The sequence below is a fragment of the Quercus robur genome, chromosome 2, assembly GCF_932294415.1.
Source record: "Quercus robur chromosome 2, dhQueRobu3.1, whole genome shotgun sequence".
Classification (NCBI taxonomy): domain Eukaryota; kingdom Viridiplantae; phylum Streptophyta; class Magnoliopsida; order Fagales; family Fagaceae; genus Quercus; species Quercus robur.
Window position 1 is genome coordinate 11,426,271 of NC_065535.1, and position 72,089 is coordinate 11,498,359.

General features: G+C 35.2%; 4 protein-coding genes and 1 long non-coding RNA gene across 10 annotated transcripts in view; 2 read left to right on the top strand and 3 right to left on the bottom strand.

The window, feature by feature from the left end:
• LOC126712351 (1-acylglycerol-3-phosphate O-acyltransferase) overlaps positions 1–1,739 on the bottom strand; it is a 5,182-nt gene extending 3,443 nt beyond the window's left edge. The window contains exons 1-2 of the mRNA XM_050411649.1: positions 1,434–1,739; positions 939–1,175 (exon numbers count right to left, since the gene is read on the bottom strand). Coding sequence (XP_050267606.1) covers positions 939–1,175; positions 1,434–1,630 — 434 coding nt within the window. The 5' untranslated portion in view covers positions 1,631–1,739. The remainder of the gene's footprint in view (positions 1–938; positions 1,176–1,433) is intronic.
• Positions 1,740–23,382: 21,643 nt separating this feature from the next.
• On the bottom strand, positions 23,383–27,545 carry LOC126712354 (V-type proton ATPase 16 kDa proteolipid subunit). Of its 2 annotated transcripts, XM_050411652.1 has the most exons (4): positions 27,498–27,545; positions 27,267–27,303; positions 24,614–24,899; positions 23,383–23,813 (listed from the first exon to the last, which is right to left on the bottom strand). In XM_050411652.1, the coding sequence occupies exons 1-4, from the start codon at positions 27,528–27,530 to the stop codon at positions 23,681–23,683; spliced, it is 489 nt and encodes a 162-aa protein (XP_050267609.1). In that variant the 5' UTR covers positions 27,531–27,545; the 3' UTR covers positions 23,383–23,680. The 2 variants fall into 2 exon arrangements, with proteins under 2 accessions (XP_050267609.1, XP_050267608.1); XM_050411651.1 differs by lacking the exons at positions 27,267–27,303; positions 27,498–27,545 and adding an exon at positions 25,019–25,312.
• A 204-nt stretch (positions 27,546–27,749) lies between these two features.
• LOC126712353 (lysine-specific histone demethylase 1 homolog 3) lies at positions 27,750–40,313 on the bottom strand. Its single transcript, XM_050411650.1, has 9 exons — positions 40,015–40,313; positions 37,312–39,863; positions 34,789–34,930; positions 32,250–34,556; positions 31,978–32,071; positions 30,903–31,390; positions 29,095–29,811; positions 28,873–28,947; positions 27,750–28,487 (listed from the first exon to the last, which is right to left on the bottom strand). The coding sequence occupies exons 2-9, from the start codon at positions 39,618–39,620 to the stop codon at positions 28,422–28,424; spliced, it is 6,198 nt and encodes a 2,065-aa protein (XP_050267607.1). The 5' UTR covers positions 39,621–39,863; positions 40,015–40,313; the 3' UTR covers positions 27,750–28,421.
• A 3,407-nt stretch (positions 40,314–43,720) lies between these two features.
• LOC126700981 (uncharacterized) lies at positions 43,721–45,907 on the top strand. 2 transcript variants are annotated; one of them, XR_007647256.1, is made up of 3 exons: positions 43,721–44,032; positions 44,430–44,467; positions 45,467–45,907. It is a non-coding gene; the product is annotated as an uncharacterized LOC126700981 (long non-coding RNA). The 2 variants fall into 2 exon arrangements; XR_007647257.1 differs by lacking the exons at positions 43,721–44,032; positions 44,430–44,467 and adding an exon at positions 44,081–44,385.
• Positions 45,908–48,159: 2,252 nt separating this feature from the next.
• Positions 48,160–56,734, top strand: LOC126712355 (protein DECREASED SIZE EXCLUSION LIMIT 1). Of its 4 annotated transcripts, none has more exons than XM_050411653.1 (13): positions 48,160–48,451; positions 48,579–48,641; positions 48,775–48,846; positions 48,953–49,009; positions 49,887–50,092; positions 50,596–50,654; positions 50,742–50,835; positions 51,590–51,656; positions 51,750–51,832; positions 51,928–52,019; positions 53,754–53,860; positions 55,300–55,363; positions 56,206–56,734. In XM_050411653.1, exons 1-13 carry the CDS (start codon positions 48,348–48,350, stop codon positions 56,302–56,304), a joined length of 1,167 nt encoding a protein of 388 aa, XP_050267610.1. In that variant the 5' UTR covers positions 48,160–48,347; the 3' UTR covers positions 56,305–56,734. The 4 variants fall into 4 exon arrangements, with proteins under 4 accessions (XP_050267610.1, XP_050267612.1, XP_050267614.1 ...); XM_050411655.1 differs by having other exon boundaries at positions 50,599–50,654; XM_050411657.1 differs by lacking the exon at positions 53,754–53,860 and having other exon boundaries at positions 56,206–56,398.
• The last annotated feature ends 15,355 nt before the right edge of the window (positions 56,735–72,089 follow it).

Sequence of the window (72,089 nt, forward strand, 5' to 3'; positions counted from 1 at the left end):
TCTGTGCAGCACTCAACATCAGATGTACAAAACATTTTTTCAAAAAATCCAAAAAGGGTGATATAATTTTTATTTTGCACCAAAGGTACTAAATAATACATTGCCAAAGCACAAATTTTCTTCTCTTTCTTGCGCCTACTATGTTCTAAGGTTGCTGCCACCTTCTTCATTTAGATTAATTCATTTACTTACATAAAAAAACATATAGACACTCACATTGTCTGTCTCTCTAGCAACACTGCTATTCTGATTGATTATCATAACTTCCCACTTAATAAATCCAGAATGCTATCCTATTTCAAACTAGGATTACAGAGCCATGTTGAACTCCAACAGCAACAGCAAATTGATGCACATGCAATTTGTCCAACAATCAAACAACATAATGAAGAGCATAGCATTTGATCTCAACACTATTAAAAGCATTCTGCCTATGCAGGATTATTGCTCATTATGGTCTCTGTGATTTATGACTGCAAAGTATATGCATTAATCAAACTTCCAAACTAAGGTTAGTGTCTACGGCATCTAAAATACCACATGTTAAAATAGCTATGCTCCAAGAGCCCCCCTAAAAATGCCTTTATAATTTTAAAACAGAACCATCTCATGGTTCGGATTAAATATTACAAATAAATGTGTATCTAGATTCTAGTGGCATATCATTAATTGCGTGACACCATGTACACTGTTAGCTAGAAGAAATAGCATCTTAACCATAAAATGGACTCTCTACAGGACGATACATCTTTCTCATTCCATGAGTGAGAGAAACTCTTTGTTACCATATGCACAATTATTTATGTCAGAAAAGTTTCCTAAGAGCAAGCACTCTACTCAAAATTTCTTGCAATTACCTAAAATGTGAATTGAAAACATAAAAATTTAAGCCATAGGCCCATAACAACAATGTAGATTCAAGATAAGAAAAAGCTCACCCAAGCTGATCAATAGCAATGACCCGAAAACGTTTGGCAAGAGCATCGAAATTCCTGAAGAAGAAACCTTGAGAAGCACCATAACCATGAACCATTACAAGAGTGGGTGAACCCTCCTTGGCATCAAATGTAACTGTGTTGATAAACCTCGATTCATTGCTTTTAGAACGAAACCACCTGATTTTCGAGCCAGGTGGGCCAGAACCTATATCAACCTTTTCCTGAACATATGGAGTCCTAAAAATTCAAGCAAATTCACCCACCATTTCAAAATCAGACAAAACACCACCAATAATTACCATTATCAAACCCTAAACTAGAATTATTAAGAACATGTAAAAAGGAACTAAAATATCAGAATTTCCAACAATGAACACCAATTTATAAATATCAGAGTTTTACAACCAATTTTTTCAGACAATGGAAATTAGGGTTTACAGTTTCAAAATTGGGGGGGAAATTTAATATTCATAGTATGAGAGTACTGATTAATACTTTACGAGAGAGAGAAGACGCTTCTCGGCGGCAATGATGTGATCGGTGGAGGTGGGGATCCAACGGAGAACAGAGGGCCACAGAGAGCTTGATTTTGCGGTGGCAGTGGCGGTGGCGGTGGCGGCGGCAGCTGATCCCATCTCGGTGTTTCTGATTTCCTCCGCCATTTTTGAGCAACGAATTCGTGCTGGGTTCATAAAGATTCCGTAGAGCTTTTACTACAACTTAGCTTTTACAATTTAGAGATTCCACGCTTTCTCTATTTATAGGACCGGTGTGCGCGCCACGGGACTTGTACGCAAAAAATGAAAATAAAACCAATTATTTTAGTACTTCAGACCTTTTTAGAAGTTTGAAACTAGAAGGTGACCCATTACCATTACCCACGTGTTAAAAAGTTGAGCCCAGGTTTAATTAGAAAATAAAATTTGTGGTAAAAGTTGTATTGTTTTGTGAGTTGTAGAAGAAAAAAAAATTACCCCCAAAAAAAAAATTGACGGAAAATTGCGGTAAAAATTTTATAAATAGTTGTGTTGTTAACGTTATTTTTTAAAATTATTTCAAGAGAATTACACGTGAATTTGTATTTATTTTTTTATTAATTAGTGTATAACTTGTGTATATGCATAACATAATTAAAAACAACACAATTACACGTAGAACAAAATTTAGGTACAGTACTTTCAGCGCTATTTTTTAGATTCCTCTTCTTAAATTTAACCATGTGACTATTTAATTAAAAAATATACTTCCATTTCATAAGAAAAAATTCACATTGTAGAATTTTAAAAAGAGAACCTAAAAAACAGCACCTAAGTACTATACCTAAGCCTTGCTCTTACACATATATGGATTCAAATTATACATTGTTTAAGTTATAGATATATACATGATTTTTTTATTCTTTTTTTCCTCTTTATTTTTTTATTTTATTTTTAGGATATACATATGAGTTTACTCTTTTTTATTGGGTTTTTTTTTTATGGTTTATTTATATTAGACCCTTCGTTTTCAACACAACATTAACTCACCTAGAAATTAAAAATATATATAGATGGGATAAGACATATGGTACAAAATTAGACTACAATTAAAATCCAATTTGAAATTTAATTGGACTTTATATATTATCTTAAAAGGATAATACGTGCATATATATTAGAATTTCAATTTATAGTTTCCGCTTATGATGATTATGCTTTTTTTTTTTTATCAAATCAAAATACAAATTAATTTTTTGTGTGTGCCAAATTGAACTCTAATTTCTTTTTCAACTATCCTCTTCTCACATGTACATTTGTACTTAGTTGGTCAAAAACAAATGTTATTCTTTTTTATTGAGGGTCAAGCTTACTCTAATTTTAGAGTATCTAAAATTTTATTATTTATTTTAAAATGAGTCAGTTTAATTTTTTATGTTTGTAAAAAAAAATAAAAAGAGTTTTGACTATGATTAATTAATTTTCTGAAGTTCTATATTTTAATATTAAAAAAATTATTTTTTTTAAGACATTAATAACGTGCTAAAAAATGTATATATCCTACCTACGTCATCGTTGACGAGTAGATGGAGACAGGGAGAGATCACTTGACGTCCGCCGTGACGTACTTTCAGGAATCAGGGTGCGGTGCACTAACCTTAGCTTGGGGTTCAAGTTCAGTCAAATTAAGAACACAGCAAACCAAATGGTCAAACCCGAGTGGACTTTTGAATTTTTGTCACTTATTCTTGGCCGTTTATTTTGTAGACTTTTAGTGCTTTGACCATTTCAAAATTTAACCAGCATGAACTTTGAAGGTTTTTGAAAATGTGACTGTTATTTGCCAAGCCCTACTTGGTCCTATCCAAAGCAAAAAATAGTCTCATGTGCTTCACACATTTTAGATCACATTCAAATATAATTCTGCAATAACTGTTGCAGGTGAAAGATTATAAAAGTATAGTAAACCTTGACTAGTCATTAAATAAATCTTAAAAGTTAAGTAATTTGATGATTAGTTCAACTAGTGGATCATTGGTTGAACTGTAAAGTCAAATAAAATAATTGAATAAAATAATATTTTCGTCACTGAAGTATGCATGAGTGTCATTTTTCATTCCTAAACTTTAAAAAGTTATGTCGAGCAAGAATAAGAAAATGAAAATGTTACTTGGCATTTCCCTTACATATAATCATGATAGTATATACAAATATATGAAGTTGTGATGCTTCCAACTATATGTAGACAAATTATATTGTATATGATATTTCTTTTCTATTGTATATTTCGTTGATCAAATAAGTTTGACACTAAAAGTTTTGCAATTTAATTGATACTTTTTTGATATTTCTAACGCTTTCCATTCTTAAGCTTTAAAAAATTATGTCAAGCAAGAAGAAGAAAATGAAAATGTTACTTGGCATCTCCCTTACATATAATCATGTTTGTATATACAAATATATGGAGTTGTGATGCTTCCAACTATATGTATAAAAGATATATAGTAAGTGAAATGATATTTCCATTATATATTTTGTTGATTTAATAGGTTTGATACAAACAGTTTTGTAATTCAATTTTTTATTTTTTGGTATTTCTAATGGCCTCTACTAATAATAATAATAATAATAAGTTTGACCGCCTAAACCAAATCTAAGCCCAAAAAATCATTCAGGGAATAAAATGTTATTACCATTTTTTTCCATATCTTTAAATTTGAGAAATTATTATTTTTTATTTGTTTTCAATCTAAATGCTGGTGTGACATTTTTAAATATTTATTAAAATTTTATTCACCATGTCAACGTTACATGTGCCAACGATGCACAACATGCATCACGTATGCATTTTCAATTAGTGAGTTAATAGTAGAGACCAAATTGATTGTTATCAAAATATAGGAACCAAATTGATTGTGAACCTAAAAATGGTATTTTTGCCTAAAATAAATATGTAAATTGAAAAAATAGGCATGCTTAAATACTAATTAAAATTATGTCTAAGAAACTAACCCTAATATACTTCAAAATCAAGGTTTCACAAATAATAACACTAGAAAACATAAATAAATAAAGGGTATCATTATCATAGAATTTCAACCTAGTCTGTACTAAAAACTAAATAAAATAAATCTTTACTAATTAAAATCTTATTATTTGTCTTAAAATTATAGAAACAAAAGCATACTTCAATTTCCAAAGTCACATTCTTTGTATATTAAATATCTCACTAGTTGCTTGAATCCCACGGATCTAAACTAAAACTTGAAATCCCTTTTTCGTTGAAAACTCTACCATCACCCTCATTATAAAACTCTCAGTTTTCATTACGCTCTTCATTCAAAAATCAAATAGTTTGTTTTCCCTATTTCAGAACTTGCCACACCGCTACCATGTTCTTCTTGCTCCTCAAATAAATAAATATCTTCATACGATCATGTGTGAGTGTTTGGTAATACAAGCCAAACACTATACCACCTGCCACATATTGTGGTCTTTGTTATGATTTTTTTTTTAATATTTATTTATCTAGGGCAACACGAAAGGATATGGGCACCGCGGGATCAAGGGGACCCAAACCTAAGACCTAAGTATTGTTGGATCAAGACTTAGCCACTAGACCACCTATCACCTTGGTGGTGTTATTATTTTTGTTCTTAAAAAAAAAAAAAAAAGAATTGTTATTATTATAGCAGGTCTTTGAACCCACAACTTTATTTTCCACCAAACACTTATAAATTGAACAATTGAGTTAAAACTCATTAGGGGAGCTAAATATATGACCTCTAAAGTTGATCATAATATAAATTGAACAATATTAATTACTCAATTTCATGCAAGATTTTACTGAACATGTTCTCTACCAATTAAATACCAAATCATAACTATCTAATATTATATACCAAACATCAAATGGGATTTTGTAATATTAAGGACTAAGGATGAGAAAAGGATAGAGATAGTTGGTAAGACCAAAAATAAAAAAAACCCAAAAATTTTGTTTAAAAAATTAGGCTAAAATATAAATTGCACCCATTAAATTTGACTAAAATTTATTTCATTTTTCTAATTTTACTTTCGTTTAATCGAATCTTTTAAGTTTCAAATTTATTCAATTTAGACCTTTATTCAAATTATGTTAAAAAAAAATTGTCATTAAGTATGCAATTAACTAATATAAAAAATCTCACATAAAAAATTTATAAAATATATTTATTAATTTGAAAATTTTACACTTTATCACCCTAAACTATTCCCTCAATTATACTTTACACCCTAAAATTTTCAAATGCACGTTTTACATCATAAACTCTAATCATTGTATCACTTTGCACCCTAACACCAAGTTTGCTGTTAACTTGAATGGAAAAATATGGCATCACATGAAAAGAGCTAATTGTCCATCTTCTTAATCCTTTAAAAATAAAGGAAGAATTATACTTTACCACTCTAAATTATACTCCTTGCACCCTAAATTTTGAATTTTCATTCAAGTTAACAACAAACTTAATATCAGGGTGCAAAATGTAACAAAGGTTATAGTTTAAGAATGCAAAACGTGCATTTGAAAAGTTTAGAATGTAAAATGTAAGCGTAAATGTACTTTTAGTCCCTACATTTTGACTTTTTTTCCATTTTAGTCCCTACATTTTATTTTTTCCACTTTTAGTCCTTAAATCAATTTACGCGTTCCATTTAAGTCCTTGAAGCTACCTTCCGTCACTAATCTAACGGGCAAACTAACAGATGAATAAAATAATAATAAAAAATTTACTGTAGCATGCCACATCAGATTATAATTTAAAATATTTATTTTTCAATTTTAACAAAAGAAAAAATATGAGTTGCCCAGATCTAGGTTCATCTTCAACAAGAACACCAAAGAACATAAACCCAGATTTTAAACATAACAACACATGCCCAGATTTTCTTGCCCTTTCTTGTCAACCAAACACAAACACAAATCAATCTCCAGCAAGAACACAAACACAAACCTAGCAGCAGATCTTCTCAGATTTTCTCAAACCACAAAACCCAGATATACAAAATCTCAACTCAAACCCAGATTTTCTCATCTTTCAATCAACAACAAAACCTCCAGCAAATAAAATTCATAAACCTAGAAACCAAATTCATAAACCCAGAAAATTCAGCATAAAAACACCATAAAAAAAAAAAATCATAAATTCCAAAGCCCCCATCCTCAAACCCAAGCAAAATCATTTCTCAGTTCTTTTTCATTCATTGTTTGGTTGCCAAGAAAATGAAAGAATAAAAATTTGGATAGCACCATCAAAGTCCATTCAGTCTCCCTACTCTTTCGTCTCCATAGTCTCTCCAGACAAAAACACAAACACCTAAACTACAAAAAAAATCTCACAATGGAAAAACCCACAACAAGCTCAACGTGTCAACGGGTCGACTTGTCGCGATCGGCGATCTCCATGGCGATTTGGAGAAGTTGAAGCAAGCGTTACGACATAAACGACTCTAGCGTCTGGACCGGCAGGTCAATGATCGTGGTTGAAGTCGGCGATGTACTCGATCACGGTGGCGATGAGATTAAAATACTCTATTTTCTCGAGAGACTTCAATGGCAAGCGATGAAAGCCAGCGGCAAAGTCATCACCATGAACAGTAACCACGAGACCTTGAACGTGGAAAGAGACTTCCTATACATGTCGGAATCGGGTTGTGAAGAGTTTAGGGTTTGGGCGCACAACAACATGATGCACCGAGAGCCATTGAAATCCTTCGTCAACATCTAGCCCAAATGGAACATGCTTGACCAGATCCCCTTCTCCACCTTCTGTTCTTATTCTTATGTTTCTGGTGTGTTCTTTTTTTTCTTTTTTTTTCTTTTTTTTTTCTTTTTAATTTTTCTTTTTTTGGCTGAGTTATTTTCTTTTTAATTTTTAACTCATATTTTTTCTTTTGTTAAAATTGAAAAATAAATATTTTAAATTATAATCTGATGTGGCATGCTACAATAAATTTTTTATTATTATTTTATTCATCGGTTAGTTTGCCCGTTAGATTAGTGATGGAAGGTAACTTCAAGGATTTAAATGGAATGCGTAAATTGATTTAAGGACTAAAAGTGGAAAAAATAAAATAGATGGACTAAAATGGAAAAAAGTCAAAATGTAAGGACTAAAAGTGCATTTACTCCTAAAATGTAATATGGGATATAGTTTAAGGTGGTAAAGTGTAATTTCTTCTATTAATTTTAAAGATATTTGTTTTCATGTGAAAATAATTCTTTTTTTTAAAAGGAAAAATTTCAACAAAATTAGATAAAATACATGAATTGAATAAATTTGAAACTTGGATGACTCAATTAAACGAAAGTAAAGTTAAAGGATTGAAATGAATTTCTGCTAAACTTAAAAGGGTTCAAATTGCATTTTAACCACACAAAAAAAAAAAAAAAAAAAACTTTTAGTATAAAATATTATTTAGTAATCACCTCATTGATTTGGTTGGTTATGGTTCAACAAGTCCTAAAGACTCCCGAACCTCGGTGGGTTTTAAAATTAGAGCCCAAATTTGTCTTAGGAATTTCAAAAAATTTTATACCAACCCATTACAAGTTTACAACATTAAAAAAAATTACAGTAAATTACATATTTGGTCTCTACTCTTTTAGGTTGTGTCAAATCTTAGCGATACAAAATTGGAAAAAAAAAAATCATAAAATTACCTTTTTGATCCCTAACCTTTTAGGTTATGTGTCATTTGATTCGTGCCACCAAAAATAAAACTTAGTGCGACTGGTTTTCTTGGCCAAATAACCCTCCAGGATTATACTATAATGTCAACCTAGGTAATGAACGCACTTCCATCACGAAGGTTCAAGAACAACCTTCTGATATTGTCATTCCTTAAAAAAAATATGTGGGAGAGAGAGAATAGAAATTGCATATTTGGAAATATAGAGTAAAAAATGGCCTCTGTGAAAGGGTGTTATGATGGGTATTATATAAACTACTTAGGACAATAATCATCTATAGTTATTGATTTCTAACAACCCATAAAATCCCAACAGCTAGTTTACCCATTATTGGACAACGGCTAGAAAATAAATAATAATAAAAGTGTTTGGAACACACACTCCACTATGGACACAACAGATGGAGTTGCCACCTAGTTTTCACAATGGTCTAGGAACCATATATATAGCGTCATCTCGGGAAATGACCATTGATCTTACTACCAGAGATATGGGTTCGAAGCTAAGTTACGGTTTTAGGAAGGTGTTAGGCACCCAAAACCGCCCAACCCTAAGGTTGGCTTTCTCTCATTGTGTCTTATGTCTTAACCCTATTAAAGGCATATTCAACATTGCATCTATACTCACACATATGCTAGCATACATCTAACAATCAACATGGCATCAATCATCCCAAAACCTAATCACTCATCAATCATGGCATATCACAAACCCTTGCATGTTACTATCATACATATCATATCCAAGACAGCACATAAGCATAGAAAGATCCAAGCACACATGTGATTGCATCTATACTTTAAGAAGAACTGAACCAAACAAACATGTTTATCTCCATCATCAAGGCAAAAATCATATTCAAAGATACATGTTTATGTGAAGGCATGACTTACCTCACTTACCTTGCTGCATCTCATTACCTATGACATGAATGCATGAACATGTGAATGCGTGTTCATGACATCAAAATAAAGAAACACAAGATAAACCCTAATTTAATCATGTGAAAGACAAACAAACAACAAACATTGAACAATGACTCATATCTATAAAAAGGGATCAAAACAAAGGCATAATATGTGAAAAAAAAGAAGAAAACAAAGTAGAAAACTCAAACTAGGGTTTCTGGGCAGCGGTATGCACGCGCATGAACAAGCCTGCGTATGCAACCAAGATTATGCGCACGTGAGTTTCAGCCCAAAAACCCTAGCCACGAACACTGCAACACAAAAAACAGACTAAGACTTCAAACAATAAATCTAACAATCTATCATGCTTTAAATCATAAAAACTACACAACCTAAACTAAGAACAAAGACATCAAAGATAAACAAAACAAAATCTATTCCTAAACATGCATTGGATCTAACCACAAACAAGAGCAACATTTAACACATAAAAACATATTCATCAATATATCAAATCATATCAACTTTCCAATCAAAACATGATGAGACAAAACAAAATAAAGCCAAACAAAACAAAACATATTTCTAAGCATGAATAACATATAAATCAACTAAGAACAAGAAAACTTAAATTGTAAAAGAAACAAACCAAGGAAAAGCCATGAAAAGAGACTCACCTCGCTATGGAATACAAACTTGATTGATATTTAATCAGCCCCTCAGTGCCTACACAACAAGATTCAATTAGATATCAAGGTAAAAGAAAATTTCCAATTGTTCTTAGGTAATCACAACTCAAAAATAAGATTAGTTTTGAAAAGGGCTTTGAGAAATCAAATTGGGAAAATAGTTTCTGCCTTAGAACTAACTAAAGAGAGGTTTTTAATTTGTAAAAAACGTGCAAAGGTGCTCTGTGTGTGTTTTAGAAAAGAGAATTAGGGTTTTAGAAAAGATAGAGGCTAAAAAATGGCTCTCTCTAGCTAGGATTTAAGTTTGGAGGCATAAGGATGTATTTATATGTTTAAAATTAGGGTTTTCAAACTTTTTAATGATCTTTGGACGTTCTCAAGAGTCCATAGGCTGGCCCACATCAAAACATTATGTTTTGGGCCCTTAAAATGAAATTTTAAAACCCAAAAAATTGGACTCCTTGATTGGCCCAACTTCAAACAGTCATAACTCACTCAATTTAAGTCCAAATTAGGAAAAATTTGTGTTCCAATTAAAGCCCAGGATGTATACCTTCCAATGAGATAAACTTTACAGAAGATTTCTTTGTGGATCAAAAGTTATGGCCAAAATAGTGAATAAAGGTCATTTTCTAGCATCATTTTCAAAACAATTTGAGCACTTTTGAGTTGTGATTACTTCTAAACTATCAAAAATAACTTTAATTACCTTTTTAGACATTTCAAGCTTATCATTGAGATCGGAGACTAAAGTTTATTAACTGAGTACAAAATGAGGTGTCTACACACACCAGCACGCTTTACCAGCAGATGTGAGTGCCAGTGAGCTTTATCTTTCTCTCTTTGAATTTCCATCTTTGGATTTATGAGATTTGAACTTTTTTTTTTGTAGGCCTCTATGAACAACCTTGGAAGTTCATCTTTGGGTATGATTTTTCCTCAACCTTTTGTCAATGTAGAGAGTCCAAGCGCTCCTTTCCAATCCTCACTTCCCGCAATGGAAATACCAAGTGACAAATCTTGATGGAACTGCTAGTGTCATGGTGCTTGCAAAACCTGACCAAGCTCCGAATGTTCCTTAGTTTGACCCAGTATATTTTGAATAATTGTCATTCCTTTTTTCTTTTCTTTTTTTTGGGTAGAAATTCTTCATTTCTTTGAAACGAGTTTGAAAATCATCCTTAAAATTGGAATTAAACTTGTGGTGAAAAGCATAAAAATGATGAGGAGTGTGCAACATACATACTCATGTTAATGTTAATGTTTACATTTATGTTTATATTTATTTATTTTAATAAAAATGATATATTTAAATATAGTAATTTTTACAAGATTTGCGGCATGGTTACGGTGGCCACCACAATTGGTGTGAGAGCCACCGTGGCTGCCATTTACAACATAACTCAAATAGAGACCTTTTCATTGAGTACCAATGCATCAACATCAAATTCAATCCTTGTCTTGGTTGTATAGATGACAATGTGTTTGTTCTTCAGAAAATTTTCCATGAAAATTGTTTCTAATTTCTTAAAACACAAACAGATTCTAATGTCTATTTTGTGGCTCATCTATGCTAGCACTCTAGCTTTGACCCATTTGTCCCTCTCTTCTCCTATATCTTTAGGAAAAATCCTATACATATTTTCTAATTAAGTACAAATGCATCAACATCAAATTCGATTGTTGTTTTGGTTGTATACATGACAGTGAGTTCGTCGTGGAGAGCAGTCCGTATCAAGTAATTCTCTTGTGTATATCTAGTACAAATGTGTTAATTTTTATTTCCAAATCACGACAAAGTTCTCGGTAATTCCTATACTATTTTGGGGTCCATGTACAAAAGTGACTATAAAAGGAGTGTTGTGTCCCAAGGGCACATGGAAGTTGATGATGTTGCCTCACATTGAGATTAATGGATTGCGTTGAATTTTTATTTTGATTTTTCTACCCAAGGATAACATATGTTTATTGTATATTTGAATGTATATACATGTGCTTTGAAAAGCATTAATTCATAATGCACTCAGTTTATATCCATCTCAGAACAAATTCCCAATAGCCCTCGCAGGTTCATTAAAACATCTAGCTTGAGTGGGTTAGTCATCACATCAACCAACTAGTCTTGTGTCCCACAATGCAATAGCTCCACTGTACCAGCCTTTGTGAGCTCTCGAAGAAAAAGGCAACGTACATTTATGTGCTTACTACGACCATGCATTAGTAGGTTCTTTGAGAGTTTGCAAGTAGATATGATGTCTAAAAATAAATTAAAGGTAATCTATAATTTAACTCAATTTAAAAAAAAAAAAAAAAATTCTCCCTAGTTAATTTTATACCCTCATTTATTTAGTTGTTTAAAATAATGTTAGGTAAAGATTAGATATAATTTAGAGAATTAAGAGATCAGGTAATTAACTTTCCAAATCCTTTTAATATATAGACATTTTGATGTATTTTTTTTTAATTGAATAATAAAAAAATAACATACATGCTCATGTTAATGTTATAAAAAATTATGTTTATGTTTATTAAGTTTTATTAGAAATGTTATATTTAAAATTATTATTAATTATTATGAATTTAGAGCTTGTTCATAATTTTTAAATTATATTTATGAAAAATAAATAATAAATTAGAATTCAAGGTTTAGTTAAAACATCAAAGGTTGAGTTTAAGGGTTTTGTGTGTGTGTGTGTGTGTGTGTGTGTGTATTATCCTATGCCATTGTTTAAACCAGATATTTCAACCTATATGGCATTACTTTTTTTTCTCCACCCAACCCTACTCCAAAAATCAAAATCAATGATAGTTACGTGCAACTTATTTGTCTCTATATATAAAATTAGTCTTTTGCTATATCCCCAATGACTAAGGTTGGGTCGATTCAGGTTAGTTTCACAGCCACCCGAAACTCGACCCAATAGTAATTGGGTTCAACAAGGAGAAACCCAACCCAACCCAACCCAAAATATACGGGTGTATGGTCAGGTCGAGCCTTTATTTATTTATTTATTTTTTTAATTTTTATTTTGGCGAAACTACATTATTGGTCTCTAAAGTTTGCCTAACAAGTATTATTAGTTTCTTGAGTTTGAAGTGGGTGCTATTGGTCCCTCAAATTTAAAAAAATGAGTGCAATTGGTCATTTTGTGCCATCAAATTTAACATTAAAAAAATCAAGACACAAAATCTGACTCATTAAAAAACTCATCCACCTAACTCATTTCAGGAGACCCATTAAAAAACGGGTCTTCCCAATTTCAAATCACATTGTAATGATTTAGAGAGAGAAAGAGAGTGAGAAAAAAAAATCATTAACAAAGTCGTCGTCATCCACTACTGGCACTGCCGTCTTTTTCCCTTGCGACCCATTCCTTTCACATACATAACCATTGGTGAGACGGACAACTCAAATGCATTTTAGTCACTAGAATAATAACTAACTATTTGGTCCCGGTTTCAAAAAGTTCTTCCAAATGGTGCAGCAATTTGACTATATAGATTATTTAAGCATTGAAAAGGAGACATTAAGTGCTATGATTTGTTTGGCTATTCGCTTTGGATCTTAAGCACATTCGCAAAACATTTAACGTGATTCTAAATGCTGAAGTACTTATAAAGCGAGTATGTGACTTTGGAGCGTGATGTTTAGCCAGTGATAGGATTTTGAAAGTCTAAGATCTCGGTCTCACCAGTTGCACATATGAGAGGAAGCAGTCGCAAGGGTAGAGAGGATGGTGGTGCCAGCAATTGAAGATGATGCTACTAGGATTTTAGGACCCCATTTGGTACACCCACTCAAACACATGTTTTCAGTTTTTAAATAATATTACACGTATTTTTACACACTTTTTCACCCACACATATTTCCACACATATTTTCAAACACATGTTTTCAGTTTTTAAGTGCATATACCAAACACCCCCTAGATTTCTCTCTTCAAATCACGAGGCTTCAAATTGGGAACATTTGTTTCTTAATGGGCTGGGTCACCTAAAATGGGTTAGTAATGGGTGGGTTTTTTATTATTATTATTATTTTTATTTTTTTATAATGAGTTAGATTTTGTGTTTTGATTTTTTAATATTAAATTTGATGTCACGTCATTTAAAATTTGTCATGTCATAATTCCATTAAACACGTAAGCATTATGACTAATGGTTATTAACAAAAGAACTAATTGTGCTCGTTTTTTAAATTTGAAAGACTAATAGCACTCACTTCAAACTTCAGGGACTAAGAGCGCTCGGTAGGCAAACTTGAGGGACCCAATAGTGTAGTTTCGCCTTAAATTTTCAAACCGTGTGAGTGTGAACCATGAAAGGTCTATAGAAACATTGAAACAACCAGACTTTAATGAGCTATTAATAGGGGAAAATTACTTACTGTATTATTCAAACTTTACTTTAAAAGTTGTTAAGTTTTTTTTTTTTTTTAATTTTTTATTTTATACAAGATAAAAATTCTACTCTAGCCTAATCTAAGTATATATGCGTGTGAAGCTCCCTCTTGGAAACTTGAACCCCGACCCTTACCCCCCACACCCCACAAGTACTTATACTTGTGGAGTGACCATCGCACCAAGGGTGTGCGGTGGTAAGTTGTTGTTAAGTTATTGTTGTTGCTATTTTGCTAATTTATTGATTGACACTAATAAGAAAAAATTAAATCCAATTATCAACATTTAAAAATTAATGTTGGAGCTCCAAACTTGGGAATTGCATTAAAAGAGTGGGAAAGAGAAAAGGGAAAGTAGGAACAAATGACAACAAATCCCATGACTGTGGGGAATTAATTTCTAATTACAATACGTTGAAACAAATATCTTATACCCTTAAATACATTAATTGCTTTCCATTTAAACAAATTTATTTATTTTAATTGCTTGAAGAATGGTAGACTTAATAAGGAATACTTCAAATAATTTTAATTGCAAGACCCTAGGACTTGGTTCTGCAGCTGTCATTGAAAATTCAAATTTTAAATTTTGGATGCATGAATTTGTTGGTGGATGATGATGCCTAGCGGCTTACGGGTTTTTATGGGGACCCTGAGATCGCCAGCCGGGAAACTCCTGGTCATTACTTAGAGTTTTAAGTAGTCGGTTCAATTTGCCTTGGGTTTGTTTAGGTGATTTTAATGAAATTTTGTTTGCTAATAAGAAACAAGGATGGCTGGATAGACCGAAGAGACAAATGCAAGGGTTTCGTGATGCTTTTGATTTTTGCTAGTTGAAGGATTTGGGATTCACTAGGTTCCCATTTACATACTGTAACAGACGGCTTGGATACCAGAATGTGTGGATTTGGTTGGATAGAGGAGTGGCTCTGATAGAGTGGATTTTGAGGTTGCCATCATCCCGAATTCATCACTTGGATGCATTCCATTTTGACCACAAACCAATTCTTCTATGTTCGAATTTTGAATATAGTCGATTTTATAAAAAAGGGCGGCCTTTTTGCTTTGAAGCTATGTGGTTGAAGGAGAGCTCCTGCGAAGAGGTCATTCGTGAGGCTTGGGGGGATGGGCAACAACCTGTCACGGCTTGGGCTTTTAACAAAAAAAAAATTTCTTGCCAAGATAACCTTAGAGTGTGGAATCTGGAAAAGTTTGGCCATGTCCAATACTCATTAAGGAAAAAAAGGGCAGATTTTAAGGCAGCTAAAGAAGTCAGCTAGCTTGAATTCAAGCTCTAAGAGATGAAATTCTACTACTACAGTCTATTGAGGAGTGCATATGGAAGCAAAGGTCAAGAAATACCTGGCTTAAAGAAGGGGATAAAAATACAAAGTTTTTCCACAGCAGAGCTAATTAAAGGAATCGATGTAACTTGATATCAGGATTAGAGGATGAGTCTGGCAACTGGGTGGAGGATGAGGCCGAATTAGGTAGAGTGGTGGAGGAGTACTTTATAACACTTTTTCAGTTCCAATCCTTCTGGGGCTGATGGCGTTTTAAATGGTATTTAGCATTCGGTGGTGGATGATTCAAGCTCTCTTATGGATGGGGAGTTCCATGCTAGTGAAGTTCAACAAGCTCTTAATCAGATGGCCCCACTCACTACACCAGGTCCTGATGGTATGTCCCCTATTTTTTCAAATCTTCATGGCATATTGTGGGTGCAGATGTCACGACTATTGTGCTTCGGGCGCTGAATTCAGGTAGCGTTCCTAAGTCCACTAATACTACCTTCATCTCTCTTATTCCAAAGATAAAAAAAATCCTAAGAAAGTCTCTGATTTCAGGCCTATTAGTTTATGCAATGTCATTTATAAACTAACTGTTAAAGTGGTGGCTAATCGCTTGAAAAAGTTCTTGGCTAAATCTATCCCAGATTCTTAAAATTCTTTTCTATCAGGGCGTTTAATCACTGATAACATTCTTGTGGCATTTGAGACTCTTCATTATCTTAAAAGGAAGACATAAGGGAAGTTAGGGTATATGGCTCTTAAGCTTGACATGAGTAAAGCCTATGATCGGGTGGAGTGGAGCTTCTTAGAGAAATTAATGCATCACCTGAGGCTTGAAGAGAGGATGATCAAAGTCATTATGTTGTGTCTGAAATCTATGTCCTTTTCAATGCTTCTTAATGGGCAATCGTTGGGGAATATTAAACCCTCAAGGGGTCTTTGTCAAGGTGATCATTTATCTCCCTATTTGTTTGTAATGTGTGCTATGGGCTTGCAAAGTTTAATATAAAAGGCTGCGGTGGATAGGATTATTAAGGGTGTGGCTATTTACAGGAATGATCCTCGAGTTTCCTATTTATTCTTTACGGATGATAATGTGTTTTTTTGTTGTGCAACGGAAGGTGAATGTCAAAAGGTTCTCGATATTTTGGCAATTTATGAAAGAGGTTCAAGTCAGAAAATAAATCGGGAGAAGACTAATATATTCTTTAGCACAAACACTCCTCAATTAGTCCAATCCCAAATTCAACACCTACTGGGGGTCCCGGGAATAAGGCAGTATGAAACATATTTGGGTTTACCAGCTTTAGTGGGGCGAGCGAAAAAGAGAAGTTTCATTTATCTAAAAGAACGGTTTGGAAGAAATTACAAGGTTGGAAGGAAAGGTTGCTATCTCAAGCAGGTAGGGAAGTGCTCCTTAAGTTGGTTATCCAAGCAATCCCGATATATACAATGAGTTGTTTCAAAATCCCAAGAGGTTTGATCAAAGAATTGGAAGTTCTTATCTGCAAATTTTGGTGGGGGTATAATGGTGAGTTGAGGAAGGTCCATTGGGTTAGTTGGGAGAGGTTATGCAAAGATAAAGAATTGGGTGGATTGTGTTGTGAAATTTTAAAATACTCGCAAGTGTACAAACCGTACCAAAGTATAGTTTGACAAGAACGAGGTCAAACCCACAGGGACTTGAATGAACATAGGAAAATTAATCCTAATCTAGTTTAATAAAAATTGGTTGTTTGCAATTAAATATACTAAGCAAATATATAATATAAAGCAGTAAATAGATGTAAACAGTCTAGAGAAATGAATTAAGGTTTTGGAATCTACCTTGTTATTCATATCAGCATATATTTACGATCATTAATTTTTCCCAACTATTGCATGATAATCTAGAAATCAACCTTACTATCATGGAAAATATTCTCATTAAAATCCTTGTTTTAAAAATCAAAGGCATATTCTTCTTCGTTTCTTAAGTATAAAATTAAATCATCAATTGTATCCGTTGATAAAAAAATCACAAGAAATATCCAATTTTATAATCAAGAAATAATAAACCAAGCATTCAGTTAATTAAGATAAATCCTAAATCATGAGAAAAACATGATTGAACTCATATCTAGAATCCCATCTTAGTCAATTGATATAAAGCAAGAACAATTTAAATCATTAAAGAACAACTATTGTGGGAAAAATCAAATCACATAATTACTGATAATCCTTAACAAGGTTTCATCCTCAACCCTAATTATAAATTTAGTCACTCATAGTAATTGAAAGAAAACACAAAAATAAAATACTAAGCATTAAACTAAACAAATTATTAAAACTAACTATGATGGAAGAAAACCAAAGAGGTAGCCACAACCTATATGTTTAGCCCCCAGCCCTAGCACTAGCTTCCTCTAAATTTTGCCCTAAAGAGCCTTTAAATAGGTCAAGGAATCCTATTACAAGTTGAATTCCTGTTTGGAGAAAATCTCAGATTTTTAGGCTTCACTTTACCGACAATTTTGGCCCATTTAACGTCAGAATTCGGACTTTCAGTAAACTACAAAGTTGTAGCCCTTTAAGTTAAATTTCTAGCCCAACTTGAATCATCTCGATTGGACATCTGAATCAAAATTTATGCCAAAAATACTAACTGATGTGCAGGCTGAAATCTTAATCTGAATTGGACTTGGATTTGATACAAATTTCATTTGATTCCTTACTCCAATTGGATTTAAATTTAATTGGGTTTACCTTCTTTAACTTCATCATGGCCCTTGTAAAAGTAAAGTCCATTAGTTTTCTTCTTTGCACAAATCCACTTATTTAATTTCATTCTCCTACAAAAGACAAATTCTCGCAATAAAATTCAATTAAGCACAAAATTAATTATTTAGCATTATTCTAAAACCAAATATAAAATGCATGAATTAACTCAAAATAAGTATGATAATGCTTTCTAACAATGATATAAATATGCAAAATTAAGCTATTATCAATGCACATTAGATTGGGATTCAAAGAAATTGAGAAAGTTAATGAGGCTCTCCTAGCAAAGCAAGTGTGGTGAATGATGAACAACCTGGATTCTCTTTGTTTTAGGGTATTTAAAGCTCGTTTCTTCCCAAACTGCTCCATTCTTGAAGCTAAGGATTCTATTACGGGATACTATGCTTGGAAGAGCATCCTCAGTGCTAGAGACGTCATCTGGAAGGGCATGGTATGGCAGATTGGTAATGGGCAATCAGTCAGGATTAAGGAAGATAAATGCCTCCCGGTGAAGCCTGGTAGTTTGACTATTTCACCTCTCCCATTAGTCCCCCCTGACACAAAGGTGAGCTCCCTCATTAACCTGGTTCTAGGAGTGTGGAAATCTGGTGATGTGAAGCAGGTTTTTCTCCCCCAGGAAGCATTGATGATTTTGGGAATCCCACTGAGTCCTAGAGGCCCCCCTGACCGAGTAATTTGGGCACATACACAGTCCGGATTTTTTACAACAAAAAGTGCTTATAAGTTGTTGGTTAACTCAAGCACAGCTGGCAGTGCAGGTAGCTCAGTTTTGGACCCCCAAAAAAGATTCTGGGGAGGAGTTTGGCAACTGCGGGTTCCTGAAAAAATCAAGCATTTCATGTGGAAAGCGTGCAATAATGCTCTGCCCACGAAATGTAATCTGGCCCGGAGACAGATCACAGCAACTGATGCTTGCGAGTTCTGCAATGATCACCCAGAAGATGTATTGCACGCTCTTTGGCGTTGCAAAGAAGTGGAGTCGGTGTATTCCACTGGTCCCAGACGGCAATATCTCCCCCTCCCCTTAACTTCTGTGATTTATTTGACAGGTTTTTACAGGTGCACGAGGACTATAGGAAGGAATTCTTTGCTCTCATTGCTTGGTGCCTATGGAATAGATGTAATTCCATCCATTTTGGTAGGCCTTCTCACCCTCTGTCTTAGATTGGTACCATGGCGGGTTCATTGCTCCAGGAGTTTCTGGCGGTGCAAGAGGTTGAGCCCGAAAAACCTCGACGTGTGCTGCTGCATCAGTGGCGTCCCCCTGAGTTAGATGTCCATAAAGTTAATTTTGATGCGGCGGTCTTCAAAGCTTCGAATTCTGCTGGAATAGGCGTGGTGGTCCGTGACTGGTGTGGTATGGTGGTGGGAGCTCTCTCGATGCCAATCCCGTTATCCAATTTGGTTGCTGATTTGGAAGCCCTTGCTTGCCACCATGCTGTCCAATTTGCTGGTGATCTTGGTCTTCACAGAGTTTTCTTTCGAAGGGGATTCGATAATAGTTATTAACGCGGTCTCTCAAAGAAATGCAGCGTTATCTTCATTTGGAAACATCGTGGATGATATCCGATGTTGCTTCTTCTTTTCTGTTTTATGAGTTTATTCATGTGCACTGTACTGGAAATTTTGTGGCTGATGCTTTAGCGAAAAAAGCTAAGAATTTTGTTTCTTATCAGGTCTGGTTGGAGGAGCTTCCTAAAGACATTGCTCCTCTAGCAGATTTTGATGTCCATTAGTTTCTGTTTCTTAATATATTCCCAGGCCAATGGTCTGGTTTCTCCACAAAAAAAAAAAAAATAAAGGTTGCTAGTTTATTTCCTAACAAATATCATGAAAGGAAAATGAATTTCTGAACTTTTTATCACTAGCTTGATAATGTTACTGCTGATAATTTTTAACGGTTTAATTTTTTTTGAGAAACTTTTTAACGGTTAGCATGCGTTTGCCTAATGCGTTTTTGCGTTTTAAATCCTGGGTCTCACGGCACTGTTCACGGACCAGCCAACTTGTGAAAAACGCAGTAATAAATTTGTTACAGTGTTTTGCGTTTTAAAAATTATTTTACTACAGTATTTTCAGCAAAATAAACAGTATTCAAATAGACCTTTATATATGGACAAAGAGATTTTATAATGCCTGCAGTTAGTAGTGGTGTGCATGTTGCTCTTTTTTCAAATTTCCATTTAGGAATATATGCCGCTATGGCTATGAATCAATTAAAGACTTTTTCAAATTTTCATTTATTTCTATTTTTAATTGCCCGTTTAGGAATTTAATGAGTTTTATGGTCATAATTAAATTTATTGTCAAACATTTACATATCATGGATCTATCTCTTTATCTCCGACTCTTTCTTGGAATACATTTGATCCACTCAACCAAAGTTTCATGAGAAAGCAAAGCAAAACATAAAAATTGAAAAAGGAAGAAAGAAGAAGAACTTTTTCGATCTACCTTATGCTTTTTTCCTTAATTCTCTCTCTCTCTCTCTCTCTCTCTCTCTCTCTCTCTCTCTCTCTCTCTCTCTCTCTCTCTCTCTCTCTCTCTCTCTCTCTCTCTCTCTCTTTGAGGTTTGTTTCATGTTTGTCTAAAGAAAAAAAGCAAAGATTTAGTTTATGTGCATTTTTTTATTATCGGGTGGGTCAAGTTGGACCCGAGACTAGCCCAAACCCAAAAAGGACCTGACTTTTTGGCCCGAACCCAACCCGAACATCTATCCAACCCACCCAATACCCTTCGGGTCGGGTCAGTTCGAGTTGGCCAAGTTTATACTCAGCCCTAATTATTCCCCATTAGAATAATTTAAAATTCACTTTTGTTTTCATATAAAATTAGTCTTTTGCTGATTTTGTAAGCACGTTGGTTTGCACCATGTCAATGGCAACCCAACATATAAGAGTATAAAAGGAAAAGAAAATTGATTGCAGCTTAGCTATAATTTGTTAGTAAATGAGTCTTTGCATGTCCAAAAATTTATTCTAGCAGAGATTTTTCATTGAGGGGCCTGCACTTTTCAAAACTCAGTATATAATAGGTAGCTAACCTATTATGTTTCTATAATTTTTTTTTTGGGTGAAAGAAAAATTAAATTAAACATAATTAAGTAGTATAAAGTCTAGGATAGGTAACATCTCAAACGTCAGCCAATAACTGAACATGACACCTCACTTTAGGGAAGAGCCTGAACATGACACCTCACTTTTCCTTATGTTGGCAAAAAGTCCAGTACCTAAATCTCCTCTAATAGATGGGAAGTCAGTTGCTACATACATTGTTCAAACATTTAGGATGGTAATTGAAGATTTCGCACTCCATGGTTCTTTTCTTCAGGGATCTTGACAAGACTTTCGTAACAAACACAAAAAAGATACATAAAGAGGAGGGATCTCCAAGCCTTTGTCCCTTCCCTCCTCTGAAATATCCATAAAATGATAACTTAGTATTTTTAAAATTATAAGATTTAGTTTGTTACTTTTTAAACTTTTCAAAGTTTAGGGGAAATTACATTTTGTCACTCTAAACTTTACCTCATGTTACACTTTACACCTTAAAATTTTCAAATGCATGTTTTGCACTATAAACTATAACTCGTGTTACATTTTGCACCCTACTGTTAAATTTACTGCTAACTTGAATGAAAATTCAAAGTTTAGGGTGCAAAGTGTAAAAAGAGTATAATTTAAGCCGGTAAAGTGTAATTTATCTTTTATTTTTAAAGCATTGAGGAGATGGGTAATTAGATCTTTTCATGTGGTGTCATGTTTTTTCATCCAAGTTAACAGCAAACTTAACTTAGAGGTGCAAAGTGTAACAAAGGTCATAGTTTAGGGTGCAAAAAGTATATTAAAAAAATTTAAGGTACAAAGTGTAACATAAGGTATAGTTTAAGATGGTAAAATGTAATTTTTCCCAAAGTTTAATTTGTTACTTTTAATCTATAAGGGTCTAATTATATACACTCCTAAATTCTAGGGTTTAAAATGGAAATATATATATATATATATATTTGTTAATGAATTTGAGTGATAAACTGATAAGTGATAATAGAGATATTACAGATAAACCTTACAAATTGTACTATTATTTAAGTGGCATTAGTCATATTATATTATATTAACACATTAATTTGTTAATTTTTTTATGGTAAAATTTACCATATCTTTAACATTAAAAACATAGTGGTACTCCTTTACCAACCCATCTCGCTCACTCTCCATCGTCTTTAATCACAACAATAAAATAAAAATAAAAATAAAAGATAACTTTGAATTTTGAACAGTGGAAAACAGACTCATTTGCGTTTAGTTTTCTTTTGTTTATTATTATTATTTTCAGCGTTGGATAGTGCATTAGTGTGTGTTTGGATTCCACGTCTGCGTTACGTTTCTGAAGCTGCATTTTTTTTTTCACGCGTTTTGGAGTAATGCAGTTACTATTTATTAAACAGTAACAGCAAATGTTGACTTTCAACAGTAAACAGTATATACATGCACTATTCACAGACCCACAAATTACACTTTTCAACAATTTTTTTATTAAAAATGGATCCCATGATACTATTCACACATTTAAAAATTATTTTACTATAGTGTTTTCAGTTTTCAATTTTTAGTTTCAGCAAAATAAGTTCTATCCAAACAGAACCTTAGTTTTTCCTGCACAGAACTACAAAATGTGTATATATATAATAGACCTAGATGTACATGGGCATTGTTGGAGCCGACTGCCGAGTGACCTAAAATATACCAAAGAGAAAAATGGCGGAATATATTTTAGTAGATTTGGTCAACAAATTGTTTGATCTGGTCTAGAAGGTGTGCAGAGAATTTAAAAGCCTAAGTAAAGAAGTTGAAGAAACTAAACGTGAACTGAAGCATATTTAGGCTTTTACACACCTAGTGTGTATATATATATATAACCAAGTTACTAGTATTTTTGAACCTGAAAATCCCAGAATAAAAACTTTGTTAGTATTAGGTTCTAAGAACTTTGTAGGATTTGTATGTGCTGTCATACAAAGAGTGATCAACGGCGTCAATACCTCAAAAAAGCTTTGGTATAAGCTGAATTTTAACTTCTTTTTCCCTATCCATTTTACATCCCCCACAAATGACCACAACCATACACACACTTAGCTTATCCATCATGATAAAGATAACAAAAGCATGACGGCAAATCCTTCCAAAAATGATAATACAATAATTCTACACAACTTTAAATTTAAATCCGCACAATGCTGAATCAGAAAGATGAGAAAAGACTTTATTAAAATTTAAGAGTAGAAACTAATTTCTAATTCTATATCCTATCACCATAGCAAGGAAACTTCCTAAAACATATATTGGTAAAACAATTGCACTCACCCACAAGAATCTCTAGTAAAAAATAAAAACACTTCCCAATTAATAGCAATAAACCGCACAACCACAACCACAACCACCAAGCAGAATGTGCTCTCTCAGATTCAGTCAGCTCTGGACTGACCAGCTCGGGAAGAAAGGATGATGCCAACAATGAGACCATAGAGAGCCAGTGCTTCGGCAAAAATAAGAATAAGAATCATCCCAACAAAAAGCTTTGGCTGTTGTGCATTGGCTCTGCATAAAACATATACAAGGCATTTGAGCTATTAAGCTATTATATATGCTATTATTAGCAAGGCATTTGGGAATAGGAATCACCCCAAAACCTATTAATCTGATTGAAAGATGTCAATTTAATCACTCAAACCATTATTCAAACAATTATAAGCAAAATTCTCATTTAAGTGAATAGAATAGACCAGTTAACTAAGGAAGAAGATTTATTTTATTTTACTCTTTTCATTTTTTTTTAAAAGGTCAGCAAGAACACTTGTGGCGTGTTTGGATGGTAGAATTTGGATTTGGGTTATTAAAATCCAAATAAATTGTTTGGATAGTTTACAAAAGGTCAAGAATTTGGATTTGACAAATCCACCAAAGATTTTAAACCTTAAAATCCTATAGAATTTTAGAAATTCATATGACATACTTAAATATTTATGAATTTGGAATTAAGGCATTTCAGACCTATTATTTTAGAATTCAAATCCAAATTCAAGTATCCAAACGCAACCTTAGATCATTCAGTTCTCCATTATTATGCGTTAATCAAAACTGGAAAGACTCACCACCGATCACCACCCATATCCAAATGTTAACAAAAATCAAAATCAGAAGTAGAAGAATCAAATATAACTTGCAATTTAGGTGTTGGAACATGAGTTGAGGAACAAGATGGAATTTCCATATATACCCGAACAAGTAAATCATGCAACAAAACAAAAAACATATATGAAAAACGAAATGCTAAAGAAGATCAACAATGCGCAAGTAAATATAAATTTGTATATGGGGTTATAGATATTATAGGGTACCTGACACCAGCGTCACCGACGATACCAATAGCCATACCAGCAGAAAGGCCAGCGAGGCCACAAGAGAGACCAGAAGAGAGATGGGCATAGCCATCGAAGAGGTAATAGGATTTAGCCTTTGGGTTAATCCCTGTGCTGATAATCACAGCAATGATGAGACCGTATATACCCAACACACCAGCCATGACCACCGGCACGATCGACTTCATCACCAGCTCTGGCCTCATCACACCCATCGACGCCACCCCAACTCCGCTCTTCGCCGTTCCGTACGCCGCTCCCATACCTGAAAAAAAAAAAAAAAAAAAAAAAAAAAAAGGGACAAAGTCACCCGATCAATACCATACCCGATGAGATCCGCATCCACAGAACCCGAATTGTAAGATATTGAAATTTTTTTATTACAGGAGAAGACTAAGGCGGCAGCAGCGCCGAGGAAGCCAAAGAATGGGGCTGTTTCATCGCCGCTGAAAGTTGATGAAGAAGACATTTTTTATTTTCCGATCAGATCTGAGATGAGAAGAGAATGAATTTTTGCTTTCTCCTTTTTTGTTTAGTTCTCTTTTTGAATGACTTTTATTCTCTATAAGATGCTCTGGGTTTGTTTGTTGATAATTGTGGTTTGTGGATCAGAGTTTCAGACCCCTTCCTCCTATGGGAACTCCTCTGGTAAATGAAAAAATGCTAATCATACATTCTCAGTCATAAATAAATATGAGGGACATAGTTACAGAAATACCCTCAACCGTTGGACCTTTAGGAATACATCCTTTGGGCTTTCGTCCATTTTTTTTAACCCATTCCGAAATAATACCTTTTGGGCCTTTCTTTCATTTCTCCTTAGTCCATCCGTGGAGGGAACTCCTTTTTTTATTTTTTATTTTTTATTTTTTTAACAATGTATTTGATTGGTTGAAGGGAAAAGAGAGAGGAAGAAAATTGTGAGATGGGTATTTTCAATGCAAGCCCACCATTGGTATTCTCTCTCCAAACTGGAAAGAAAAAAAGAGAAGAGGGAATATGGTCATAAACACGAAATTATAAAATTACCCCTATTATCCAATTGTTTTTCAAATTACAATAAGAGTATGATAATTTTTATTTTCTTATGCTTTGCCATCCTTTCTACCAAATACACAATATCAAAAACTAAAATATTTTTTACCCTCTCACTTTATAATCAAACAGAACCCTCAGTTTTCTTGTGGTGGACCATCTCCTCAAAAATTCAAGTTAGAACAGTAATCTCCTAAAAAATTCCAAGTTTGCAACAATACCAACTCTTAACAAATTGACTTCAGTTCTGAGTTCTGACTTCTTTTTTTCTTTTTCTTTTTTTTTTTCTTTTTTCTTTTTTCTTCATTTTAAGCTTCAGCTTCTTGATCACCACTTAACGTTAACCGTCCATTCTACTTGAGGTCAAAGAAAGAGTTGAACCTTCATCATCTCTACAAATTAGTTTAGCACTTTTTAACTAACTTGTCTCATGTTCAAATTTTTTAAAATTCAATCTAGTTAAAACACAATCCATTTTTGCCCAGTTTATTTCTTAAGCTATGAAAATAACCTCATCCAATTTCCAAACACTTCAGCAAATACAACAACAGGAGATTGTGATAGTGTATGTCTGCGTGTTCATCACTAAAGCTTTAATGCTTTGGGTAAGAATGGTAAATTGTTAGAAAGATACCATAAAGTACATGAAATTTATAATTTTTTTTTTTTTTACAAAAAAAAGAAAAGAAAAAGGAAGATACCATAAAGATTGCACGTGTCATGACCATAGAGACCAGCGCATGCACATAATTAGCCGATGATAACATTAGCAGAAATAATGGTAAATTGTTAGGAAGAGACCATAGAGATGCAATTATTATTAATCCATTTTGTTTTTCCATTGTTAGACTAGAAAGATTTTAACGACATAAACGCCAAGGACATAGTTTCCCACCAATAACACTATACAACTAGTATTGATAGCAACAAAAGGCCATATACGTTGATAATGATGATGGCATGAAGGAAGCCTTCGGTCCACAATACATGTGATGAGAAAGACAGTTGAAATATGAAATATTTAAAACCATAAAGATCCAACATATTAAACAAATTAACAAGTTTCAAAAGCATGGGAAGAAAATGCCACAACCAATGAAAAACTAGATGAGATGATCCATTTCATTAAGAGATCTTCCATCAATCCAAGATATATTAATAATATGATAATAAATTTTTTCTGAAAAATTGGAAAGCTGGACTTATATATCCACTTATCAAAAGTTTTATTTTGTAGCACAAAAATGCAAGCAAAACCGTATCCAATTGTCTGAAAAAACTGTTGAACTGTACCTGGAGGAACCACAGAGCTGCACTTCATAACCATTTTTAAGAAACCCTTTCTAGAGAAAATTTTCTTACACGTGTTTGTTAATCAATAAGAGGGGAAAAGAACATAATTACCCTTTAGGACTATAATACCAGCCATGCCAGCATTAAATGCAGAGATGAACTTCAAATGAGAAAAGGACCCAACTATAATTAATCAAGGAGGTGGGGGTTTAACAAGCAGCCTAAGAATTTCTTCGTGAAATCAATGGCATAAAAGATCAAAACTTACGGGTGCAAACCAGTTATAAGGCAACAGCAGGCGTACCTCTCATGAGCAAGACAGCCACAATATTTTCCCCAACCTAGCAACAAGCCAACAAATGAGTGTAAGCAGTAAGATAAAAAAAAATTTAAAAAAATAAATAAATAAAAAACAACAACAACAGCTGAAACAGAAGGGTAGATTAGGATAGGAAGGATTAAATCACTTAATTTCAAAATGTACATACACAATGTGATGAAGCTCAGTATAAATAGTGCAACACCAAAACAATACCTGAAAGTTGATCTTGAAGGCAATATCTGTCATACAATGTCAAATGAATTTAGGTGATCAAATATGAAACAGGCACCTTAGCATATTTATGTCGATTCAGTGTCACAAACCACGTGATAGATGCCCTTAATTCTTAAATGTTGTTAATAATATATAATACACCAGACACAAGCATACATCCAGGATGCCCTGCAAGTGCGAACAGAATAAAAGACAAAATCCAAGTGGAAGTCAAGGCCATCAAAGATGCACTTTTGAAGGCAAAATGCAATTCCTTTGCTCAAAATTTAGCGAACAAAAGATAAGTCAGTAACTAATGTTCAACTAAAAAAATCTGAACAATGTTGAAGTCCTTTTGATGAAAGGATGGAAAAAGATTCTGTATGCTTGTTGACACTAAAATATCCTAATCTGTACATATTGAAAACAAGAATGTCAAGATAAATTGTCTCATCTAGGGGGATCCCCGAACAAAAAAATAGGGCTTAACTTTTCACCCTAGGAGGTGCAGCCTTGATGGATGATGAACCAATTGCTGAAAGTAATCCAATCTTATCGTTCCACCCAGATGCCTGCAGTCCAGACCATCCAAGTTACGATACTTGAGCTGATTTCTAAAGCAAGAAGTCTATGCCACCACCAAAAATGGCCTTTTGTTGTACTCCATGACCATCTCTGATCACACTTGCAAGGAGGCATCAGACCTTGAACAGTTTGCATTGGGAGGCAATGCCATTATGACCAAACAGGCAACAAAAAACCATCCTGTTTCTTCCACAACGCCTTCTGGATCATTAACAGGATACCAACCATGCCCCACCACCACAATATATGCAACAAACTCCTGCAGAAACAAGGAACCAGACCACTCCAAGCCTTGCACATAAATGGTACCAAAAAAAGGTCACCCAATCCCTGGGATTATCAAGATTTCACATTTGGCTTCATTTCCATGTGCCTCTCAATCAGTTTGTCCACAAAGGAACGGATCTGCAAGTTTAAAGATAAGAGGACAACTCAGAAGAAAAGACATACCACGACATTACAAAATACCACTAAGGCTTCATTTATGCAATAAGGTTATTCAGCAGGTACAAATAAAAGCTATTGCAGAAAATTTGGTTCCTTTCATGTTAGAAAGAATAATTCTATAAAAAAAATATCTATTAATTTGTCAAGGAGAAGTTTTGTGCACAAGCCAACCCTAAAGAAAGCAATATAAGACGGGTGCTTTTCCAAATGAACCAACCAACAGGGCCAACATGGATTCGTATATTTTAAAAATTATAAAATTTAAAAATATATATATAGGGAGGAAAAAGGTTCCCCCAGATAAATAGATCCGATGTTAATAACATAAAAATGTAATACACACCTTATTCCTGCGCTTGAAATCAAGAAACTCTGAAACAGACATTGTTTTTTCAGCATCTGTGGCCTGCTCCATGACCTGAAAATTGAACTGTAAGACTGGGGAAAAAATAAAAGAACAGTTGCAAGCTCATGTTTAATCATGTCATACAAAATCCATCAGGATTAAATTTGCAACTAGATATAAAAGGAAGGGAGAAAATAGGGAAGATGAAAAACAAGTAACCTTAGTTGCAGTTTTCTTCATAATTGACTTGTATCCTTCCTTATCAATTTTCCTTGCTTTATAAAGGGGCATAAGCAATGATGCAACATAATCCACAACAGCCTGCTTAATGCGGTCAGCCCCTCGAGAAAGATTTTTTACAGATTCCTTGTTTACTGTAACTTGTGAAACAGAACTCTCATTTGCCAATCTATCATGCCTCCAGGTGGGTAGTCTTGAACTTGTGTTCGAATCCTCCTCATCCTTTATATTCACAGTCGAACGGAAGAATTCAGAATCAGCTGCAGCTGCCTGAGATTGCCATCTGTCAATTGCATGATAGTCCTTTATCCCCACACTACCAGCTGTATCAACCCATGCTTTAGTATAAATACTGCTATCCACCGCCACACTTTCACCAGAGTGCTCTCTGAAGTTCAAATGGCTGGCAATCTCATTTGAATGGCTCCGCAATGAGAGGTCATCCACTGAAACTTTTGAACTGTCAAGGTTAGCACAAGCAGCAGAGAAATCAACAGACCAGTTCCTAACTTTGCAGTTCCTAGAGTCTATTTCTGATATACAATCTTGTCTTCCCAAAACTCCCCCAGACCATTTCCTTCTAGTATCAACCTCATCCATTTGGGAAAATTGATCCCGTCTAGCAAATTTGTGAAATGATGGTATCTTAGGAAGCTGCAGTGATGTATTACATTTGGCTTCTGATGACGCATAGGCCTGCAATACAAAACCACCACTAAAATCCTTTAGAGATAGTGACCAGAAGAAAGAGGAAAAGATTCACAAAGAAGATAAGTAAAACAGAACAGCCTATGACTAAATATGGCTGCAGAAATAAAGTGCTATGGCACCACCTGTTCCAGGTAAATATCAACATAATTGCATGCTATCTAAATTGCAATCAACCTAGTTAAATAATAACAATAACAAATAAAAATAAGGACATCAACAATCCAAGCTACAAGTGATGCCTGTGTAGTTAAAATTTTAGTGGTTACGTTTGGGTTCCACAGCAATTTACTCCAAATTGATACCAAAAATAAGTATCAAAACCTCATCATAGTACTGGAAAGTTTGTATAAAAGTGGTGAAGGATAGCCATATTTAATGTGTAAAAAAAGTGAAGAGTCTGTATCATGAACATTGCATTTTTCAGGCACACTAAGAACATTAACAAGAACACAAGGTATGGCAATATTTACAATTGCAAGACATTAAGTGGGTCAGCACATAACCATGATCTAAGCATCTTGCAAAGTTACATTTTTTGTATGTACTGCACCTTTGGGGTTATCCTCACAGTTGGAAATTTTATCAAATATGGGATGATAGTGGTTGATTGATGTTATATGTGCAAATGCAGCGGTGAAACCATGGACCACTTGTTACAACATTGCACAATTGCTATGGCTTCAACATTCATGTTATTTGGAGCTAAACGGATAGTGCCTATATCCATCCAGGAGTTGCTTCAATGTTGGAGAAGGAAACCTGAGTCTTTCAGATTTGGAGTCTGGACCATAGTCCCAATGTGTTTCACATGGACTTTATGGAAGGAAAGAACATTTGAGGGGGGAGATTTGTCAGTTATGTGAATTAAATCAATGTCTATTAGCTCTTTAATTTAATTGGAAGTAGAATTTTTTTGGTTTCATTGAATTTGTGTGATCTTGAGGAGATAGTTGAGCATACATCCAGTACACTAAAGCTGTCCCCCTTATCCTATATAATTGTATGAGTTTTCCTCAATACAGATCTTATACTCATCAAAAGAAAAGAAGCATTGTACCAAATCAAGAGAAACAAACCTCAGCAGCTGCAAGTGCCGCAGCACGGGCTGCTTCTGCAGCAGCGAAGGCAGCCTGTTCTTCCTCAGACATAGCAACATTGTTGCCCTCCAGCTCAGTATCCAGTGTACCTATTGAACCTTGGGACCTTGATGTAATCTCCATTTTTGAGTCATTTGTAGTTTCGTGTTGGGCTGCTTTGCCATTCACTTTCTTCAAATTTGCATTAGAAGGCAAAAAACTTCCAGATGCAGGAACCTGCAAGTTTCCTTTATTCTCCATAGCACCATGATGTGTGTGCAGAGGCGGCTTTCCCATTACTGGATCTTTAAGAGATTTTCTCTTTGCTGAATCTATAGCAGTTGCTTGCCTTGATAACTTCAATCCACCATTAGAAGCTTTTTCCTTGCGAAAGACTTCAAGCCACACATTAACCAGCTGACTTGCTATTGCACGTATATCTCGGCTAGTATGTACACAAACTTTTTCTTTCACAGTTTTCCCTATGCCTACATCAACAGTATCAACAATTAAATAATAATTGTAATGATAAGCATATTCCATCATCAACATTGTTGATATCAAATTACTTCTAGAAAATGAATTCATATCAACTCAAGTCAATTCAAACACATTCATATGGGTGCATTTACACATAATTTTAAGAAAGTGACTTCTAATCATTCTAGTTAAATTTTCATATCAAACAATTTAAGCATAAATTATAAGCAAATTACCTCAGCATGATCCAGTTAAACAATTCAAGTCTTTTTTTTTTTTCTTTTTAAAATTTTGATAAGTAACGGATTTAACAATTCAAGTCTTGAACAATCAAAGAGCTAATATAAGCTGAAACCACATAATTTTTCTCCTGCACAGTTTTCTGCTGAACATGTGAATCATTTTCCCAGTGAAATTTATTTATCACCCTTCCTGAAACTTTCTTCCAGAAACAGACTAAGAAGACAGAATCTAAAAACTTGAATCAGTAATAACTAAATTAATCTTCTTTTTTTCTTTTTCAGCATAAGCAATCCTCTATGTACATATGCATGTGTAAATGCTGCATACAAAAAACAGAAAGACAAATCAATACCTGACAAGCGCACAGCAAGTAGATCAGTTGAAACTCGTACAAGTAGACGAACACAATGCCGCAAGAGTTGGGTCCCATCCTTCCCCATAGAGTCCTATCATAAGCCAAACAAAATACACGGCATCAGAAATTTTGTTTAAAATGATGAACATAGGATGATGTCAACAGCCAAAGAACAAATACATTAACAAATTCCATATTTCATTCATTATAAAAAAAATAATAATAAATAAATAAAAAAAGACTGAAAAACTATGGAAGGCAAGTAATACCAGTATCCATGAGTTGAGTGTAGTAAGCCCTTCCTTGGTCCCAGCAAAGGATTTCAAGGTTTCAACACGAAGATTCAACAACTCTTTGGCCACACACAATCGTCCTGCAGTAGTTTTTGCATTAAAGAACATCTCCTGTAGTAAAGCTTCTATTGTCAAAATCTGGCCTCCATCTAAAGAGTCCTTGTAGAGGACATTAGAAAGCTCAACTGCATCAAGTCTCTTTGTTATGTCCCTAACTTCATCCCTCTCAAAGTCACTCTGTCTGTGGACAACCTCCATTGCCTCTACTTCTGCAGTGTAGTCTTTTCCAGTCCTCAATATGTCAATTATACGCACTGCTTCCCGTAGCCCACTCATCATTGCACCACCAACTGTGTCGGGATGCTCCTTGCAGGTGGCTTCACCAGCAAAAAACAAACAATTCTCTACAGGCCTTCCCAATAAATCATAATCTTCTCCAGATGCTCCAACAGCAACATAGGAGTAAGCACCATAGCTAAAAGGATCCCTGCCCCAGTCTGTCACTACTGATGCAACTGGATCAGGAACTGAAGCCTCACCAAAAAGTTTACGGAGAACCATTAACGCATGGTTTACATGATCAGATGAGCTCATGTTTTGGCCATCTATAGCTGCCTTACCAACCACTAAAGCTATAAGAACAGGAGCCCCAACTGTTTTCCTAAGATTCCAGAACATAAAGCACTGGCCCCTTCGGTTTGTTTCCTCAGCTGTTGCCCCAAAGTAATCCACAGAATCATCCCAGAATACTTCCGGAAACTCCAAAACCACTTTATTGAGAACTCCAAAGCCAAGCCTCTGGATAGAAGAATGTTTCCATTGGGGTAAAGGTGGGGAAAACTTTAGGGTATCTGCTTTCAAGCACCCAAGCGGCACTGTAATCAGGACAGCATCTCCCGAAAATTCACTGCCATTTGATGTAGAAACTTTGACTCTATAACTCCCACTACCATTACTGCCAGAGTCCTTGGTTTCATATGAAACATTTGTAACTATATGGTTCAAGCGAATGGGAAGTCCATCTCCAAGAGACTCAACAACAGTGCTGTAACCCCCTTTAATCATACAATGAGCTCCTCCAAATCCTCCATAAACATCATCTTGGTTCCAGTAGGGAAGAGATACTTGCTTAAGCAGAGCAGCACAACCATACTCTAAGTTGGCAAAATGCCAGTCCATAACCCTCCTCTCCAAAGGATCCAAAATCTCTTTAGAATAATTTCTCAGAGGAAAACTGCCATCAACGCTACCTTTATTGGAATCAAAGAAAGCATTTTTAGAACCATGCAGTTCAGTCTCTTCCTTATTTGTTCCTAATCGCGCCAAACGACGCTTCTTAAGGGCATATTCTAAGCCATCCTCAAGGGACATTCTCATTGCATGTTCCCCTCTCTGGGCAACAAGCAATACCATATCATCCAGAAGGCTGTTGTATTCTGCTTCCAGGCGATCATCCAGATCTGCAGGAACTTTTTGACCTGTAACAATATCATAAAGAGGGCAGTCACTGTTTAGCACAGTCAACTTGAGGCCCAACTGAGCACAAACCAATGAGGAAGGATCCGGTCTCCTTTCAGTGGCCACATCAGCCTCAACACCAGTAATGATGCTAGCACCAAGATCCACAGGAACAGACAGAGATGAGCGGTCTGTAAAAACACGGCCACCTATCCTACTCCTAGCTTCAAGAACTGTTACAGAAAAACCCTGCCGTTGCAAGTGGCGTGCAGCAGTTAAGCCAGCAGGACCAGCTCCGACAATAATGATTCTCTTTCTAACATCAGAATCACACTGCAGAGAGTGATCCCCCCCAACCTGATCATCTGAGGCAGATTGAATGGTGCACGAGTCATTCACTAACTCAGATGTTATGACGGGGTCTGTTAGACCATCCAGTTTTTCACATGACAGACCAGTACTTAGAACGGGCATATTGTCAACGGGCATATTGTCAATGCTACCATATTCTGGGTAATCATCAGCCAGACATTCTTCACGTTCTGTTGCATCAGGTAATTCAGGTGCAGCAGGAGTACCAGTCCTGCTACCTCTAATAGCTCCAAGCATTTGAGTTGCATTTTCAAGGATAACATCATTCTTTGCCTCCATTGAAGTATCAGAACTCTTAACCTGACCAACAATAAAAGAAACTCCATCCTCCAAATCAGCCACTGAAGACCCAGAATTTTCCTTCAGATTTTTTCCATTTAGAAGCTGATAATTATGCTTAGCATTAGTTTCTGCTTTCTCCTTCTCAGAAGCAATTCCAACATTTATATATCCCTGTAAAAAAATGGTAAGCTTTAAATACATGCATGAAACAAACAATATAGAAAGACTTATTCAATCCCTAAAACGAGCACAAATTACTGAAAAACAAATAAAGAAAATAGGGGGGCCGCGGGGGGGGGGGGGGGGGGGGGGGAGGTTGGGAAGCAAACAAACAGATGCATCATTTTGACAAGAAAAAAGAATACAGAACATAAATAAAACTCAATACACTTTACAAACTTACACTATGATCAAGAAATGCATAGATCTCCCTGATAAGTGTAGCATGTGATGGTTCGTCCTCAAAAGGAGTATCAGAGACCCCACAGTCAGCAAGTGGTAAAATACGGCTAACATCTTTACTCCAAAGACTCAATATCCGATTCCTGCATGCCACCAAGAAATTAAAAGGAAGTGAACTCATCATTAGAAAAACAAGTTCTGGGTAAAAGATAATATTAATGTATAACTCTAAAAATAATATCTAGCCTATTCCTAGTTCAAATAAAAAGAATATGCAGGACCCAATCATTACTCATTATAATTGAAAATTTTCAGAAGCTGAAACAAGATGCACAGAGAGGCTGGAAGGTATGTTTGTAGAATTTCATAGAAAAGGCACAGAAGAGTAGAAGCCACAATATCAGAACCTCCACTTAGAGAAGAAAGCAAATCTAAAACAACATTCAGGTATTACCGTATTAAACTTAATTTCAAAATAAAAAGTCAAACAAGGGCACTAATGATAAATTACATATTTACCTACAGCAGCACAATAAGTGACAGTCTGCCCATTTTTGGTACAGCTTATTTTTCAGTTTTTTTCAGAATAGGGTTGTTTGAAAAGGCTATAACTAGAAAAGACTGAACGTTAAAAATGCTGTACTTTGAAAAGGTGCTATTTGAAAATGCTTTACCAAACGGGCATAGAAAGATTCCAACATTGTAGATGATTTACTTGGAAGACGCCTACAGAGCCAACATATACAAGGCATTACTAACACTAACAGGAGCGACTTGCAATAAAATCACATTATCACAGAAACTAGATTCTCAGTAGCTGTGGCCACCTCTATCGTGGAATAGCACCACCCCAATCTATAGAAAAGGTTTCAACAGGGAGTTGCTGACTTGCTGTCAAAACTTCAAATAAAAGACATAATTATATAACTAATACATAAATTAATTGGTCGTTTTTTTAAATAATACATACCCTTTTGCCCCAGCATCAAGCCACTGAACATGATCTTAAATACAAGGCCAGCAAAGCCAGCATGTAATAAAAAAATTGTCATTATGACTATTAGCTTTCCATCTACAAGATTCAGTGCCCTTAGTCTTTCTATAAGTTTCATCTATACTATAATGCAAGGAGAAGCAAAGCCAGTTGAAACTTGAAAGCATGTAGTTTCTCTTAATCCTAGTCTAAAAACTAGCCTAACTAAAGATTACATCTACATGGGTTCAACTTCTAAAAAAGCTTTATCCAATAAAATGGGGAAACAGTTACCTACCTCTTTTTTAGTTAAGTCTGTCACCAACCTTTTCGTTTTTTAAGTGACAGTGTTAGCTAGTGTTGGTAAAAGCATCGAGCGCACAGGCTACATTTTCCAAAGATCTCTAATATAAATATTCAAAAAATATCAACTAAAAAAAAGGCTGATAAACTCAAATATATTTTGTCTAATAGCTAAAGTGGACAATAAATTTACATAAGCTATATCTCTTAGAATTTTAATATAGCAAATTTGAAAACAATTATCAATGGACAATTTAATAAAAATCTAGAAAGTTAAACATGACATATTATCTTGTGCTTTATAACAATACATAACTATGATTTACAATAGTTATCTATATGGTCCAATCATAATATATCCAAAATGCAAAAACCAAATAGTACAATAGTAAATTTATCCTTGCTTTTGTCTTTTGATAAGTAAACAAAAATTGTTTGTGTAATATATCACCTTAAAAATAGTTTTTGTATGATAAATCAATGGTCCACATCATTTCCTTCAAGATAAAGCAATTAATTTTAATGGTTCATATTTTTTAGCAAAAACATTTATAAAAACAATGCCTAGGCATGATTTGCGCTTCTTCAAAAAGCACAAAAACAGTGTGCAAGAGATGCACAAGTGAAGCACTAAGAACTTGGGGGCTTTGAGCATGCCTAAGTGGGCTTTTGACAACATTTGTTATACTTCCATGGATATTAGCATATTTCCAAGTTAAGCGGTTGGGAAACCACAGGAAAGCTTTTCAGTGGGTGCCTGAACATCAGTATTATGCATTCAAAATAAAGTAGATCTCCAATTAATCATACAACACTAAACCACCACCCCACCTCCCCCCAACCCCCCCCCCCCCCCCAAACAAAAAAAAAAAAAAAAAAAAAACCATTTTGTCCTGCTTCTAATACATATATACAAAAATAACAAGGGTTAGCAATGAAAACAAATATCCATACCAGATCAACCTCAGTGAAGGTAATTGCAAATACAACAGAAACTAAAAATATGTTTCTTTCCCTTTTTTGGTAAATAAACACAGAATTAGAATTAAGAATTTTATGCACAAACTTCAAAAAATTGGCATTACATAGATATGACACACATAACAGATGTGCTTCACCGAAAAAAAATTACCAATAATACGAAATAATTAAAATTAACTCTTTTGAATGGCAGAAAATATACTCATATACAAGACAGCATCCAAAAACGCCACAGCATAAAGCCAGGTTTCAGAAATAACAACTAACCTGCGCTCCAAATACTCCTGAAGCCCACCTTTGCGCTTCAAGACCTCCTTAAATTTAATCTTCTCAACTGGACCAGCTGCATGAGCTTTCAGCCCAGCTGATACTGCCGCTGCACTACCATTTTCAGCCTCTACAGCAATAATTGAGGAGGTATCAGACTTTGCTCTTGTTCTATTAGAATGCTCATTATCTACAACACCCTGACTTTCGAGGAAACCTTGTTCATTTAACAAAATGTCCCAGTCAGCATCCCCCTCATAAGCCATGTCTCCATGCCTACGCTTCTTAGGCTTGCGCGGAACACGCTGGACAGCTGATAGCTTTCCATCTTTGTTTTCACAATCAGGCACAGATGTTGCATCTTCTGGGTAATTGTCATTTTCATCTCGAGTTATAGATGGAGAAGAAGCTCCATTAGCCTCCTCATTGGCTGAAACATAATCATGACTAGGAACACAAATGCCTTTCGACGCATCATCAGAAGGCTGATTTTGATGTAAAGTGGAGCTGCACTTCTGAATGGACGCCAAAGACTTATTTGGATAAAGACAAGGCTCTGAAAACTTGTCCTGGTGATTCAACTGGAAAGCAAGTCCTGACTTATGCTCTCTGGTAGACGTCATAGTATGTGGAGATAGCCAAACATCAGAAACCATAACATGTTCCTTTTGCATAGAATCTGAAGCAAGATCTGGCTCATCGGTGCAAGTATTAATACCATCACCATCACCATCACCATCACTGCAAGCATCTCCCATCTTCATGAGATGAGGAGAGGAGTATTGAGATAAACATTTTGACGAAACCTCCAAAACTTTTCCAGAAACTGAATTGCAAATATCCTTGGGATTGTATATACATGATTTCTTTAACAACTCATCATCATGGAAAGTCCCCACAATTTCTTTCTGGACCATAGAAGAGGAAATTTCAAGGTTTGCATTTGATACATGCGCTGTTGGAATACCCTCTGACTGTCGGGTGAATGTATCTCTAAAACCTATGTCAAACTCATTGTCTTCTTCCATCTTCGTAGGGCCAGAGATAGAATTTGGAAATTTTACAACATCATGAAGCAAAGTGCTTGTGCTAACTGTAGGACAATGCTTTAATCTATCCTTAAATGTATGAATTCCCATTGCAGCCTTTTGGCTAGGTGCAGAGTAATTGTCCTTGAGTTGAACACAAATAAACTCTCCATCACAAACTTCATTCAAACTATCATTGTCCACTTTATATCCCTCCTGCACCTTTGAACCACAAGGGTCCTCCATGGCCTCATTTTGAATCCCTTTGGAGGGAGATCTTGATGATAGTGAAAGAGGAGGTGGATCCTCAAAAATAATTTTGGACGATCTATCATATCCATTGTCACTAGGTTTCATACTCTCTTCTTTAATTGCTGAATCAGAAGGAAGCCCTCTAGTTGAACCATGGTTCTCTTCTATGCAGTCAGAAACTTCACAAAAGCTGTCATCTGATCTTCTATTTTTAGATTTCAAACTGGTGCACTCCAATTTTGAGGAAGAACCAGATCTAAGTCTCCCTAGGGTTACGAGCTTCGAAACACCTACAGAACTTTCAGAGCACGGGCTCAACCCATCCTCCAAAGTCTGGGCCTCACTTTTCTGCTTTAAACTTGGAGAAATCCGATATTTCTTAATTAAACCAGACTGTGCCTTACGAACAAATTCCGATAACGAGTCTTTCAAATTTTCATCCACAGACTGATTAGGACCTTCCCTGGGGCACAAACCAGACTCCTCCCTCAAAGAATTAGACCCAGATCCCATAGACTCTAAATCATTATCCAAAGCAACATGACCATCTACTGTTTTCACCACTGAATTTATCTTGGGTCTCTTCACTTTCCCTTTACACTTGGATTCTACCCCTACATCCATAGTCACATCAGACCCTTCATCACCACGCATTACACGCCCTTTCTCCACATCCTCCACAGGCCCATTCGATGATCTATCTGAAGAATCCACCGCATTCAAAGTAGAACTCCTTCCCCTTAGAATTCCAGATCCACAGTCTTTCTTTGGACCCTTCAACTTCTTCTTGAAACTAGCCAAAGTATCATCCATACCCCCAAAATCCTCTCCCTCAACCTTCAATTTCTCTTCTCCAATCTCAACCTTCTTTATCCCCTCACTCTCTAACCCAGACTTAACCTTCTTAGGGTTTTTTGTTCTCCTCAATTTGAACAAAGTCCCAATGGGCTCATCGTCGTCCGAAACCAAACCGATCTCAACCGGCTTCGATCTTCTCTTTATCCCACACTTCTTATCCTCCCCATCCATTGTAGCTACACAAATCCTCAATCAGAAACCCCTTTTTTAAGTAACCCTAACCCACCTTTAGTGCCCAAAACAGCACACAACAATCTCGAAAACCAACCATAACCTTCCAATTCTCTATCACAAAATTTTCGAAGCTCATGTTTTGTACACAACTCGTTCTTCAACCATTCAAACCCATAATAAAATTAATCAAAACAATCACTATCTAACAGTTCTAGGGCAAAGGTTGTCAATGGCTTCTCTCTGATACAACCAAAAATTCCAAAACAGACAAAAAATAAATTAAAAATAGAACAAAAATAAAGCCCTAGGTTTGTTTCAAATAAAATGACTAAGCCCTAGAGTTAAAGAAAGTAAAGAGATAGAGAAATTGGGGTGTGTCACCGTGTCAGACCTGAGAGCTTTGAAGCTGCGTTAATGGAATTTCACCAAGAAAGTGAGGTGCGCACGTTAGCGTCGAGCCACAGGTTGAGAAGGTCCGCTCTATAAAAGTTGCGCCGTGGAGACGAGTGAGTGTGAAAGAGAGAAGAAAAAAAAAATTACTGACAAAATTGGAGAATTAGAAATTTGGAAAATGAAATTCGGAGGAAAAATAAATTCCGTCACGAGGGATTTTTTCTCATTTTTTGCACGGCACACTGTTTATGTGGAGAGAGAGAGAGAGAGAGAGAGAGAGACTATAGAGTTAGGGCAGACAACGGAGGCAGTGTTTGGAATCGATTAATAAATGGTTTCTCTGATAAAAAAAAAAGGTTTCTAATTACTTTTGATCAAAAAAAAAAAACAAATATAAAAAAAAGAGGTTTCTAAGTAATTACCAGGGAGCGGGAACGTACGAGTTTCTAGAAGGGTTTCATTTATGGCAACTTCAAGGACTTAACTATTAATCCCTAAAACCAATTGGGGGAAATTTTTCAATGAAGAGTCCAAAAGACCAAAATACATGGGGACACCAGAACTTTCAGGGTACTTGACCCATTATTAAATTCACTCTTCCAGGGGAAAAAAAAAAAAAGTAAATAATGACTTTTTTTTGCTAAAGTATTAATATCTTTGAATTTTTTTAATACTCCTACCAAACCTTGATAGTGACTTGTATACTTTTGAGAGAAATTATTGGACAAACTCTCTAATCATTCTTTTTCTATGTCAAGCTTGTATATATTTTATGAGACATTAAAATTTTATCTCTTTATCCATGTAATCAGGAAATGGCAGACCCATGTTTGAATCGTATTATGCTCTATCTGTCTTGACATACAAACATTTTCTTACTAAAAATGTTCTTGACAATGTTCTCCTGCAAAATAATTTTATATTGTTTGTTTGCAATGACAGTGTATCAAGTTTACCAAAAAAAAAAAAAAAAAAAAAAAATGACAGTGTATCAATGTTATCCTTAAAGTTGTTTTTGGATGAAAAGGAGATAAGTAAAGGGAGAAGGAATTTAGATTTCTAATTCACTAGGTGTTGATTCTTTTAAAATAGAGTGCGGAGTAGATTTAAGGGCATTTTGAGGTGTGAGATATCCTTCCAAGCCCCTTAATTTTCATCCCCCATAATTTGGGAATTTAACGAGAGGGGTTTCACTTATATTTACATTACTTAAACTATTGGTTTTACTTTTACTTGGGAAAAATAGGTAACTAGCATTAATTCCATAACTATCTAGTTAATAGTTAAGGTTTCAAAACTATTTTTTTTTATAGCATCTCGAGTCTTTTAAAGTCGATTTTGGGCAATAACTCGACCATAAAACACTCGATTTCTATGCTCTAATTTCTTCCAACGTGGCATAGGTTTCCACGTGGGTAGACAGAAATCGAGTCTCTAAGACTCGATTTCTAAGTGTTATACAAAAAACCAAATCAGTGAGGAACCAGAACTTCAGGGAAGAAAGCAGAGAGGAAAAAAAAAAACCAGAAACAGAGGGAGATCGGAGTGGCTCGCGCGACCCAGGCCGCGCGCTGCCTGGGTCTCCCCTGGGCTCGCGCGACCCAGGCGCCGCTCTGCCTGGGCTCGCGCGACCCACTCCGATCTCCCTCTGTTTCTGGTTTTTTTTTTTTTTTTTCCTCTCTGCTTTCTTCCCTGAAGTTCTGGTTCCTCACTGATTTGATTTTATGTATAACACTTAGAAATCGAGTCTTAGAGACTCGATTTCTGTCTACCCACGTGGAAAACTATGCCACGTTGGAAGAAATTAGAGCATAGAAATCGAGTGTCTGATGGTCGAATTATTGCCCAAAATCGACTTTAAAAGGCTCGAGATGCTATAAAAAAAAATAGTTTTGAAACCTTAACTACTAACTAGATAGTTATGAAATTAATGCTAGTTACCTATTTTTTCCCTTTTACTTGTATGGTTTCATTTTATTTATATTTCTTTAAATTGAACAAATAAGTGATATAATTATCAATTAACAACTTATTCATATAAAGAGTGAAAATGAAATAAGAATGTAAAAATTGATAAGTGAAAAAAATATTAGGAAGGTTGTGATTTGAAATGAGTAGATTCACTTAAAGATGGGGTAGCCCTATTGATGGAAAAATAAGAAAGAGTCGTTTGAAATGGTTTGCTCATGTTTAGAGGTGAGTAATTAATGCACAAATGTGAAACAATGAGATGATTCAAGCTAAGGGAACAATAGAAGAATTCCAAAAACAACATTAATATAAGTAGTAAAAAATGACATGTCTATTATGAAAGTAATAAAGAGTATGAATTCAAGTAAACTAGATTGGCAAATAAAAAACACATACGTATGGCCAGCCTTTACTAAGGCTTTGTTTATATTGTTAGGACACGTTTGGTACACTGTAATAATTATTACATGGGAATATGAATAAGTATTACAAGGAATACATTAAGTTGAAATATAATAAGTATTACTATTCATTAGTTTGGTGACCATTTAGAAATATAATCCTGAATATGCATCCACAATTTAGTAGAGTATAAAAAGAAAGTGTAAATAAATCATTTTTAAGTCAAATTTCCTAAAATATACTTATTTTAGGGTGTTCAGAATAGAACTAATAATTAACAATAAGGAAAATTTATTTTCTTTCCTTTTGAAGATGTGGAAACTAATGGTTTTTTAGGAAATTTTTTTAAAAAGTTATTACATAAGGTGAAGGAATAGATATTCAGTACTTTTGATAAGGAATAGTTATTCCTCATTTTGAATAATAGCTATTCATAAGGAATAATTATTCATTGTAATAAAAACATAACCAAACAACTGAATAGTTATGCCATAGAAATATCTATTACATTACAGTATCTATTACCAAACGTGTCCTTATTGTTGTATATGATGTATTCTCATTTCCTCTCAATTCTTATTTAATTTTTAAAACATTCAAACAAAGATAATGAATATTTATCATTCTCCCCATACTTAGTTTTTCAAAACATTTAAACAAAAGGGAATTCCCCACCCCTTTCAAGGCCCTGATACTCTCTACTTTCCTCACGCTCCAAAATTCTGTACACATTGTAAGATTCTCCAAGCCTTATAGACTGAGGGAGAGAGAGAGAACCACATAGTCATATTCGTATTTGAAAGCATAGAAACAAGCTTTAGCATCATCTTCCATAGTAATGTTCTGCAACTTTTCAAGTTTAGCTGATTGTAAGGCCCAAAGAATAATAAAAGCTTTTGCCACAGTTGGATATGCAATTTGAACTTCTTTTGTTTATATATAGAGATTAAATTATATAGATAGAACTTAGTTATTTTAGCGGTTATCCACACTGCACCATAGTTATTTGATTGGCAACAAAGGGTAGCAAACTTCATTGGCAAGAGAGGGTGGCAATCTTGATTTGTTTTGAGAAGTATGGGTATTCATGAGTTAGTTAGGCTTAGGTTATGGATCAACCCGTGACTCAACTTGATCTCATCAGATGCTGGAAGACATCGTCTATTATTGATCGGCAATCTACAAGTCTTTGTCCACCATTTGCCTTTAGATTGACTAGCAGGTTCGGTTGGATTGGCCATTGGCCACACTACAGTTCAAATATGCAACCAAAAAAAAAAAAAAAAACCAAACTAATGTGGCTAAGTACCCGTTTGGTTCCACTTTTTGAGCCAAAAAGGGCGTTTTCAAAAACGCTGAACCCAGTTTTGCGTTTGGTAAGCTCAAAACGCAACTTTTTTATAAAAGTTGCGTTTTGAACTTTTATAAAATGTGAGGGCAAAACGCGGAAGGAAAATGGTGAGGCAGCGGTCCATAAATCAAAACGCGCTATGCGCGTTTTGTCATATTACCGTTGCAATGGGCAAAAAGACCATTTTACCCAGCAGAAAGTCGCCCCTCATCTCTCATCTCTGCTCTCCCTTCGCATTTTACCTAGCAGAAAGTCGCCCCTCCATCTCTTCTCTCTGCCTTGCTCTGCCTTCGTAAGTCTCTCTACTCTCTCTGTCTTTTTTCTTCGTCTTCATTTTCTTCTTCCGCTTCGTCTTCCTCTTCTTCTTCTTTCTTTCTTTCTTTCTGGTTCTTCCTCTCCGTAAGTCTTTCTGTAGTTTTGGATTGTGGTTTGTTTTATGGGTAATGATTTTTCTGTGTGTTCTTTGGGTTGATTTGTCATGGGTATGGGTTGTTTTGATTTGGACTGAACCGGGGTTGATTCTCATGGGTCTGATTTGGGTTTTTTTGGTTTTGATTTCTCTGTTCTTTGGTTGATTTCTCACTTTTGGTGTGTGGGTTTTGATTTCTCAGGTGCCAAAAACACTGATCTGCTACCAAAAACCAGGTACCAACACTGATCTGATTTTTTTTTTTTTTTTTTTTTTACAGAGTGTGGGAAAAAAAATTTCGGATCTTGCTATGAATGGGTATTGTTCCTTTACTTGTTTTGTTATTTGTTTTTTCTGATTGGAATATATAATGAAGTGTTAGTTTGATGAATATATAATGGGTATTGTTTTCGGATCTTGCTGATTGGAATATATACATGTTCTCATGAAGTGTTTTTGTTTATTTGTTTTGTTATAACAAAATTTCGGATCTTGCTATGAATGTGTATTAACTTGGAGATATTGTTATGCTTCACAAACTGGTTGTAACATTTTGTACTCTTCAAAGAACTTATATATTTCAGTTGTGTTAGCTTGTGTTTTGGTTTGTAACATTTAATGTCTAGATCAATGATACAATTTATTTTTTATTCGCCTCTCCCTGTAATGGACGTTTAGATTTCACTTTTCTGAGTTTTCCTTTACTTATGTCAAGGCAGTTCAAGCAAGTATTAGCAAAGGTTATATGATTAAATTATTTTAATTCCCCAGGATACTTAATTTGACCCTTAAAATTTTGAGTTGCTTTTATTTTGGCCTTGTACGTTTCAAAATTTTATTTTGGCATTTTATTTTTGATTCCATTTTCATATTAGTTCTACTGTCTATTTCCATTAGTAATTTGATCATCCATAATATGTTTTTCTACCTACAATTAAATTCTTGCATTCCACAACATTTAGAGATAGTATTCCATGAAATAGTTAAATCTTCAGGGTGTCTGTTGGTTAGATTAGTGAAAATGGATAGCATGACCAATATGGTTAGATTAGTGAAATTGATGCTATGAATATATAACACTGATCTGAATTTTTGATGCTAAAATAACATATATACTTTCTCTATCATAACATAGTATATGCGAAAATAACATATACATAACATAACATGGTCACTGTACTTTGCTGATTTAACAATGCATGCATATGTGACTGTACTTTGGTCACTGCATGAACTTGAAGTTCTTAATGTGAGAAGCATGTATGATAGCTTTTGAAACTTTCTCAGCCACTTAAGTACTTGTTCTTCATGCATCAGTGCTACTATATTTCCTTAAACAAATTCAAGTTTTCCAAAAGTGCAAGTGCCTAGGAAGGTGGTCAATGTGTGCTCGTTTATGCTTATGTATTGATGTCAACATATAACCTGGAAAATAGAGAAAGTGTCAAAGACGAGGATTCGATTGCTAAGTGTCAAAGACGAGAAAGTGTCAACAGACCCTGCGATGGTGGTTCTTCGTGATTCCATTGCTAATTCCATTTGGGGGGATAATAATTAGTAGTTGTCTTTTTTATAATATCCTGTAGTACAATTTAAACTTGGGTTATTGGTATGTATTTTATCATATTTTTTACATTTTTGTGTTGTACAATTTAAACTTAGATTATTGATATGTATTTTATATGTTTTTACATTTTTATGTAGTACAATTTAAACTTAGATTATTGGTGTATATTTTATCATCTTTTTACATTTTTATTTTGTGCTTCATGTTGATGGAAATTATTTAGATTTAATTAATATTATTATTATTATTATTGTTTAGTAAGTATATGAAATAGATGATTTAATAAGTATGAAATAAACTCACATCCACAAAAAAAAAAACAAAACAAAAGTTTGAAATAAATTCCCTTATATATACATTGTCCTTTTTGGTCATTTATCCCTCAAAAAACCACTTTTAACAATTTTTACCAAACACTCAGCATTTTCATTATGCACTTTTTAACAGCTTTTACCAAACATTCAGCTTTTTGAAACTCCACTTTTTCATTATGCATTTTTACAAAACTCCACTTTTTCATTATGCACTTTTTCAAAAAGCTGAACCAAACTCACCCTAAGTCACCACATTGCTCCAAACCTTACTCCGCCACCACACCCAATTTACTCTTGACCAACTGTTACAATCACACCACAAACAAATTACATAAACAAAGATCACCAATATGAAGAGAAGAAAGAGAGAGAAAAGGATAAGTTTAAGCTTGTTTGCCATTTGATTTCAACGAGAAATACAAAAATAAGTGTATGTCAGCCATGGAGAAGTGAGAAATATACAGGGCCAATCATTTAGGGACACATAAAAAGGTTTACATATATAATAAAACTATTCGGTTAGTTTGATTGTATCGTGTTTTCTTAATGGAAGTCTTATAATCAAACCAAACATGGTATGTTTTCAATTATAAAGCCTAAGCTCTATTTGGGGTCAAGTCAACCATATATAATCGAGTCAATTTGGACCGGACGGTTTTGGTCGGGATCGGATTGAATTGCACAACACTAGAATGACCATATGACACTACACGCTAATAGCACCAAATTTAAAGTATATATATATATATATATATATATATATTATAAAATTTCAATCTATAGCATTGGAAGACTTTGTTACTAATTGAAGTAACAGAAACCCCCGCTAATTATTTATTCTAACTTGTAATTTCATGTTTATTATTTATTCTAACTTGTAATTTCATGTTTATGCATAAATATACTTAAAAGATATATATTAAAGAGTATATTATAATTCTTACTTATATAATTTAAATATTATTGATAATCAAATTTTTTTTTTGTTTAACTCTTTAAAAAGTCTTGTAAGAATATTATTAAGTAAAAAATGTAAATTGTCAATTTTTTTATGTTCATTAATTCTAGACTTTTTGTTTTTTTTTTTTAAAGTAAAAACTCATTGAAGATGATAAGATATAGAGCCTGACGGGCCTGACGGATTGGTACTGTTGGGCTTGTGTAAAGATTATCTCATGCGCTTTGAAGGCCCATCGCTGACAGACACAGTAAGGGCCCATGATCGGAAATCTCTATCGCCTAGAAAAGCCCTAAGATCCGAAAATGGAAATCCTTGCTCACCACGCTCAGAAGAATTTGAAGTAGAGTCCCACATGGAAAAGATTTGGAGACCAAGAAGGAAAAGTCAACTCTCTACCACTATAAAAAGACCTAACACCCACGCAAATCAAGGTACGTTTTAATTGACCCTCTCTAGCGCTTTAAAGTGGTGAGAAGAATTCTAACTTGACTTTCGGAGAGTGTTTGGCCGGCACCACACCGGTGCTCTCTAAAGGTTTCTCTTTCGATTGCTCTTGTTGTGCAGATTCGCTTTGAGTCGTGAGTGCGGTGTGACCTATTGGTGATAATTTTCAACGTCATCACTCACTTTTGTGGATACTTACGTTTGATCTCACATTTGACTAAAAAATTAAGAAATAAAACTCTCTCTAAAAATAAATAATGTAGGACACATGATGTAAAATTGGACTTAAATTGAAGAATCTAATTGAATTTTCTCTAAATCTTATCTATTAATATATGATTAATACTATAAACACAAACTATTTTACAATATTTTTACAAATTGCTGATGTGACTTTAGTAATTTTCAAATAATCATTAATAAACATAAATGTGATGTTAGTGGTAAACCCATATTAGAACTAATAAGAATTTGTCATATTAATAGTTTATAAAAATATTGTAAAATAGTTTGTGACTATAGTATTCCTCTTAAAATATATAATATTAATGTTAACTTATAAAATATTGAACCTCTTCTCTCACCTGTTAAAAAAGAAAAAGAAAATAATACATACATAATATTTTGAGTTATTATGTATGTATTATTTTAATCAAACCCCCTTTTTCTAACTTATTATTTTATATATATATATATATATATATAAATTTTAAAAATTATTAAAATCCCCAACGGCCCAAAAACCCCCCATCCGGCGCGGAACATTCCAGTCTCGTTAGGGTTTATAGTCATCGAACAAATTTTCCGGTACCCATTTCCGGCAACTCATTGCCGTTCAACTTGCAAACGTATATTTCCAGCTAAAACCCTCAAAACGATACGACACCGTCTTCATTGGAAGTCGAAGCGAGAATGAGCAAGAGGCCCCCACCTGACCCCGTGGCGGTTCTAAGAGGCCACCGCGCTTCTGTCATGGACGCTTCTTTTCATATTTCCAAGCCTTTACTCTTCACTGGGTACTCTTTTTTTTTTTCTTTTTCTTTTTAAAAATAAATTCAAATCTTATTTCATTTTCATCCATCAAATTCGATTCTCTTAATTAATTAATTTTTAATTTTAATAAATGGAATTTATATTTGTTAGTTCTGCGGATGGTGAGTTGCGAATTTGGGACACGGTCCAGCACCGAACACTATCATCTGCATGGTACTCACATCGTTTCAGCATTTTTGTTTTTTGTTTTTGTTGTTGTTGTTGTTGTTTTAAACGTTATTGGCTTGTTGGGAATTGATTTTTTTTTTTTTTTTTTTGTTTTTGTTTTTGTCTACTCTGAGTGTAGGGTGCATAGTGCGGCACACGGGATTACTTGTGTTGCAAGTAGTCCTTTGATCGGAGCAAACAAAGTTATCAGGTGCTGCTTGGTTTTTTAAAAAAAAAAAAAAAAAAATCTAATTGTCTAATGTTTATCTTTTGATACAAGCGTTGTGATTATTGTAATGTTTTAATTGGGCATGTAGCCAGGGAAGGGATGGAACTGTTAAGTGTTGGGATATTGAAGACGGAGGATTGTCTCGGTAAGCAACTAATTGTAGTGCCTTTTTTCAAATTGGAGTATGGTTATGAATTATAGCAAGATTTTGAATTTCTAAGCATAACTTGTGCATGTGCTTTGCTACTAAGAGAGTGTAGGTAGTGAGTGAATGTGGTGCATAAAAGAATTGTTAAAAGTTTCAAACATCTAAACATGTTTAGATGCACCTCACAAGGCGCTTTCTCAGAATGCCGGGGCATTAGGAAAAGTCAGTAGTTACAAGAGCATGTTTAGCACCTATTTTGTGAGTGTAAGGTTGTTTTGTTAATTATCATAGAGGACTTGGAGGGGTGCCGCCCGCCGGGGGGGGGGGGGGGGCTTTCATTTACATGGAATGGACAGAAACTTATTTGTTGATCACATATTCTTGTCTTTATGACCCAAGTTGAAAGGATGATTGCCACTGATCATCAGATTTGGGTCTTTCCAAAAATATAGCTATTGGAAATTTTAAAAGCATGTCTTGTCCATAGGCAGACCTGATCTTATTTGATGTTTGCCAGTCAATATGTTTCCTTTATTGAATTTACTGCTCTTATTATCCCCAGTAATACATCATTAAAACTGGGTTGAGCTCTGGTCCCAGAATTATATTGCATGAGTTTTATTGATTAGCTGGCGTGTCAAGCTTCATTGTGGCAATTTGTCTCATCAGACTTCCTCTAGCTGTGAGTGTGATTTGTCTTTCCTCGTAAGGATTAGTTCTTAGTACTAGCTATGGGTTTTTTATTTTTATTATTATTATTTTTATAATATTTTAAATTTAAGTATTAGCCATGAGTTTTGTAGTGAAATATTACCTTGAGGCTGAATAACTCGTTACTTTTATTTTGTCCCCTCTCTCTCTCTCCCCTTTACAGGAATCCCTCGCTTACAATCAAGACAAACACTTATCACTTTTGCAAGCTTTCCCTGGTGAAGAAGCCTTCTGCTTGTGCACCACAAGCTGAAGGTCTAAAGTATTGTCACGAAAGGGAGGTTAGGGAAACTGCTGACTCAGAAAGTCTGGAAGATAGTGGGGGAAAGGCTGGAGGAAGTCTACCAGAGTGTTCACATACTGTTAAAGGTTTGTTCAAATTGATGAATTTGTGCATCTACTTTATACTTTTTTCCCTTGGTGTCAGGACTCATCAAAAACTCATCTACTAATAAATGTTCTAGAATTGAAGTTTGGTTCAAGATATCTATATTCAAGTTGCAATATTACTTTAGTCTGGATTTTAAATCTGATATGGTTAGTATACTAATTACCCTGATGCAATTGTAAGTTCCTATCTGCAACAGCTATTCTTTTTTGTATCATGCTGCCCTAGGGAAAAAGAGAGATGAAATTTTGTGTACTAATTAAAAAAAGAAGAAGAAGAAGATTTGTGCTAGAGCTCACCCTAGCACTGATACTTGGAGGTGCTGCCCTAGAGGCTCATCCCTTGATATCCTACACATTTGTGCTTTTCATCATTCTGCCTCATCTGTCATATTGGTTTCGTGGTGGTACCATACTTGTTTCTGTGTTTATTGCTTCAGGATACTATTGAAATTTATGGATTAATCAAATTTCTTTTTACCCAGAAGATATGCATGCTGAAGGACCAAAATATGTGGCTATAGCAGGAGAGCAATCACATGAGGTCAATATCCAACTTTGATTGTTTTGTTTATTCATCTATATAATTTTTGGTGCCTATCACTTATTTTTATGTGGATTATATCTGAAGGTTGAAATTTGGGATCTCAATACTGCAGAAAGGTTTGCACGCCTACCTCAAAATTGTGTTGGTGGCTCCTCAAATGTTTCTGCCAATGAGAAAGGTCTGTATCTGAGTTGAATTTATGTCTTTTAACTTATTGGTATTATCTATATTATTATTTGGGCAACGTCATGCTTCACAAAGTTATATTTTAAATTTGCTGAACAGTTCCATCATATACATTCATTCATCAGTTTGATTTTTAAAATCTACTGGACAAATATTTCTGAATTTCTTGACTTGAATACAACATATCGTTTGTGGGGGTCTTCTAGAGGTTTTGTTTGCTGAAGAAACCTGAGCCTAGACTTATGTATAGTGATGCCATTCCAGAACCCTGACTTTTGTTTTTGGTGGTGGGGGGGTGGGGGATAGGAATTAATCTGCATTTAAAAAATGAAGTAAGGGTGTTTTTAAGCAAAACTCTTCTACTTTGATCACATAGTTCCTGAGGTGTTAGGATAGTTTGGAATAGCTTGTGTCATTATTTCATTCAATTTTTGAGTATCATATTTCTTTAAGCCTGTTGTGGGCTCACTTATTGTTTCTTGCTTGATCATTAAATTTTCATATTTTCCTTTGTAAAATTTAATACATTTTCCATTTCACATGGGTAAATGCATATTGCCTTTCATACATTTTCCATGGAACATGGGTAAATACACATTGCCTTCAATTATTTTAATTATTGGGCTAAGCAATGATCTCCATCACTTGGTCCTTTATTCTTCAGTAAAGAACCTCTCTGTCTCTCTCTCTCTCCCCCCTTCTTTTCAAATGCTTAACTTTGACATGTAACAATTATTACTTGGAAGGGATGTGCATGGCAGTTCAAGCATTTTTACCATCCAAATCACAGGGATTCCTAAATGTCTTGGCTGGGTATATCCTTCTTATCTTTATTATTCATCTTCTATTATGAATGCAGCTAAGCATTTTATCAGTTTAGCAACTCTATAAGGTGTGTTGTGGCAGTTACGAAGATGGTTCCATGCTTTGGTGGGATATACGGCATTCGGGAGTTCCTCTAACTTCTGTAAAGTTCCATTCAGAGCCAGGTATGGGATCCTATATTTAGAGATAACCAACATATTCTTCCTTTTTTTTTTCCCCTTGAAAGCAAGTTGTGATCCATTTTGTATCCTGTATACAGTTTTTAGCATATCCATTGATGAATCGTGTAGTGGGGGTATCTCAGGAGCTGCAGATGACAAAATCGTGATGTATAGTTTGGATCATTCCATGGTAAACACACTTGTTCATAAATTCATCATACTTGTTTTCAATCTTCATCTCTTACCAATAAAGAAAAGGTAACAGTTGAGGGAATGTTTGGCAATCTCTTAGCACCATCGCTCCCTTGATGGGCCCATGCTAGTTATTGATAACCATTTGTATTGCATCTTCATCTTTTGTGTTCCATTTTGCTTTAGCTGCTAAATCCCCCCTATCGATTAACAAAGGTTATGAATTCAAAACCAGGCTACATTTTTTCATTCATTAGATCTCAGAGTTTGGGAGATGTTCCACCTAGTGCAACTACTGGCTGGTGAATTTGTCAATCACATCATCAAAACTACATTCATAAGAAAATCGCTTTAGAGGCCTCTTGGATTGCCCATTCATGAAATAAGGTGCAGGAGTTCTCTGCATCCGTAGAGGAGGCTCATCCATGATTGATAATTAGAATTTGGGTACTTGACTGGATGGCCCACCACTGATCTTGGCTTTCTTCATTGCATTCATGAATTCCTTGTTTGATTCTTAGGGCTTCTTCCGATCTGCTTGACATCATTTCCCTCTACACCAGGTATTCCAAAGTATGTTCCTCCTTTTGTTTTGTGGCTCTTCAGGTGATTATTGATTGAGATCGAGGGCAATATACCTTCCCCATTGATCACCATGACTTGTCCTATTGCTTCGGGGGATTTCAGATAATCCCCCTTAGTTTTGAGTAAGGGAACCCATTCAAAAACATTCTTCTTCCTCTTTTGCTTTTCCCCATCTTACTAATCCTAATGAAGGGGTAGGCAATCGGTCAAAGTTATTCCCAAGTCAGAATTCCGGCAAACGCCAAGAAGTATCTATTCTTAGCACAAAGAAACTGCTGATTTTAGAGAATCTTGACCATGTTTTTCTTCAATAGTTAATTGATCTTGTTGGGTTTTTCATGAAACAGTTGCCAATATCATGTTAGTTTGTGTCAGTTTAAAGAGTGTATCCCCCCCTGCCCTCCCTCCTTTCTCCTCTTCACCTCTTATGGCCCATTTGGATTGAGGGGGGAGGGAGAGGCAGTAAAGTAGAGTTGGCTAAAAATAGGCTAATTTTGGGCCAACTCTACTCTACTCCCCCTCCCTCCCCCTCAATCTAATTGGACCATTAGTCCCCTGTATCTTGACACCATATAATTAAGCTGTTCTTTTTCTATACCACTCTCTTACTCCTTTCTTCTTTTTAAATTTTTCCTCCTTTTCCATTCCACTGTCTGGTGCTCATATTTGGATTATGATCTTGGACCTTGAGGGTATTTAATTTGTCAATATAGAATGTTAAATTGGTAGAACTTCCATCAGTTTTCAACTTAGGTCTAAGCTTTAAAGATCAATGGTGTAAAATATTTGTGTGTTGTACATAGAGTTCTACATCATTGATAGCTGGTAAACTTTAAATAAGCTGATTTAAAATTCAAACATCTATTGGGAATGATAACAATCATATCAAACAGTGGCTGCAAAATAATCAACTGGCAGAAAATGACTAGTGAGTTGTTTGAGATCATATCTGGTTTGGATAATGCAAACGTCACCAGTTTAATGTTCCATTATTTTCTGTTTCTTTAGCAGCTTTCTTATTTATTTCATTTTGGTGACTTTGTGGATATATATTTATATTTAATGATGATTTACCTTTTTGCTGCCTCCAGCCTCCTGCTATTTGAAATAACTGTTCTTATGTCATGTCATGCCTTGTATAATGTAGGGTTCTTGTGTGGTCAAGAAAGAAATTAATTTGGAACGACCTGGAATAGCAGGCACCTCAATTAGACCAGATTGCAAAATTGCTGCAACTGCTGGTTGGGACCACAGGTTGCTAACAAACTTTTTTCCCTGAAAGATTAAAGGATTTTCATGTACAATTCTTGCATAGTTTCAGTTACTCTACTGTAAAATATGAATACTAGTCAGTTCTCACACAAATATCAGCTAATATGTTAATAATAATTTGTTGCATATAGAGTTGTAGTCAGTGAAGGGGTTACCTATGTGAAATTCTCTTCTCATTTAATGGATTATGCTAGCAAATTAGTTGTGGGGCATTTTTCATCCAATAAGAAATGGTTTTCATCAATTCAGTTGACTGTCTAGATTATTGAACAATCATATTTGTCATTACTATCTAAATATTTAATTTTTTATGATCTTAACAATGGATATATTTCTTCTTTGGTTAGTTTGATGAATTTTGATTTGTTTTTAATCTCAACTGAGTCCCTAAAAGGGTTCCTCAAAATCTGCTTTTGACAGCGAATTTTGAAATCTTTAATTTATTTTATTTTTTGATAATTCAGTATTTCATTGAACAAAGAACAAAGTTTACAACCCCTGACTCAGCTAGCTCCAAGGCTGGAAGCCAGCAAATTCAAACCAATGGAACACAAGTGAAGAGTCTAAACAAACTCAACTACAGACACAAGTTCACATACTGCACTACTGAACAACTACCACAGCCCAGCCCATCCCTTACATCAAGTGATAAAACATTCAAAGTCATCTAAGTATACCCCAATTTGCACAAAAGAATTTTTTTTTTTAAGGATGGAGTTGTCCCGCTGCTTTCCTTCATTCTTCCCCTTATATCTCTTTTGATATACTTAAGGATTTTCTCCTGTCTCAACCTTGCCACCATAGATTCTGTTATTTCTTTGAATCCACAAGTGGTAAATTGTTGCCCACCAAGACAGTTTGCAAAGAATGGCTCTTAGACTTGTTCCTTTCAAGTATTTTGTTCCCCAACTTACCTGGTCCTCCCAGTTTTAAGGAATTCCAGTCACTAGACATAAAGCCATAACTTGCTGCTGTAATCTTCTTGTGAGTAGATATGCAGAGTTTCACCATGAAAACTTCAACTACGTGGATGATGGGATTCTCATAAATTGTCTAAAAACTTTGTCAATGAAATTGAACAAACTTCTTTTTGAGAAATATTCATCTGTTTAAGTGATCTAGCTCAAACCATGAAAATTTGCATAAGCCTTTGAAAACCCAGAAAACAATAATCCCACTTTGGAGCCTAAAACAGGAGTTGGCTCAGTCCAGGTCCATTACTGAGTAGTTAAAAGAACAAAAAAAATTATATTTTTCATATTCACATTTTTTTGAATCTCTTCATTTGTTTTGCTATCAAACTGAGACTTAATGTGATTTTTGTATTATGCAATTCATTTATTAAAAGATATATTTAGTTATTTTGTCTTGACATTATATAACGTAGGCTTTTAAAGTGGTCTCTGTTCACTTGTTTGCAGAGTAAGGATATATAATTACCGCAAAGGAAATGCTCTAGCAATATTGAAATATCACCATGCTACGGTATGTCATTTCATATTTGTATTATAACATATACAATATTATTATTTTTTTCCTTAAAATTTTAAACTTCGTATCTCTACTTTCTTATTAGAAAGTTTAAATCAGTTGTTGTGGCTTGTATTTTATTTCTTGATATTCAGGGCTTTGATGGAAAATGGATAATTTTATGATTCGGATGTTGTTTTAAATTTCATCCTTTTATATCAGGGCCAACAAGCTCTAGTTAAATGGAACTTCCCCTTTTTATAAATACGGGTGTGGATAGTGAGGTTGTGGGTTCATGACCCACTGGGTACGTGTGTGTGTGTGCCTCTTTCTTATATAGGTTTTCAATTTTAATGGAAACTTGGTTGAATTACTTTTAATTCCAGATATACTGATTAGCTGGTAGAAGTTCTTGAAAAGTCAGTTTTCTTTTTTATTTTCCCTTTTCTAGTTTATGAGCTCCATTTCAAGTGGAGCTCTTCTCTTCCTGACAAATCTGTATTCGTACTTGACAAGTTCTACATAGGCTGTCTATCTGCCACCAACCTTGCTTGGACCAATCACCTTATAAATTAGGCAGAAGGGATTTTTAGGTCAAGAGCCTCTTGGCCCGGTGGCACGTCTGACTCCTACCATGGGGATGAGCTTGGGTTCAAAGCCCACTCAGGGCAAAGTCCCTCATCTTACCTTTACCAAAAGAAAAAATAAAGGCTTTTTAGCTTAAAATTTAAGGCCAACACAAGCATCCCACCTTGCTGCTTGGTTAATTTATCATTGGCACATTGTTTCTGATATGATGGCCCTAGCACATTGTTGTGATCATCCTTATAAAAATGCATCACTTGTCCTTTTTACAGTGTAACGCGGTTTCATTCTCAACTGATTGTAAGCTAATGGCCTCTGCATCGGAAGACACAACTGTTGGTCTATGGGAACTTTATCCTCCTCACACTTAATATTTAATGGTATCGAGCGACAAAACATTTGTGCAGTACCGCTGAGGATATGGATTTCTTCTTTTGTCTCACTGCTTTGGGGAAAATTTTAACTAAAGACAATCTCAAGAAGAGGGGATAATTTTCATGGATTGTGTTGTATATGTAAGAACCATGGGGTGTGAGTTGCACATTTGTTCCTTCATTGCAATATAACTAGAGAAATGTGGTCATTAGTCTTTTGCTTATTTGTTAGTTAGGGAATGTCTAATTTAACAGTGGATATTTGGCAAAAAGAGGAATAATGGTGAATATCAAATATGGAAGGCTATACTGCTATATTTGTTGAGGTTCATATGGAGAGAGAAATATATGTTTCGAAGGGAAAGAGCTACCTTTGACGAAGCTGAAAATTTTATTTATGAATACTATATGTGGAGTTCGGCTTCAATTTCTCTGTGTCTAAAACATAGTTTTTTTGGATAAATATGAATAACTCATCGTGTTCTTTCTTTCTTTTTCCCTAATTTTTAAAAAATTCCACTTGAAACCATGATTTTTTAAATCGTTTCAGTTATATTTCCTTATTAAGTTATTAACAGAAGCTCTATCACCAAAGTCTCAAAAAATTAAAGTAGTACATTTTCTTTTATATTATTGTCACTTTTAATGACATTAGTGAAATATTTTTGTCAATACATGTTTTTCAGCAAATACATTGTTGGATTATATTCTCCTTATACCCTCTATACTTACAAAACATTAAGATAATAAGAGATCAATAACTATATTATCTATAATTTCATGTTTTATCTACTTAATTTTTTTTACACAAAAGTATCTATAATTTCATGTTTTATCTACTTAATTATGTTTTACACAAAAGTATGAGTTAAAAAATTGGAATCATTGGATGGTCAATAACATTTTATTTATACAAAATTGGAAGTATGTCTTAAGAACTTAAAGAACTCGTAATTCGAGCGTGGAAATTTGAAAATATTAAACAAATTAAACACTGTTAAATTGCATGACATTGACAAGAAATTACGTAAGTATACCTTCTTTCATATATACTCGGTATAATATTAAAAATGCACACTTATTGGATTTGTTTGTGATTGTGTTTAATTAATATGATGTGAAATAGTTTCTCATAAAAAAAAAAAAGATGTGAAATAGATAATTGGATAAGAGTTTTATAATCAGTTCGGATCATAGAATTTAAATTCTGATAAATATCAACCAATTATGACTTATCTATAATTCCCCTACTCTTAAGTCTTATCCAATTGTTTTCAACACTATTATTAAAAAGATTTTATTTCGGTTTATTTGATTATTTTTTTCTTGAAAGTTTATGTGATTTGTTTTTCAATGCTGAATTCCTCTGCAAGATTCTTTTTGTTGATAATTGCTTTCTTATTATTTAATTTGCCTTCATTTTCTATCAATATCAATCTTTCCTATGATGGAAGGTCACTTAAGATATCTGTATGTTTATTTATCTATTTATAATCTATATACTATATAACAAAATTTGAGCCTAAAAGTCATGTTTATATCAAGTGGATATCGCGAAAATACCAAGAGCCTTGTAAATAAACTGAGTAACATCTCCTAGTGTTTTAAATGTAAACATCGAGAAATTTAAATCTCTTCATACTCAATTATGGGACTATCCAAAAAAAAAAAAAAAAGGTTGATACTATAGGTCCGTTTGGATAGAACTTATTTTGCTGAAATTGAAAACACTGTAGCAAAATAATTTTTAAATGTGTGAATAGTACCGTGAGACCTATTTTTAATGAAAAATGATTTGTGGGTTTCATGAACAGTGCACAGAACTCACTGATGTGCTGAAAAGTCAAATATTACGACTACTCTTTATGAACAGTGCATGAATAGTAGTTGTAATAGTGTTATTTGCTCCTGAAACGCGTGCCAAAAAAAAGAAAAAAAAAAATGAGTAAAACGTGCAAACGCGCAAACTTGGACGCAAAAACGTGTATCCAAACGGATACTATATCTAAAGATTAAAATTGTGTTTAGTACATCAATTGCATTGAACACATGTTGGCATCCCAAAGTGTCCGGAGCACAATATACCGGACACAAGCCGTGTTCCCCTAACTAATTACTACATGTATTGTTTTTAACAATAAATTTACAATTAACTTTATATTAACAGTTTTTTTAATACACGGCTTTTTGTTCAATCTAATCATTATTTCTCAATAAAATTATATATTTTATAAACTCATGACCAAAAGTACACACAACCCATACCCACGGACATTTAACAATAATAAAAAGTGTAATAACAGATAAGATTTGAAGTCCAATCTGTTTGGCCAAAGGCTGAAATAACACGCGGTTTCAAACCACAGCTTGGCAAAATTCTTAAAGCCTGACATGGAGACAAAACGTGACCTATAAGGAAGCTAGGCAATTCATAGCTAAGAAAGAATACTTCAAACAAAGCCATAATTAAAGAGATAATAGTCACCTCATGTTCAATAAAGCTTAGCTGAAGTTTGACCAAAAAACTAATAATTTTTCACTTCTCGTTAACATTTTAAAGTTCTTCTCTGACAATAAAGGGCTTAAAGGAAGGGTTTAGCAGCACAAAGTTTCTGAATTGTCGTTACCTAACTCTCTTATTATTAGAGATTACTATCCATTTGGAATTGGATGCATCCACACGAAAAGTTTTATGATGTTTACTTCATGACTACTTAAATCCTTGTCATTTTGATCACGTTTACTGCAAGATTTCAAAAGGAAAAAGAATGCATTTGAAAAAGACTTATCGATAATTATGGTTAATATAATAATATTAATAAATAATAAGAAGTTTTAGAAGAGATATGTTATCTGGGAAAAAAAATTGCAACCTTGAAATGGGAATGAAACTAGGAGGATTCATAAGAATAACGAACACAAACGCGGTTACGAATAGTATCATGAGTAATTTCTAAAAAATTATAATATAAAACGGTTGGTACGACTCTAATATGACATGACCCATATATAATACCCAAAATGAAGTATTTGTGGTTCTTAGCCTAAGATATGTTTGTTCAAGCTTTAAATGCTAACTTTTTGTCATCCATATAAGTTATGTATATCAATCATATATATATATATATATATAGAGAGAGAGAGAGAGAGAGAGAGAGAGGGGTCATGTATAGGTATAATTTTTTTAAAGTCACGCGAAAAGTTGTAATATACATTTGGTATTTGAGTAGTCAAGGGAAACCAAAAATAACATTACTTCTATAAAAGTACATAATTTTCAATGAGCCAATGAAAATAGTTAACTTCATTCACGCTCCTAGAAGTGATCTACTTACTCAAAAAAGTGATTTTCTACTGTTTTAGCAGTTTATAGTATTCTCATCGAAGATACTATAAGTGCCAAAATGTTATTTTTAGCATCTGAAACCATAAAATGCTGCTCCATCAAACATGCTATATCTTAAAAAATTTGTCATCTTGCTACAGTGCGCTCTCATTTTTTAGAGCATGCTGTAGCAAGGCGTTATCATTTTTTAAATATTTTTCTTTCTCTCTCTTCAGACTATCACTCTTACTATCACTCTCACTCTCTCATTCTCGTTCTCTCTCATCTCTCTTTCTCAGATTCTCCCTCTTGTGGGTCTAATGGGTCTCGATGACTACAAGTGGGTCGTGGGTCAAACGGTGGAGGGTTCGACAATGGTGGCTTCGATGGTGGTTGGGGTTGGTTGAGACCGTGGGTTGAGGCCATGGGTTTGTGTCGTGGGTTGAAGTTGGTTGAGGCCGTGGGTTTGTGCCATGGGTTGAGGTTGGTTGTGCCGATGGGTTGAGGCCATGGGTTGTGGGTTTGTGGTGGTTGGGTTGCTGGGGTGGTGGTCATCGGAGAGGTTGGGGTGGGTTTTGGCTACGGTTTTATGGTGGCTTCAGATCGGGGTTGAGGTTCAGATCGGGGTTGCTGGGGTGGTAGGTTTTGGCAGCGGTTTTGTGGTGGATTTTGGCTGCAGTTTGTGCCGTGGGTTTTTATTTTTATTTTTATTTTTATTTTTTATTTTGGTGGTTGGGGATTGAGGTTGTGGTTGGTGGTGGTGGTTGTGGCTGTGGCCATGGTTAGAGGTGATGAGCTTGAAAAGCTCAAGCCATGGAGGTTTTGAGAGCAGAATATCAGGGAGAGGGAGAAACTTCTAGACCGGGTTGAGAAAGATGGAGAGACAGTGGGAGAGAGAGACAGAGGGAGAGTGAGAAATAATTAAAAAAATGAATAAAAAATAATAAAGAAAGAATATTTAAATGAAGTGTTAAAAATATAGAAGTTTTGATGTAAGGGATATTGTAAAGTGGTGTGTTATATGTTATAAAGTTGATTTTTGAGATGGTAAACGCTAAATTTGTTAGAAGTTTTGATGGGAATGCTCTTAGTAAGAAAGGTATTTAGTTTAGTTTTTTCTAGGAACTCTTTTTTATTAATCCACTTTCACTTGGACTAAATCAGAAAATAAATAAATCAATTATTCCAAACACACATTTATATGGGAATAATGTCCTACTTGTACAATGTTCTCCTCACGTAGGAGTCTTTTCTCTCGACTAGTGCAAGACTTCTCCCTCCCTTAGGCAATTAAGGGCTTGCTTTTTATTTTGGTTCTAGGGTTCTTTACGGCTGGACATGGCTGAGGATGTGATCAATGGGTTGGAAAATATGAGGTTGACGACAGAAGAGGAAGAAGTGATTATGATATCGGATGAAGGTCGGAAGGAGGAAATTGAGGGTTGCTCTTTGAGTCTGATTGGCAAGTTTCTTACTTGCAAGCCATTCAACAAACGTGCAGCCCATAACACATTGAGACAAGCTTGGGGTTTGGAGAAGGATATACAAATTGTGGAGGTTGGCTCTAATCTTTTTCAATTTAAGTTCAGTAGAGAATTTGATATGGACAGAGTTCTCAGAGGGGGTCCTTGGTTGTTTGACAATTAAATGCTTTTGCTTTGTAGATGGCACAAGGGTATGACGGCGGCAAATGTCAAGTTTGACTCGGTGGCTCTTTGGGTTCAGATTTGGGGGGTGCCTTTTGATATGTCATCACCTAAGGTAGCGTCTGAGATTGGCCGTTGTTTGGGGGAAGTGGTGGAGGTAGAAAAAAGAAGGAGTTTGGAAACTCAGAACTTTGTTTATGCGGGTCAAGGTGGCCGTTCCATTATCTAAACCACTTCGACGGGGAGGCTTCATTAGGGGATCAGATGGGCAGCGGAGCTGGGTGGATTACAGATATGAACGTCTTCCTTTGTTCTGCTATTACTGTGGTTTATTGAGTCATGATCTCAAACACTGCGCTAAATACTTTGCACGTAGTAGGAATGGGGAAGAGGTTGTCTGCCAGTATGGAGAGTGGTTAAAGTCCATAGGTGGACACTCTTATTCACCACCAAGAAAGAGTTCAACCACGAGTTCGCAACCACTAAACGTTGAAGGGTCTGATGCACAAGGCGTGTTTTACAGTTCGAAGACACCGACGACGGAGAACAGATCCACGAAGGGAAACCCTACTGAGGAGGATATTCATGCATTAGGAAAGAACGTAAAAACAGGGATATCCACGGGACAGTTATGGAAAGCATGAGATCACTCTACTAGGTGAATAATACAGAGGAGCAAAATTTAAACGGGGATAACGTTTCACATGACGTGGCTTCATAACATGTGGACGTGATGATGCCATTACCATTTGGAGGGCATGCGGGAAGGAAGGAGCAGGCTGGGCCTCATGTTTTAAAATTAAAACATACTTGGACGAAGGTGACACAGATGGATGTTGGGCCGAGGAAAAAAATACATGAAACAAGCCCACCTAAGTTGGGGAAGAGAGGGATGGAGGAAGCTTATTTTGAGTAGGATACAGAGATTGAAAGGAAGGGAGGGAAACATGGGAAATACCAAGAAGATATTTTAAAGAATGAAGTGACGGGGGTGCAGGAGCACCCTTGCCGACCACAATGAGGCTCCTAAGTTGAAACTGTTAAGGGCTTGGGAACTCTTGGATAGTTCGTAGCCTTCACAAGTTGGTGAAGGATAAAGCTCTCATAGCGTGTTTTTTGATGGAAACATGTCTAGATAGAAAGGGTTTTGATTATCATTGTAAAGAATTACCGTATTCGAACAAGTTTATAATAAAGAAGCCATATGAGGGAGGTGGTTTGGCTCTCATTTGGAAGGCAGATGTACAGGTGGAAGTTATAAATTTTACAGACCACCATATTCTTGCGAGGGTGGTGAAGAAAGATGGTTTTGCATGGATGTTGACTTGTTTTTATGGGTGGCCTAAAGCAAGCCAAAAACACAAATTGTGGGCCCTTCTTAATCATCTCCGCTCCTTTGTTGACTGCCCTTGGTGTCACATAGGGGATTTTAATGCTACTCTTAGCTCTGCTAAAAAACAAAGTCGGTTTCCTCCTCCTTTCAAACAAATGGATAAATTTCGTGGTGCTTTCGATGGGTGTAGTTTGGCTGACTTGGACTTTGTAGGATAACCTTTCACATGGAATAACAAACGGCCAAGGTTGGATAATACTAAGGAAAGGTTGGACAGGGTTGTGGTTGACACAGGTTGGAGAAATAAATTCCAGGGCAGTTTGGTCACTCACCTTTTCTCACATGCATATGATCACCGACCCATTATCTTGCATGCAAGAACTGCCTTAAGGTGTTGTGGCAAACGCACTAACTCATTTAGATTTGAAGAAGCCTGGTTGATGAGGGACGATTGTGAACATGTAATTCATGAGGCATGGAGTCATATAGGAAATAATATGGAACCGGGTTTAAGAAGGGCCAGGGAGAAAATCAGCAAGTGTGGTTCTGAATTGCAGGCTTGGGGTGCTTCTCATACTCATCCAGATGAGGCAGAAATCAAGAGAGTACAAAAAAGGGTCGAGGTTCTAAGTATGGCTAATCATACGGTGGAGAACAAGGCTGAAATTTTGGCAGCTAGTAAGACTCTTGATGACTTGCTTCTTAAACAGGAGATATATTGGGCACAAAGATCCAGGGTATCTTGGTTGGAGCATGGGGACAAGAATACCAAATATTTTCACTCCAAAGCCTCTCAAAGGCAAAGGAGAAATTTCATTCATGGGATCAGAGACCAAAATAATGGATGGGTGGATGAGCCTGAGGAGATAGCTAAAGTGGCTATAGAGTACTTTGAGAGTATTTTTAGTTCGGGACATGTCAAAGAATGGAGGAGTGTATTAGTGTAGTACAACAAAAGGTGACCCTAGACATGCGGGATATTTTGTCCAGTGATTATAATGTAGAGGAAATTAAAGCAGCGTTATTCCAAATGGGACCAACAAAGGCTCCTGGACCCGATTGTATGAATGCTCTCCTTTACCAAAAATATTGGCATATTGTTGGGGATGATGTGACTGCAGCTATGCTTGATTTTCTGAATTCTGGTACTATGATTCCTGAAATTAATTATACCCATATTGTGCTTATTCCAAAGGTGAAGTCCCCTGAAAAAATTTCTGATTTCAAACCTATTAGCCTATGTAATGTTATTTATAAAATTATTTCAAAAATGTTGGCTAACAGATTGAAACAGATTCTTCCTCAGTTGATAGCTCCTACCCAAAGTGCTTTTGTTCCTGGCAAACTGATAACTGATAACTGATAATGTACTTGTTGCATATGAGACCTTGCACACCATGCACTGCAGGAGGAAGGGCAAGATGGGTTCACTAGCGATGAAACTTGACATAAGCAAAGCCTATGATCATGTTGAATGGGAATTCCTGAAAGGCATAATGGTCAGGTTGGGGTTTCCTAATTTGTGGATTGAGAGGGTGATGTATTGTGTCTCTACACCCTGATTCTCAGTATGTATCAACGACAAAGCATATGGGACTATTATGCCGTCTAGAGGACTTCGTCAGGGCGACCCTTTGTCGCCTTATCTCTTCTTGTTATGTGCAGAGGGGTTTACAACTTTGCTATCTAAATTCAAAGAGGAGGGTAGGCTTAAGGGGGTGGCGGTTTGTAGAAGTGCTCCTTGGATATCCCATCTCTTTTTTGCGGATGACTCTTTGCTCTTTTGTCAAGCTTCTTTGGAGGAGGTGAAGTGTGTGACAGATATTCTTCAGTTATATGCGGACTCATCTGGTCAGTGCATTAATTTTGAAAAATCTTCTATATATTTTAGTAGCAACACGGTTGGGGGACAAAGAGAAATGATAAAATCTATGTTGGGAGTGAAGGAAGTGGAAAGGTTTGAGTCTTATCTGGGACTTCCCACACTCCTTGGCCGATCAAAATATCAAGCTTTTTTCTTTTTTGAAGGATAGAGTATGGAAAAAGATGCAGGGTTGGAAAGGGAAAATGTTATCAAAAGCGGGTAAAGAGGTACTGATAAAAGCTATAGCCCAATCCATCCCCACATACACAATGGGGGTATTTTTGCTTCTTGCTAGATTGTGTAATGAACTCAACGCTTTATGTGCAAGATTTTGGTGGGGTTAGACAGGCGACGAAAAGAAGATACATTGGAAGAATTGGGGAGTGTTATCTCAGCCAAAAAAAGGAAGAGGTATGAGATTTCATGACTTGAGGAATTTTAATTTGGCTATGTTAGCCAAACAAGGGTGGAGGTTGATTCAAGAGAAGGATTCTTTACTCTACAAGTGCTTTAAAGCACGATATTTCCCAAGATCTAATTTTCTAGATGCCTTGGATGCTCCTAATAGCTCTTATGTGTGGAAGAGTTTAATGTCGGCCCAACCAATTCTTAAACAGGGATGTTGCTAGAGGGTGGGGGATGGGTCTGCCATCGGGGTTGACAGTTTTTAGACCCCTTAAACAATTGATTAAACCTAGGTAATTAGCCAAGTTGTTACTTAGTCCAATTAAACAAGTCTAGGTTATCACAATAATAAAGATCAAATCATGCAAAGCAGCGGAAAATAAATAACACACGATATGATCACCCAGGAAACCAAACCGGTAAAAAACCTGGGGAGAATTTAACCTAGCTATCCTTAAGGTAAAAAGCAAATCCACTAGAAAGAATCGAAGTTCATACAAAAGGACTTACAAGCACCCCCGCTTGACTTCCTAATGCTACCAACCAGTAGAACTTACTGACATGACCACGTGCAAGCTCCGAATCCACGGACTCCTTCTTACTTGGATTCCCACCAACTACAAGCACCCCCGCTTGTGTATTCTTTAAGCTTTAATGGCAGCAACTGTTTTGATCATCAAGGTGTAGAGAATATCTCCTCCTTGAAAACCCTAAGTTTGTGTAAAGGAAAGCTCCTCTAGATCTCACAAGAGATTTACACAAACCGCAATATGAGCAACCTTTAGAGAGCCTTTGGGTACAAAACCCTAAATACAAAAAGAGGCACAAGAGGCACTCTAATCTCTCTAAAAACCACCTTAAAAAAACGTTCTAGGGTTTCCCTTATACATAGGAGAGTTTTACTTGAACCCTAATACGTTTAAGTAGAGTTTGGGCTGAACTGGAACTCTACAAAAAAATAAATCTGCACGTGGTTCGATCGATCGAGCCTTGCAGATTTAGTCCAATAAATTCTGCAATCACTCGATTCCAAATTCACAAATAAACATATTTTGAGCAAGCCTAAACCTAGACTCTATGTTTTGATCATGGTTTGCCAACATAATACAAATTGAAGTTCTAATACATTAGTTCCTAATTTCTTAGAACCTAACAATCTCCCCCTTTGGCAATCCGTGACAAAACACATCACAAACATGAAATGCTCAAAGTTACATATAGCCCAAAAATAATTCAACCTAACTACTATCTATCAGTTGTAAGTGTAGACAGCAGTATGACTGAATCAACCTGTATATTTCCTGAAACACTCAACAAACGCATAAACGCATGTGTGACAGAAAAACAAAAACAGTAAATCAACAAATATGCAATCTAACTCTCCCCCTAAGTTAGATACATAAAAAACAATGTTCACTCCCCCCTAAACAAAACATTCTTGTATTTTCCACACATTTCATCTAAATCTCTCCCCCTTTTTGTCACGCATTGACAAAGACAACTCAAGCAAAGAGTTGACAGAAAACATACGCAACAGAGTAAGAGAAAATAGAGAAAGAAGGGAACACAAAACAATTCAACTCTATAGGAAATAGAGACAACTCCCCCTATAAACAACAAAGGTTAAAAACAAGCTTCTCCCCCTATAAAAATAGGAAAAACAAAATAAGTTTTGGGAAAAACTGTTTTGAGGAAAAATAAAGGGGTTGGGGATAAAGAAAAAGACACAAACCAAGTTTAAAAAAACTAAGTTGAGGATACACATGAAGAAAAAATATTCTCTCATTCAATAAAATGCAAACATGGCACTATGTGACCCATAAATAGTTGCATGAGTAGAGAAAATAGTTGCACATTGATTATCCATCATATCTCTTAAGAAAAATATTTTTTACAGTTCACACATAAAAATAGCATATACTAGAAAGTACATAATTCAAAAATTAATCAATCAATTTTTAAATCAAGTTGAGTACCCAATTTAGCAAAGTGTATGCATGTTATGTGTGAAAACAATCAGAGATATGACTGCAAAACTGCAAGGTGGATACAAAAAATCAATGCAATACATGTGAATCCTAAACATAAATGATGCATGGAAAAATCAAATTTGAAAAAAAAAAACAATTTAACGCAGAAACTCCTCAAAGCACAATATTTCATGAATGAAATGCATGAGTATGAGATTAAAAGTTTTTTAAAAACACACTTGAATTCAACCCCAGATCTTCCAAAAACAAGTTTTTCAATCAATTTGTCCTTAAAGCGCAAACATTAAACACATTTTGCATTAAAATCAAGGAACTTTTAATCTTAGATGGCCACAATAAGATCACACACAATATAATGTACCAAGTTTAGCAAAGAGTAACTTGTGTAGTGTGTGCAACTAGCAAAAGCTTGAGATACATGTGAGGTGATATGTGAATAGCAATCAATCACAAAGTCTACAAACTTCATCACATAGAATTTAAAAGAGACTATCACCTAAAGAGTTACATCATATAACTCCCACATCTCCTAGATCATAAGCTTGCAATCATGTAAGTTTCTTGTATTTATGCCTCATAATATACATACCAATTTTAAGTCATGTGAGTTTGGCATCAAGCCTAATAGTACACACCAATTTTAAGTATTTAACAATTTAAACCGAGGCTTCACCTTATGTTCTTTCTGTGCATGTGCTACACTTTCTCGAGCACAAAATCTTATGATATGCACTAAGGTGTTCATGATTGGCTAGTGAACAGTGGTGAGATGGTTATCTATGTCTTTCTCTAAAAGTTCAAGTCCAACATTTAAAAACATGTGACTTCAAGATTAAGACATAGTAATAAAAAAACCATCAACATCTTTCCCACACAACATGCATTACAAAGTTTCAACTAGTAAAGTGTAATAAATAAGCTCATCAAAGTTAAACAAGGTACATAAACTTGTTATGTAAAGATAATATGGCCAATCCTTGATTATAAATCTAAGATGTGAGAAACAAAACACAAAAATCTTTTTGGTTTTAAAAAATTTATGACCAAAAACAAAAAGCACACATTATGCTAAACGAACAATGCAAAATGCAATGCATGATAGTGCTTAACTAAGCTATAGAGGGTACACAAATAAGAAATATCAATTTCTTAATTAACCCTTGAGTATATGTACAAATTAATACATACTCACATAAAATCAAAAATAGCTTTCAAGTTTCTCCACAATGTCAAGCATGTTCTAAATCAAGAGAGATATCATAATTCATGTAATCCTCAAAACAAATAAAACAAGACACAAAATAAAATATTTTTGTCTTTTTGAAAAAAATTTCAATGTTTTTGGATTTTTTTTTATTAAATAAAAAAAATATTCTAAAAGAAACAAAACAACCAAAAAAAAAAAAAAACAAGACATGTCCATAAACAATTGAAAGAATTAAATCAGGGACAAATCAGCAACACTCACCTTAGAGAATTTTTTTCTCACCCATATAGCACGAGTCTTCGGCTTTGTAGGTGAAAATCCATGTGAAGCAGAGTGTATTTGAGGGATTACACCAATCTTCTGAGAAAGACTGAAATCTTGCAAATTCCTTTCACAAGCCAACAAGCTCAAATTTTTCAAAAGAATATGAAACAATTTATATGGACTTATGGCGGGAGAAATATCATCACAAATCCTAGATTGAAACATAGAATGCTTAAATTTCAGTTTATGACAATTAGGACGAATGTGACCGGAGACACCACAAAAGTGACAAACAGGAACAAATTTAGGAACATTAGTATTCCTAACAACAAGTCTAGTCTCAGATTTTGGTTTTTGCCTCAACAAAGAACAATTTGGTCTAATATGACCAACAACACCACAAAGGTGACAAGTAGGCACAAAAACAGATTTATTATGCTCTTTAACAGTAGGTTTAGACATAGGTTTAGAACCATCAGCGTCAACATCAGAACTTTTACCTTTGTCTAACCTAGCAAAATAAGTATTTTCCTTATTATTCCTCTTGAAAGGAGGGATATAAACTTTCTCAGTTTTAGGCTTAAGAGAAACAGAAACACTTCTGTTATCAACAGCAGACTTGGTACAAGTCAAATTTTCAATTTTAACTTTAGATTCAACTAACTCTTGTTCCAAGATTTTCATCCTCTCATCTTGAGAGGAAATTTGATTTCTCAAAAATTCATTCTTTTTATTAGATTCATCCAATCTAACAATCAATTCCTCTTTTTCAAGATTAGCCAATTTTAACTCTTCCTTGAATTTCTTAGCAATTTTCATGGATTTCAATAATTCCTTACGAAGAGTTTCACATGCATCAATAAAATCAACAGAAGCATGAGCAAAAACATGATCAGAAAGACACTTCAAATTATCTATGACAACAGGGGTCAAGGATCAGCTCTTAGATCAAAAGATCTAAAACAAAAGAGCAACCCGCTCTGATACCACTTGACAGTTTTTAGACCCCTTAAACAATTGATTAAACTTAGGTAATTAGCCAAGTTGTTACTTAGTCCAATCAAACAAGTCTAGGTTATCACAATAATAAAGATCAAATCATGCAAAGCAGCGGAAAATAAATAACACACGATATGATCACCCAGGAAACCAAACCGGTAAAAAACCTAGGGAGGATTTAACCTAGCTATCCTCAAGGTAAAAAGCAAATCCACTAGAAAGAATCGAAGTTCATACAAAAGGACTTACAAGCACCCCCGCTTGACTTCCTAATGCTACCAACCAGTAGAACTTACTGACACGACCACGTGCAAGCTCCGAATCCACGGACTCCTTCTTACTTGGATTCCCACCAGCTACAAGCACCCCCGCTTGTGTATTCTTTAAGCTTTAATGGCAGCAACTGTTTTGATCATCAAGGTGTAGAGAATATCTCCTCCTTGAAAACCCTAAGTTTGTGTATAGGAAAGCTCCTCTAGATCTCACAAGAGATTTACACAAACCGCAATATGAGCAACCTTTAGAGAGCCTTTGGGTACAAAACCCTAAATACAAAAAGAGGCACAAGAGGCACTCTAATCTCTCTAAAAACCACCTTAAAAAAACGTTCTAGGGTTTCCTTTATATATAGGAGAGTTTTATTTGAACCCTAATACGTTTAAGTAGAGTTTGGGCTGAACTGGAACTCTGCAGAAATATAAATCTGCACGTGGTTCGATCGATCGAGTCTAATTTTCGATCGATCGAGCCTTGCAAATTTAGTCCAATAAATTCTGCAATCACTCAATTCCAAATTCACAAATAAACATACTTTGAGCAAGCCTAAACCTAGACTCTATGTTTTGATCATGGTTTGCCAACATAATACAAATTGAAGTTCTAATACATTAGTTCCTAATTTCTTAGAACCTAACACGAGTTATGGGTGACAAATGGATACCGCATCAAATTACAAACCGGGTTCTTCATCCACCAGTGGAGGAGGAATGAGAGTGGCAGGTTTCGGACCTTATTGATTGGCGGACTAATTCTTGGGATCGTGAGGTGGTTGAGAACAAATTTTAGAGGTCTGATGTAGAAGCTATATTGCGCATTCCTTTGAGTCATAGACAAGTTCCAAATGTGCTGTTTTGGTTGCACATAAAGAGTGGGGAATATTCGGTGAAGTCTGGCTATCACACGGCAAGGCTTATCTCTAGTCAGGAAGAAGATAAAGTTGGGTGCTCAGGGGTGGCCTTTGGAAGTTCTTTCTAGTCGAAACTATGGAAACTTCATATACCAAACAAAATAAAAGTGTTTGGGTGAAGGGTCTGTCTGGACATATTGCCTACTCGGGCGAATTTGGCTTGAAGGAAAATTGTTGAGGATGACAGATGCGAGGTATGCTCGATGGCCAAGGAATCTGGATATCATGCGTTGTGGGAATGTGGGTTAGCCCAAGATATTTGGGCCGGTTGTTCAAGACGCTTGCAGAAGGGATTGAGTGAGCATGAGGATATGCTGCAGCTTGTTGGTCAATTGCAATGCTGATTGACTAATGAAGAGCTAGAGTTGTTTTGGGTTCAATGTTGGCTCATTTGGAATCAATGAAATACTATAGTGCATGGGGGTACCATACAAGATCCTAGTAGGCTGAACCAACGAGCCAAAGCTTTGTTGGAGGAGTTTCGGGTTGCACAAGTGCATTTGACGGTCACGGAAATGGTTGCATCAGTGCAGTCCTGGCGTCCTCCTTCAGGTTCTTCTTACAAATTGAACTTCGATGCCGCGGTGTTTAAGGACACAAGCTCTTCGAGGTTTGGGGTGATTATTCGAAACAACAGGGGGGAGGTCATGGTTGCCATGTTAACCAAAGGGCCTGCTGTAGGTGACAGTGAAGAAGTTGAAGTGCTTGCGTGTCGGAGAGCACTGAGTTCACGATGGATGTTGGGTTTGAGGAATTGGTGATAGAAGGTGACAACACAACAGTCATGAAATCCATTTCTTCCTTGAGGGCCTTACGAACCAGACTTGGTAATATTTATGCGGATATTCATTTGTTAGCTACAGGTAGCAGATGTCAGTCTTTTGGTTGTGTAAAGCGTACTGCTAATATTGTAGCCCATTCTTTAGCTCACTATGCTAGTGATGACGTTGAAAATTATCACCAATGGGTCACACCGCACTCGCGACTCAAAGCGAACCTGCACAACAAGAGCAATCGAAAGAAAACCTTTAGAGAGCACCGGTGTGGTGCCGGCCAAACACTCTCCGAAGGTCAAGTTAGAATTCTTCTCTCCACTCTAGAGCGCTAGAGAGGGTCAATTAAACGTACCTTGATTTGTGAGGGTGTTAGGTCTTTTATAGTGGTAGAGAGTTGGCTTTTCCTTCTTGGTCTCCAAATCTTTTCCATGTGGGACTCTACTTCAAATTCTATCATGCGTGGTGAGCAAGGATTTCCATTTTCGGATCTTAGGGCTTTTCTAGGCGATAGAGATTTCGGATCATGGGCCCTTACTGTGTCTGTCAGCGATGGGCCTTCAAAGCGCATGGGATAATCTTTACACAGGCCCAACAGTTCCAATCCGTCAGGCCCATTAAGGTAGGCCCGTCAAGCTCTATATTCTATCATCTTCAGCTAGGTTGATAGATGAGGATATATTTTGAATGGAGGAGTCCCCACCTCCAGCCATTGAAGCTTTATATTTGGACTCTGTTTCCCTTAATGAATGAATGATTGATTTTGGTTTCAAAAAAAAAAAAAAAAAA

Excerpts from the sequence above, each read along its gene's own strand:
- LOC126712355 (XM_050411653.1), top strand. The coding sequence starts at position 48,348 with ATGAGCAAGAGGCCCCCACCTGACCCCGTGGCGGTTCTAAGAGGCCAC. Across the intron at positions 51,657-51,749 it reads TTCCTAAATGTCTTGGCTGG|TTACGAAGATGGTTCCATGC; the intron begins GTATATCCTTCT and ends GTGTTGTGGCAG. Across the intron at positions 55,364-56,205 it reads TGAAATATCACCATGCTACG|TGTAACGCGGTTTCATTCTC; the intron begins GTATGTCATTTC and ends TCCTTTTTACAG.
- LOC126712354 (XM_050411651.1), bottom strand. The coding sequence starts at position 25,103 with ATGTCTTCTTCATCAACTTTCAGCGGCGATGAAACAGCCCCATTCTTT. Across the intron at positions 24,900-25,018 it reads TGCCGCCTTAGTCTTCTCCT|GTATGGGAGCGGCGTACGGA; the intron begins GTAATAAAAAAA and ends TTTTTTTTTCAG. Across the intron at positions 23,814-24,613 it reads GTCGGTGACGCTGGTGTCAG|AGCCAATGCACAACAGCCAA; the intron begins GTACCCTATAAT and ends TGTTTTATGCAG.
- LOC126712353 (XM_050411650.1), bottom strand. The coding sequence starts at position 39,620 with ATGGATGGGGAGGATAAGAAGTGTGGGATAAAGAGAAGATCGAAGCCG. Across the intron at positions 29,812-30,902 it reads CGGCACTTGCAGCTGCTGAG|GCCTATGCGTCATCAGAAGC; the intron begins GTTTGTTTCTCT and ends TTTGTATTGCAG. Across the intron at positions 28,488-28,872 it reads ATTTCAAGCGCAGGAATAAG|ATCCGTTCCTTTGTGGACAA; the intron begins GTGTGTATTACA and ends TTAAACTTGCAG.